This window comes from Arvicola amphibius, chromosome 11, assembly GCF_903992535.2.
Source record: "Arvicola amphibius chromosome 11, mArvAmp1.2, whole genome shotgun sequence".
Classification (NCBI taxonomy): domain Eukaryota; kingdom Metazoa; phylum Chordata; class Mammalia; order Rodentia; family Cricetidae; genus Arvicola; species Arvicola amphibius.
In genome coordinates this window covers 57,989,268-58,061,356 of record NC_052057.2, presented here as the reverse complement: position 1 = coordinate 58,061,356, position 72,089 = coordinate 57,989,268, and the positions used below count along the sequence as shown (strand labels likewise).

General features: G+C 35.0%; 1 pseudogene; it reads left to right on the top strand.

Annotated features, from left to right (window-relative positions):
* Nucleotides 1-16,103: 16,103 nt before the first annotated feature.
* On the top strand, nucleotides 16,104-16,877 carry LOC119826912 (annotated as a pseudogene).
* Nucleotides 16,878-72,089: the final 55,212 nt, after the last annotated feature.

Below are 72,089 nucleotides of genomic sequence, written 5' to 3'. Positions count from 1 at the left end.
AACAGTTTAACATTTCACAAAAGAACTAACAGTGTATAGTAAGTAAAATATGCAATCCCACAGACAATACTGAGAGTTTCCAGGTATGCCAAAACATTCAAACTGGAGCTAAAGGAAGAAAATAAAATCATGCCAGTTTTATCATGCAAACACATGATGGTTTGGAAGGAAACGAGTGTGTGAGTTCATTATTTCATGGCTGCTGCATGAAAGGCAACTATTAGCAGAGAGGAATAATGATAAAAATCTAGTTCAGGGTAGCCCGGCTCATGCATAAGCCATGGCTCTTGGCATAGTGTCAAGGAAAAAACTTCAAAATTAGTGGAATGAAAGAAACCTAGTTCTTAGAACTTGGTCATAAACAAGAAACCATACCTAAGGCAAACAGACCAATGCTGGAGCAAGAATGTGTAGAATCATTTGACCCTAGTGTTTGTGAATTTCTTCTTCCCCTATATATTGAAGGCAGCTTCCTATCTTTTCTTGAAGTGTTTGTTTCTGACACTGGGGTCAGAAAGAACGTGAATTTTCACATTATTGATCCTGTAGAAGGGTGGATTTATGTATTAAGAAGAACCTTCTGGTATAGTCAGTTTACCCTAATTAGGTGTTATATATGATTTTTAAAATATGGTGAAGCTGAAATAGAACCACAAAAAGAAAAAAAATCAATGTTTTATAGCACAGAGGAGAATGAAAAATACTCTAAAATGTAGTCTCAGTAATAAGACATAATATTACATAAAATAATAGCAGGGCATGTTGACTGAACACAGATACATCCCCCAAGTCCTAGAATCATGCATCAGCAGACCTTAGATTTTTCACCTCAGGTACCATGAGTGGTATGAGCTGCTGAGGAAATGTAACTCCAGACCCATGCTTAAGAAGGTTCAGGATACACTGTCTGAATAACTCAGTTTTGTCATCTTCAAAATGTGGTGTACAGTAAACAGTAGTTAGAGTTTTAAAGGGTTTGAGTTAATGAAGTTGTATCTATTAAGAAATGAGTTATTTATTTATTTATATATATATATATATTTTTTTTTTTTTTGGTTTTTTGAGACAGGGTTTCACTGTAGTTTTAGAGCCTGTCCTGGAACTAGCTCTTGTAGACCAGGCTGGCCTTGAACTCATAGAGAGCCGCCTGCCTCTGCCTCCCGAGTGCTGGGATTAAAGGCGTGCGCCACCACTGCCCGGCAAGAAATGAGTTATTAAGGAATGTTGCATATGTGGCTTTGTTAGACAGCTTTACACTTAGTGATGCATCACTAAGAACAACTGTGTTTTCTGGCAACCATTTTCCCTGCTTTGGGTAGCACCATCTTTCCAGGTTAGGAACGACGAGATACTCATAAAGAAACTGTTTACAAGTAAGTGAGAAATAACATCCTTAGAAACAGCGTTTGTTTCCATTTTCTTAAAATACAAGTCAGTCATTTTTAACACCTCTTAGAGTTGTCTGAGCACTTTATCCACCCACTCATGTCTCTAAGTAAATACCATTATTTTCATACAAGCAATTGACAATTCAGAACAATTCCTTCCAAATGAATATCAAAACTCCAGATGCATAAATCCAGTGTTTGCTGACCTTAAACATAACACAAATTCCAAAGGGTAGAAAGATCCAAACAAGTCATAATTACTGACATAACTGGAATTGCTGCTGTGTACCATCTGCAATAAATACTGTTTGAGTGTATCAAGGAACTACTTTATGTGAGTTATTTAAAGAATTAAGCAGAATAATAATAAACATAATTAATAAAGCGTCTAATAAAGTGTTTATTTAAAACAGTTATAATTGCTTCATTTTCAAAAGTACATTAAAAAGTATTCTCTGTACAGATGAACTACATTTTTAATTCCTCCTAAACATTTATGATATTAACCAGATTTCCACTTAATATTTATCATTTAACATCAAAATTTATGCTTATATTCTTTTATGGCTTGAAAATTCTCTTTAACCATGCCATATTTTAAAGGGGTTAAGTGACTTTACATCACAATGTCACCATTCAGTGTCTTAACTTGTGTTTTTAAGTTCACAGAATTAAATAACGCTGGATATTATTTGCTATATTTGACTTTCTCTCTCTCTCTCTCTCTCTCTCTCTCTCTCTCTCTCTCTCTCTATATATATATATATATATATATATATATATATATATATATATATATTGGTTTTTCGAGACAGGGTTTCTCTGTAGCTTTGGAGCCTGTCCTGGAACTAGCTCTTGTAGACCAGGCTGGTCTCAAACTCACAGAGATCCGCCTGCCTCTGCCTCCGGAGTGCTGGGATTAAAGGCGTGCGCCACCACCGCCCGGCGACTTTCTCAATATTTGCAGCTTATAAATAAGATGATCTCCCATCATTAACCAAACAAGTAGAAACTCGATACTTGAATATGTTTAATTTTCTAGTACTGTTCACATTTCAAACATATATGAAGAAACCCATACTAGTTAAATCAAATTTTATGGCCGCCAGCATATATCTTGATGCAGGGGTGCCGAAAGAGAGAGACTGGGGAGTGTGCTCAGGGGAATTCCCTGCTCTGTACAAAAGTCATTTACTGATTGAGTGAGTGAAATGTAAGGTGTCCAATGATTTCTTTTGCAATAGAGGGGGGGAAATGTAGAGTTATGAGGCTTGGATTGCTCCCACAGATCCACCTCATATATCTTGTTCAGATATTCAACTAATGCCCTTATGACGATCCTTTGTTTTTCTTCACTCTAGAGAAGATAATGACTCTTCCACCTGCTTTCAATTTCCTCTCATATGGTTTTGAATAATTTTGCATCAAAGTCTACTGCTTCATGTGAATGTAGTGTTTACGTTTATGGATTGCTCTACATGCCAGACCGTGTTTACATTTTCCCTCTTACATTAAGTTTGTTCTTGGAAACTTCCTGTTATTTTTCCTTTGCAATTGGTTCCTTTGTTACTGTTCAAAGTGTAGCTGCATGCCAGACAGGCTATGGACATTTTCTAGACCTGCTTCCCATTTGAACTAGGCTTCATTCCTAGAGCAAGAAAATGTTTATATTGATCCAAAGAAACAACAGTCAAATTTCCTTGCTTGGGTTTTAATTATTAAGAAATCTCACTGTTGAGTATGTTGTAGAGATAAAATTCCATTATACCTCTAATGTATTAATTAGCCATAATTATCTAATTGCAGCATCATCAATAATAATAGTGAGAACAACGAAGCTCAAATGAGACTAAAGTGCTTTGACAGATATAAATAAAGTGGTTTATGTCACTATAAAACTTTCACTCACATACATAGTTATAAAATCTATGCTTATAAACAAATCTTAACATCTTATAAATAAATCTTAAAATCTTGTAAATAAATCTTGCTTATAAATAAAATAGAAGTTTCTATATTTATATTATACTGGCAGGGTATTTAGTTAATATACTGACATTAGATTTCATAATTCATGCAACTCAGTCAATATGCCAGTATTTTAAATTGCCCAATGATGATTTTCATAAATAAAAAGGTTTAATTTAAACTCTATTCTTCTTAAATATATAAACAAATATTTCTTTAATTTGGTTAAATATTGTGTTTTAAGGTGTTAAAATTGTTTTTAGTAATTTTCCTGAAAAACCTGATGTCTCAAATTTTTTGGCAGAATGTGTTTTGCTTGTTGTTTTCATTAGGTACTAGGAAGTTTAGTGGAGGTATTCCTTGTGATTCCCAAACTACCAAATAAACTACCAGATATTCATGTGAAAGAAAAATAAACTTTGAAATTTTACCTGCAATGGAGTTCTGTCCTGATAGCTTTTTTGTCATAAAGGTTGCTTTTCTCTTCTAAATCTTCGGTTTGTTTATATGAAGAATAGAAATTACCCAGCCTATTTTCCTGCCTCCCTATACTCTTCATTCAAACTAGTCGTTGAATCCCAACATTTCCTCCTTGAAAAATATCCAATGTTGAGGATGTGTCTCAGGATTTAAGAGCATAAATTCTTTAGCAGAGAAAAGAAGTTAAATCCCCAATCCCCACTCTCCATGTCAGGCAGCTCACATCTGCAGTTTTGTCTCCAGGAGTTTCAACATTATTTCCTGGCTACTGCAGGTGCCCATAGACATCTGTCACATGTCACAGACAGACAGACAGACAGACAGACACACACACACACACATACTGAAACATCCTTTCCTGGATACTGCAAGTGCCCATAGACATCCGTCAAACTTCAGAGAAAGACAGAAAGACAGAGAGACAGACACAAACACACACACTGAAAGTAAATCTTTAAATACATGTAGTCTAGAATCCACTTACGAGGGAGTACATACCATATTCATCTTTTTGGGTCTGGGTTACCTCACTCAGGATAGTGTTTTTTTTATTTCCATCATTTACATGCAAAATTCAACGTCATTGTTTTTTACCGCTGAATAGTACTCTAATGCGTACATATTCCACACTTTCTTTATCCATTCTTCCATTGAGGGGCATCTAGGTTGTTTCCAGGTTCTGGCTATTACAAGTAATGCTGCTATGAACATAGTTGAACAAATGCTTTTGTAGTATGATATGGCATCTCTTGGGTATATTCCCCAGAGCGGTATTGCTAGATCCTGGGGTAGGTTGATTCCCAATTTTCTGAGAAACTGCCACACTGATTTCCAAAGTGGTTGCACAAGTTTGCATTCGCATCAGCAATGGATGAGTGTTTCCCTTACTCCACATCCTCTCCAGCAAAAGTTATCATTGGTGTTTTTGATTTTAGCCATTCTGACAGGTGTAAGATAGTATCTCAAAGTGGTTTAGATTTGCATTTCCCCGATCTCTAAGGAGATTGAGCATGACCTTAAGTGTCTTTTGGCCATTTGAACTTCATCTGTTGAGAATTTTCTGTTCAGTTCAGTGCCCCATTTTTTAATTGGGTTAATTAGCATTTTAAAGTCTAGTTTCTTGAGTTCTTTATATATTTTGAAAATCAGACCTTTGTCTGATGCAGGCGTGGTGAAGATCTTCTCCCAGTCAGTAGGTTGCCCTTTTGTCTTAATGACAGTGCCCTTTGCTTTACAGAAGCTTCTCAGTTTTAGGAGATCCCATTTATTCAATGTTGCCCTTATTGTCTGTGCTACTGGATTCTAGCCATAAATAAAGGATATTGAGCCTATAATTCATGATCCTAGAGAAGGTAAATAATAAGGTGAACCCAAAGAAAAACATATAGTTATCCTCCTGGATATTGGAGGAGACAAGATTGCCAAGCAAAAATTGGAAACTTGGGGGTGGGGGTGGGGTAGGGGTAAGAGGAGTTGGGGAGAGAAAAGTGAGAAGGGGAGGATTGGGAGAGCTTGGGGGAATGGGACTGTTGGGATGGAGAAAGGGTGGATATGGGAGCAGGGAAGTATATATCTTAATTAAGGGAGCCATTTTAGGGTTGGCAAGAGACTTGACTCTAGAGGGGTTCCCAGGTGTCCATGGAGATGTCCCCAGGTAGTTCCTTGGGCAGCTGAGGAGAGAGTGCTTGAAATGGCCCTATCCTATAGCCATACTGATGAATATCTTCATATCACCATAGAACCTTCATATGGTGATGGATGGAGATAGAGACAGAGACCCACATTGAAGCACTGGACTGAGCTCCCAAGGTCCAATGAGGAGCAGAAGGAGAGAGAACATGAGCAAGGAAGTCAGGACCGCGAAGGGTGTGCCCACCCACTGAGACGGTGGGGCTGATCTAATGGGAGCTCACCAAGGCCAGTTGGGATGGGACTGATGGAGCATGTGATCAAACCGGACTGTCTGAAAGTGGCGGACAATGAGGGCTGACTGAGAAGCCAAGGACAATGGCACTGGGTTTTGATTCTACTGCATGTACTGGCTTTGGGGGAGCCTAGTCTGTTTGGATGCTCACCTTCCTAGACTTGGATGGAGAGAGGAGGACCTTGAAATTCCCACAGGGCAGGGAACCCTGAATGCTCTTAGGACTGGAGAGGGAGGGGGAGGAGGAGGGGAAGAGAAGAAGGGAGATGGGAGGAGGGTAGGAGGTGGAAATTTTTAATAAAAAAAGAACATGTAGTCTCCATAATGTATGTGATCTATAAGCTGCCATTAGGAGGTACATGTCCTTGTTTTGTGTGTTCTATAACTGTGAGTGTCCACGAAACATTCCTCATTAGGAACAGACTTTATATCTAGAACAACAAGGTTTGGATTAGAGCAAAAAATCAAAATCATTAAGAAATTTCACTATTGATTCTATTGGTAAGACACAATACTTATAATCCCTTAATAGAGTAATCATTGTTATTTACTTGTACTATTATCAGCAACAATAGATGATCTTCCCTTATCATCTGTAGTCTCAGGCCATGAAAAATTCATCAGCAAGTGAAAGATTCATTCTGCTTCTTTGAAGTACAGAGAAAAGAAAGGAAGCAACAAGATATCTATCATTTCCTAACTGAAATTTAGCGGTAAACTGAAATTATAGGTATTCAGCCCATGTCTTCTTTTTATAAAATATGGGGAAAGCTTTGACTGCTTATGACAGGTGGATACTAGTGGTGGTTGTTAAAATATGAGAAAATTGATTTACACCATTTTAAGAGGGTCTAAGCTAGCTGTCCCAGAGGGTCCTAGAGGGATACAGAATTTTACAGTGTCAGGAGCTGAGGGCCAGAGCTTGAGGATGAACTTTAACAGAAGAGTCGGCAATATACGATGAGTCAGATGAGACAGAGTCCACAAAAAGAAATCCTAACTTTCAAACTCAAGATTATAGGATTCATAATGGAAAAGGAGTATTGGGGAAGCCAGGAGGACAATTAAGGAAAATATAAAAAAGAAATTCCATGAAGGGAAGTTAAGATTCTGCAGGCATCTGTGTTCCTCCACTCAGTGAGATCATTTGTGCATCTTTCTTCACAGAAGTTAAATGATTCCCTCCTGCCTTCCATGAATTTTATATTTTGCTATATAAGCTTAGGTCTTCAACCAACTGCGGATTGTATTGGTATATTATCAGTACTATAGCTGAGCAGTCTGTTTATGGTAGTTTGTGCCTGCCTTCTTTCTTACCTGAAAAGGCGGGATCATTCTGCCTGTATTCTTAGGTCAGCATCCTTGAACTCTCCCTCCAGTGTGCATCCTTAACTACTGATCTTTACTATTTCCACTTTTTCTGCATAGAAATGTACGTTTGTTTCTTTCATTCTCCCAGCTTTCATTTACTACCAAAGTCATCAACTGTTTACTTATTTTTATTAAGTTTTTTGAAGTAATAGCAAATTATTGGTCTCCAGGGCTTCAATTACTCCCCACAGTATTAAGTAAGCAGAAATTTAGGATGACCTAATTACTAAGTTGATTAACCTGTTTCTATCTCTCATCCAGTTTATCCTTCTTGGTATATTTAATGTGCTCTGCTGTCTTTTTGATACTGTTCCATGGGTTATTCTTTTCCTCAGTTTTTTTCTATTTACCTGATCAATATTTTCTATGGCCTTATTTCTTGCAGTTCATCCTTCTAAAGACACACTTTATAGGAACAGGAGAGATCTTCTTTTTAAAAAATGAAAGCAAAATACAATAGATTTTACTCATAATTGGAAATATAATCTGTCTATTATGGATGGTGAATACCTCTGAACTATGGCATGAATAAATACCATCGATAATGTACTTATTTCTATTGTCTATGTTTTCACTTTCCATCCCTACAGTAATGTTTAAGAAAATTGCACATAGCAAAGAAAGAAAATGAATGTGAGCTAACAAAAGTACATTTCTTGTGTAAAATTCATTTTTGAAACAGTATCTTCAACAAGAATTGAACATTCGTTAAGCTTAAAACTCGCAAGTTAATGTTCACCTTGTAAGAATCTGTATAATACTGCTGCATGAAGAAACGGCTTAGTTCTACGAAAACTTGGATTGTCAGACATTTGAAGGTTAAATTCAAGATTACTGTATAAATTTTAAGAATTAGCAAAAATTAACACAATTTATTTATTCAGTTCATGGATTAAATAATATTTTAAAGTTGCTTGGATCAATTTTATGCTTATAAGAATAATTGTGATCGCAATTAAGAATTAAATGATATCAAGTTCACAGTACTTCACAGGCATAAACAAAATGTACTATATAAATCATCTTGTCTTTAGCTGTCCAGCTAAATGCCCAGCATCTCACCTGTCTTCATATTTCATGTAATGAGACATCCATGGTCACCATGTTTCTATATGCAAAACAGAAACATTCATCCAGTCCATCTGATTCAGGAAGCAAAATTTTACTTTATTTGTGAGGGTCCTTCAAGCTAAAAATGGATCAATCTCTTATTTATCTTTGAGACTTTACTTGATTCACTGAATTTTGAGTGTCTAAGCTTGTTTTCTCCGTAGTAACAGCTCAAATGCTCAGTGAGGGCAGCAACACTGGGGCCTTCCTGACAGCATATGCTCAGCGTTTCACATGTTACTGGCTTCCTATCGACACATGCATTTATTTTATTTTTGATTTTACATGTTTACTAAATAAAGACAATCTTGGCATGGCTTCATGCTCAGGAGTGTCCGTAACTGATGGAGGACTCTCATTGGTTAATAAAGAAACTGCCTTGGCTTTTTGATAGGGCAGGATTTAGATAGGTGGAGTAGACCAAACAAAATGCTGGGAGAAGGAAGTGAGGCATATGGCTCAGGCAGAGGCCATGCCTCAGTGAGACAGACGCCATGGAGCCAGCCGCCAGGTCAGATGTGCTGAATCTTTTCTGGTAAGCTACCACCTGATGGTGTTATGCACATTATTAAATGTGGGTTAAAGCAAGATGTGAGAATTATCCAATAAGAGACTGAAACTAATGAGCCAGGCAGTGTTTAAAAGAATACAGTTTGTGTGTTGTTATTTCGGGTTTTAAGGTAGCCTTGCGGGAGCCAGGCAGGACGAAAGGCAGGCCTGCTCTCCTCATCACTACACGTAACTGCCAGAAGAGGTAGGTTCCTGTCAAAGACTTTCCTTATAACTGAAGATGCTGATTCACCCATGGATCCCTGTGAAATGTACATAATTTACATACTTCTTGCACATCATAGAGGATAATGAAGCAGGTAATTCTTTGAAGAGTCAGAATAATAGAAATGGCACTTAACAGAAGTCTCAAAATATTTTCAAAAGCAGAGGAAACTTTTTTTCACATTAGCTGTGTCCTGAACCTTAAGGGCTGAGGCAGGAAAGATCATAAGGTGTCTAGAAAATTAGAGTTACAACTGAGCAAGTTTTGAAAATGAGTGGCACATTTTACAACTGTTAGATGTAAAGGGCTTATAGAAAGCCAAATATCTTAGAAACTTAATATAACAAATATAAACAAAAATATCAATTGAGTGCTGTAGTATCAAAGGGTAACTCAACAGTGTGCAAACTAAAGCACTTTGTGGAATCCGTAAAGGGAACCAGTGACCACCTGGAGGGACAGTAGGGAATAGCTGAGAGACTGATCTCATATTACAAGTGGGCCATCTGAAGCTAAGTTTGTCTAATATGTTTAGTGAGATAGAGAAGAAAATTGAGATGATAAATATATAAAATGCCTGAAACACAAGGAAGAACTTAAATTCTATTATGCAAAATCTTTCCCTGGGTCTTCTACCACAGAAAATGCTCTCAATGTGTTTACTCTTTGTACTGCTTTCTTTGGGAAAATCTTGCCTACCTAGTTCACCTTACCATATTGTTTTAAGGTTCAGAAGAGATGATGGATAGCAAAGTACTTTAAAACTAAAAAATCCTTTACAAATGTGAGCTGTCATTGTTGCCATTCTGCCATGCCCTGTGTGTGAACCCAGAACAGTTCTCGGCTTTAATCTGTCATGTCATTCTTCTTATTCTTGTAGAGCATGTCCCAGAAGATTTTCATCATCAGACTATTTTAATCAATGACAAATGCATTTTCTTGAAAGCTTAATATTGTTTCTATTACAAATATTCTTTGAACTCTTGAGGAAGCCTAATATGCATTTCAAGGACTATTATACTTTGGAGGATTTTCTCCCTATCTCTTGGATTTCATAGCTACATTTTCTACATATTATGCGGGTTCAATGAAAGTATTTCATCAGGCAATGTGCTGTATAAAAACTTAACTGTTAAATCCCATTCTTTCTCCCCACTTCATCTTTTCTCATTTCTGAATTTAAATTCTCGCATCACCTATGAGCTCCATTTGGTGCCACCTGTTGGTCATAGGAATGAAACAAACATTGAAGTTTCTGTAAGGCAGAAGATACAGTGTTGACCACTTTATTTAGTGGAGCTTGAAGTTAGACATTGGGAGGAACCCAGCTCAAAAGTTTTTGAATCACTCAGTTGTCACTATTTTTAATGCTTTTTATATCTCTCTTGCATCCCTTTCCCAAATTAGTATTACTCCAATGCTTACAGGGTTTGTTTTTTTTTCTCTTTTATTTTTTTCTCATTCTTTTTTATTAAAAATTTCCATCTTCTCCCCTCCTCCTCCCCCTTCTCTCCCCTCCCTTCCACCCATACCCCCACTCCACCCCTCTCCAAGACAAAGAGCCATCAGGGTTCTCTTCACTATGTTAAGTCCAAGGTCCTGCCAGCTCCCCCTAAGTCCAGGAAGGTGAGCAACCAAACTGACAAGGCTCACAGTGAGCCCATCCATGCTGTAGAGTTCATGCTCATTGCCGTTGTCCTTGGTTTCTCAGTCCTCCTCCACCGTCAGCCACATTCAGAGAGTCCGGTTTGGTCCCCTGTTCCATCAGTCCCATTCCAACTGGACTTGGTGGTCTCCCATTAGATCTGTCCCACTGTCTCAATGGGTAAACGCACTCCTCACATTCCTGACTTCCTTGCTCATGATCTCCCTCCTTTTGCTCCTCATCAGGACCTTGGGAGCTCAGTCCGGTGCTCCTATGTGGGGCTCTGTCATTTTCTCCATCCAATGCCAGGTGAAGGTTCTATGGTGATATGCCAGATATTCATGAGTATGGCAATAGGATCTGGACATTTCTGGCACCTTGTCCTCACCTGCCCAAGGACCTAGCTGGAGGCGTCTTCCTGGACACCGGGGAACCCCTCTAAAGTCAAGTCTCTGTCAACCTTAGAATGGCTCCCTTATCTAAGATATATAATTCCTTGTTCCCATATCCACCTTTCCTATATCCCAACCATCCTATTCCCCCAAGGGGTGGGGTGGGATGGGGGGATAAGGGGATGGGGAGAGAAAAGTGTGAAGTGGAGGACAGGGTTTGTTTTGACCATTGACACATACCAACAAAAGAGCAATGCAATCCCATTGGTATAGATACATTTCATGACTATCTGTTCTTCCCCAGTATATATGAGAACACGTTAACTTGTATATAATCATACACTCCATTAAGACATTCTGATTTTAGTGTAGGGAATAGGAAATCTATACATTATAGTAGACTAATAATACTTTGCAAAGTTTTTTTTTAAAAAATTAATGTTGACTAGATTTGAATGGTAAACAGTTAAATTCTGTCACACCCAAGAAAGACCTCTTTAACCATGCCTTTAACCATGGTTAAAGTGGATTTCATGGGCACAGTAAATTTCAGTTATTTGATACTATGTTTTCATGATATCTTTAAAAGTAAGAGCAGAAGTTGAAATAGAAATAAACCTTCAATTACATTCTTACTTCTCATTCATTGTGAGGCACAACTTTAGAACAAAAAGGACAGGGACAGCAATGTTTATTTATTTTCAGCCCTCAGATCTGCTTAGCTTCTTTCTAACATACTGAGTTCTATAAAGAACTGTGGAAAGTATGGTAGGGTTTGGAAACAGCTTTCCATAACACTTCACAGCCACGTCCTTCTCTGTTCTCTCAGACTTTCTACATGCCTTCCCCTAATTATTTGCTCTTTCCATCTCACAATTTGATCTAAGAGTTGCCAAGTTTCTGAAGCATTTGCACTATGAACTATCACTTTGAAATAATACATTGACAGGCTGCACTTGATGGTGTTACATAAGCCTAACCTCAAGGACTCTATTAGTTCTCCCTGTAAACTGGTTTGTACATGTTCCCAAGTTTGACTGCTCATTTTCCTGTTTGGAGTCTGTTAAATTCATGACTAGAAGATATATTGAGGACTCCCAGCTCTTCTTTATTGATATTACACTGCCTCCCAGCTTGTCCTCATTATATTTCACATTAATAATGCACTTATTTTTCCTTTTCTTTCCTTGGCACTTATCCAAATTGTTTCAAGAATCTACTTAGATATGAGAGCATCTTATCAAAGCCAAACCTGGGTCCTGTGTTTTATGTGGATGATGTCACCAAACCACTGCAGATTCATATATGGAAGAGAGACACTACACTTTGAGAATATGTAGTAATTGCTGGAAGCTCAAACCTGTAATTATTGTTGCCACTCTGAGAACTCTAATGAAGTCTCTATATTTAGCCTTTGCCCTTATCCATCCAGACTTTGTTGCCATGATTTTCTCTTGCTCTTTTGTTTGAATTTATATTAGAAACAGAAATTGTGAGAATTGCATTAAGAAATTGTATACAATTGCAATTTTAAATGTGTATTGACTTGGTTGTATAATATAAATAAAAATAATTGAAATTTAACGCTAGTTACATAACTTTCAATTTTATCTGAAATTGCAGACTTTAAACTTCAGTTTTCTGGTTTTGAGCTTAAGGCAAAAGACTTCTGTAGCACCTTGTTCTAAATTTCAGTAGAGGTATACTGAAGGAAATTCCTGAGGAGGATTCCTGGGTCAGAGTTCAAAACCCTGTCTGAAGCTCTATCTGGGAACTGTCAAATTTCTGTATTATACTCTGTGTGTGTGTGTGTGTGTGTGAGAGAGAGAGAGAGAGAGAGAGAGAGAGAGAGAGAGAGAGAGAGAGAGAGAGAGAGAGACAGAGAGAGGGGGAGAGACAGAGAGAGGGAGAGACAAAGACAGAGAGACAGAGACACACACACAGAGAGACAGACAGAGAATTTATTTGTGGTGGGGTGTTTATGCATGTACATGCCAAAGGTCTGTCAACTGTCACCTTTGGTTGCAGCCTATGGTGGATTTTCCACAGGTTTTCTCACTTGCCTGAAACTTATGGATTAGGTTAAACTGTCTAAGAAGTGAGCCCCAGGAATGAGCTGACTCCACCTCTGAAACATTTAAGATAACAGTTAGGCTATATGGACATACCATGCCTTACATTTTATTTAAGTTCTGGCAGTCTATCATCTCAAGTTTTTATGCTTTTGTGGTAAGAATTTTACCAATTAGCCACAAACCCAAACCAGTATTATACTTTTGGTCTCATATGATGTTATCTTCTCATCCTGTTCTTCACCCTCTTTCTCTTCTTCCTTTTCCTCTTTCTTCCTTTCAATGCTTCATTCTTGTTGAAAAACTTCCCTTGGCTCTAAATTGTTTTCAGGGGACCTTGTCAAGAAAGACTACAAAGAATCATTAGATCATTCTATCATTCCATACATTTTAAAATCCCTTTGAAGATTTTCACCTGGAAGAGCTGCCTTATCTTTCATTCTGAGTGGATTACCCATCTTTTGTTGAGCAGATATCTGGAAGCTAAGTATTTCTGAGCTGGTCAAAGCCAGTTATCTGGTAATCTCTGCATTGGCTGTTAATAGAGCCCATGTTGCCTTCCTGGGATTAAGCTGGCTGCTGCTGCTTTCCCTTTCTCTTTCCTCTTTTCTTCATCTATAAAACACACAGATGGCTACCTTATCAATTCATTGGAAAGAGTGTGGATAATATGTGTAAGTGGAGTATCTGAAAGTGACATGGGAGTATATTGATATTGTAGGTATATTGAAGCTTTCCCTGCTTAGTTGACTCCTGTACTTAAGATAGGGCTTATTTATGCCCCCATCCATAAGTGAAAACAACAGTGCCTAGCCCATTGTGTGAACTCATTGCATATTTGTTAAATGAGTAACTGCTGGAATTGAACTAGTGCTTTGTTCTGGGCAAGCAGTGGGTACTGTGAGTTTTGTCTCATGCTTCTATTATGTAGGATTCATTGTTATTTGCCTATCCATCAGTGGTATATATGTTTAAGGAAATGTCTCCAAAGTTTTTATTGGATGGCTGCATTTTCCTTATAGGAAACTAGAAAAATTCCAACCTTTGAAAGCAAACTGATTGAGAGTTGAAAATTTAATCAACAAGAACCAATTTAAAAGTGCAAAGTTGTAAGAAAATCTAGAGAATTCTAATTATATATATAAAATCCTTTTCTGCTCAACAAAAGCCTCAACTTTCTATTGGATTGTAAGTTTAAAATATGCTGATAAATGGCCTTTGAAGAACAATTTAATACAGAGCAATACCAACTCTTAAATTTCTTTCTATGCTCAGAGGGAAAAAAGTCTGAATAAATCTTTGGAATTATTGAGATTTTATAGAAAAGCAGTCCTGCCTGTCATGTTAAATGACTGAAGATTAATTACTATTTTTTGAAATAAATATGAATATATATTGATATGGATATCTAAGGAAACAATTGTGTGTGTGTGTGTGTGTGTGTGTGTGTGTGTGTGTGTGTGTGTGTTATAGGCAAATGTCTGTTGGCTGAATCCTTTAGTAAGATTTCCATATAAACTTTTGTGTGATAACTTAATTTGAATTTTAGGCACTGCACACTCCTCAAGTATATTTGCAGCACAAGGAAAACCTATTTTCTGCATATGGAGCTCTAGAAAATGTATGGCTAGTATGAGAATATGCCGAATAGCCTGGAGAAACTGAGGAACAACCTGACTGCAAAGAAGCACTAGAAATCTCAAAGAAGGATGTACTTTTTTCCCACCATGTGTTTTAGAGGGCTGTTCACAATTTCTTGGTGTTGAAATTAATCAGATGGCATTAGAATAAACATTATCCTTCAGTTAAGCTGGGGTGGTAGGCTTTGTTATGATATTTAAAATATTTTAATTTTTCTGGGACTGTGATAAATAAACTCTACTACATAAAAACCTTTTAAAGTCTCAGGTTTCAAATAACATTCAATATCATAACTATTTTGCACTTATTGTCTTCTTTGTTGGTGTTAAAGATATGCATTCTGGGATGGGAAAATAAGTAGCAGCTTGGCATATGCAAACAAAACATAGTCTTTAACTCAAGAATAGAATTAGTTACCTATTATGAATAACAATTACTGTCTGAATTGGTGAATTGAACCAGCACAAATTCATCATTTTGTGGTTCCTGTAATTAAAGACTCAATTCTCTGTGTAGCTAATATTTCCATATTGGCATGATTTTCTGTTGGCATACAAAAGAGTTTCAAAGTAGCCCATAATTTGTTATCAAAGTTTTATTTATTAGAGGATAAACTTACAGAAATAGTAGCAATCTTCAGTCCTATGTGTGTGCTGGGAACTGGAACTGAATCCAGCAGCCAAGAGGCACACACACACTTTTGTCTACATTTACAGAGCATGAGACCATACCCAAAGTGGGCCAGTATCTTCAAAGTTATTTGCAGAAGTTCCCACAGTACCTCTCTCTCTGTCTAAATAAGAGTGTTCTAAGCCTAATACAAAACTATATACAACAAGAACAAATATCAAGTATTGCCCAGGAAAAAGAAGAGGCTTAAACATATAAAAATTAGAATTACAACCAGCATCAAACAAGAAACATATGCTAAATGTTTCAATAGTTATCCTGTTTTAAGTAGTCTAAGTCTTCAACCCCAATCATACCTCACATCAACAGAATCCTAAATTAATTAGATGTCATAGTCTATAGCTCTTTCAAATGTTTGACTGTTAACTATCTATGTGGAATACAATCTCTATTCATCTAGAGACCTGATTAGTCTAACTATAAGTTTGACAAACATGGATGACTATTGACCTATTCTTCTTAATACCTATATAGCTTAAAGTCTAAGACTTCATATTAAAAAATTAAATAATCAGGAAGGAAGCTGCTGCCTTTACTCCCACCCCACCAAGTGAGGCTGTGGTGCACGATTAAAGAATGTCACAGGTTCACTGGGAAAAGTCCTCCTGAGGAATGTCATCTGGCATACAGATGCTCACAATAAGATTCAGGAGGAATCTGACATGTGGAAAATCAGAACCAGAGAAGCAAATGGAGGATGCTTACCAGAGGACCAGAAGGAACATAATACCCAGCACTCAAGTAAGATGAGAAGTGATGGTTTTGATGAAGAAAGTCAGAGAGACTGCTGGAGGCCAAAAAATGAAATTTCTGGGGCCCTGGAAAATGATTTTCTTAAGGCTAAATCCTGGAACAAGAAGTTATATGAGTATGAATCCAACATGCCAGACAGATGGTTGGCATGGTTATAAAGAGTTGTATCCTGAAGAGTTTGAAACAGACAGTAGTGACCAGAAGGATATTACCAATGAGACAAAAACATTTCCCTAGGTAAAAGCATCTGCCCACAAATTCTGCAAACATAAGAAGTCAAAGAAGTCCCATAAAAAGAAGCAGAAAAAACGGTCCCACAAAAAAACAGAAGAAAAACAAAAAGGAAGCTATGGACATAGCAGCAGATTCCTCAAGTGAGTTCTCAGAAGAAACTGGAGCTTCTACTACCAGGAAAAGGAAGCAATCATACAAGAACAAGAAAAAAAAAATCCAGGAAAACGTCTTCTAAAAAAAATCTTTATCTTTATGGGGAGAAAGGGCTACTTCCCAGTCAGATGATAGACACTAAGAAAACAAAAAAGAAAAAGAAAGAGAAAAGTGTTCATGTTCCTGTGGTTAGCCCTAAAGTACAGGAGAGGACAAGCAAGCACAGGAATTGGAAAGTGGCTACAGATGCAAGGTCTTCTGAAAGGTCAGAAGATGACTAAGTGAGAAAGCAGCCGTCCGGCTTCCCACGGACTCTGGTTGTTTGCAGCTCTTAACAGTGGGGTTTGCTAGTGACCCCTTCAGCACAGGAGTCAGAGGTCAGAGTTGTCCTACCACAGATACCTTTTTTTCCTATTTCAGATTGTTAATCTCCATCCTCTTTTGTTGTTAATAGGGAATCTGGTATTTTGTTAAGGTTTCTTGAAGAGGTTATTTTTTGCAATTAATCGCTTAGGGTAGAATATCTATACAACAAATTAAAGAACCCAGAAAGATTAAATCAATAATGATCTGGGTACACCAACTGGAATGTTGAAATTGGGGGAATCAAGGGTCTGGGATGAAGAAAGGATTGAAGTAGTGCTAGATAGAATAGTTTGACAAGGACAACTTGCTATTTATACAGGAGGTATCCTGACTTCAGCTTTGGTGCTTTGATTCTTCTATAGTTGGGCCCTACAGGTATCTAATTTACTTAGTGAGGAAATAGGTATAAGAACAAACCTTTTCCCTTCATGGTAGGATCAGCTAAGTAATGTAGGGTTTCTGCCTAATTTCCCAGCTGGTCAGGGTCTACAGCAACATTGAGTATAACCCAAATATAACAGTAACAGGATAGTAATTGGTTTTCTAGTTCCATTGCTTTATATTGCCTGAAATGGGCTTGTGTTTGAAATTATTTGTTAAGTTGTCCTCTCTATCAAATGGTAAGAATTAGGATGTAGTCACATTGCCAATGATGCTTTCAAAGATATTCAGGGCAACAGCCATCTAAATGTTTTTTTTGTTTGTTTCTTTTTTTCTTTTTGCCAAGTTGGGGATTGAACTGAAGGCCTTGCATATACTAGGCAAGTGCTCTATCACTGAGACATACCCCAAGCCCTATTGTTTTCCTGGGTTTTTTGTTGTTGTTTTGTTTTGTTTTGTTTTGTTTTTCGAGACAGGGGTTTTCTGTAGCTTTTGGAGCCTGTCCTGGAACTAGCTCTTATAGACCAGGCTGGCCTCCAACTCACAGAGATTAGCCTATCTCTGCCTCCCAAGTGCTGGTATTAAAGACTTGTGCCACCACTGCCCAGCTTCCTTGCTCATTTCTAATTCTATTAATGAATTTAAGTTTCCCTGAAACCAAATGAATCAATTCCAAAATGAAACACACTCTCAGGGACAGACCCAGTTCTTCCCAGTCTGATTTTGTGTTAGGATTATCAAGAACATATTATTTTCCCCTGCTATACTGTGATCCAGATAGTAGAAGAAACCAAAATACCACTGAAAAGTGGCTGGCAGTTGACTTTTCATTAAGAAGAAAGATAAGTGATGTTGTCAGGGTTTATGTTTTTGAGGTTGTCACTTTTGGAACTGAGTAGAAAGCACAAAAGCTCAGACCTAAGACTGGGTTATGGTTCTGCCACTGATTAATTAGTTCTAGAGCAGGTTAAGTTAACCTCCAAACCTTACTTTTGCATGTGTAATACAGAAATACTTCATGGTTAGCATGAGACACCAGAAATAGAACACTACTATGCTGACATCCCATGAAGTAGCATTTTATAGTTTAACTCTTTGTGCTCTTTATGAAACATACTTCTAATAAACTGCTTGTTTTTAAAATAAAAAATAATCTTTAAGCAAATGCGTAGCAAATGAGAACAATGATCTCAAATATAAACAATGTATAAGTATCTTGATAAGAAGTAGAAATGTATAGTCCAATATGATAAATATATCCTAAAATTGTATCAGTACACAAAATATCTTAAGCAGAGGTAGATCCATCCATGGCAAAATAACAAAATAACCCACAATATGGCAAAATAACTTTACATAGGTACACAAATATTGTAAACAAAAATAGAAGCATATTCAATATAATAAGTATAATTTGCATTTGTATCAATATACAAGAATCTGCACCAATATAAATTGCCTATAAACAATAGCTCATAATAGAATATTATTCTAATTATTAATTAATAATAATAATAAGTATTCTAATTATTACTCACTATTATTATTAATGTGAGTAAGCTTGTTCTTATTATTGTCCCATCCTATCCATTACCCATTTTTTATCAAGAGAGATCCGTGAGCCTACTTCTTTTCTACCCTCAAGCCTATACTCGTAATAACAATACTAATAATGTTCCTAACCCTGAGGACAAACGTTGTTGGGAGAGGGGCATGGTTTTCTAGCATCACATCCAAATGTCATGGGGGCAATATTATTTCTATGTGATTCTGTAAAAGCTAAAATGATAGTTAAGTTTCAGGACTATGCCTTGTATAACTGCAGATAGTCTCTTAGTAGTCCACAGGGTATTATGTAAGTTCTTATTTGAAATTCTGGCCAGAGTGTTGTAAAAAGGTGCACCTCGTCAGGTAGCCAAGTTGGAATCATCTTGATCAGTTTGTAACCAAAACCTATTTTAAAGTGGTACTATCAGGATAATGACATCATATCAATCAGGTAGAAACCTTTTTGTGGGAACCCATCTTCCTTCTGGAAACATCACAGAAAAATGTATTGTACACTGTGGAAAACTGAAACATTATTCTTATAAGACATATCTTCAATGAAAGGTAATATAGAGACAAAAATAGGTAAGAAGAGAAGTAAATTTTTAAAGCAGAGTTTTGATAATATTAGCGCCTAAATTTTATCTGTCTTCTGTCCCACTCCAAGTGGCTCCTGATAAGAGACATAAACTCTGAGGTTTTCTTTTTTTCTTTTAGCACATGCTTGCATTTAGAAAAGGATAGTCACTGTCCAACTCCAAAGCCAGCTTTGATTTTTAAGTGAGTCATAACTATTATTATACTGAGAAGTAGGAAGATATGTATGGCTATGTAGGAAAATTTTACTCTGCAGAGAATATTGGTACTGTAGATTTCTCTTTGCTTAGTGTTTCCTTCTGAATAGCTATCTTTTCTTCTTTAGGCATCTTATGTCCAGTCTCTTGACTTTTTGAAGATAGGTATTTTCCTGCAAAAACAAGAACAGAACTATGCCCCAACACTTATGAGGTTTTCCTACAACTACAGAATTGTCAGTTCTGTGAATAAGCTGTCATATCTCTTTATCAAAAGGTTTCTCCTTTTCAAACCAAATCTAGATTAATTTTGATGGTATCCATAGCTTTTCAACTCCCATGGAAACAAGAGAAAAACATCTTCCCCAAGGTAGCACTGCCCTTGTTTCCATTCTGAGATCAACACATCCTTGAAATATATCAGCTGATTTAATGCATAAGTTTATTCTATTATCCAATATCTCTCTGCTGCCATTGTTTCTCATTATCATTAAGAAAATTCAAGGTTAATAAGGGCACCCCTCCCCAGAAAACCCCTCAGTGAAACATCTCTTGATAATTTTAAACATCTTCTAATTTGTTAAAAAAAAATGTGAGCCTTTGGTCCTTCTTTAGAAAAACCAAGTTGGCTTTATATTTAAGCTCATCTCCATGTGTGCTCAGAAGGCCTCGTGTTCAGTCTTTGGCTGTGGTGTGATTGGGTTCTAAACGGTTCACTTCAGCAGACTTGAAAACTAGAGATACCCAAATCTTATTACCAGGACGGGGAGGACCGGGCATGGCGATAAACAAAAATAGAATAAAAAAAATAAAAAATAAAAAAAAAGGTTAATAAGGGTTTATTAAATCTATTTCTGGTGCTATCTTTCATCCTTTTCTGTTTGCTTAACATATCCTTTATAGTTTGATTTGATCTTTCTATAATTCCTGACCTGTAGGATTGTGTGGTTATGCCTGTAATATGCTTTATAATAAGCAAAAATTCTTTTCTTTCTTAGAGACATGTGCTGGATAATTGTCTGTCTTTATTTGTTCAGGTATACCAATGATGGCCACAAGTTCTAGTAAATGTGTGATTACCAAATCAGCCTTTTCCAAACACAAAGCAGTTTGCCCATTGAAAACTTGATTAGGGATCAATGTTATGGTGTACATATTTTAAATTTTCAAATTCTGCAAAGTGAAAAATATCCATCTGACAGATTTCATTTGATTCTGCATTGCTATGTGCTAGATTACCTGGCAAACTAGAATGAGGTCAGATTTGTATTATGTGTATTAGATAGAGCTTATTCCTGATTATAACTTGAACCTGAATGAATAATGATGTTAATTCTGTATCATCTGGCATATATTCAGCAGTTTCAATATGCAAAATAACTCAGCATTTTGTGAATCAGTAACTATATTGAGGGGTTTTCTAAAATTTTAACAGCTCTTAGATCTGCCATCATTCTCCATTTTCTAGATTTTTTTTAACAACATATAGAGGAGAATTCCAAGGGCTGGTTGATTCATTAAAAGGGTGAGCATCTAGTTGTTCCTGTACCAGCTGTTCTAAAGTCTACAACTTCTCGTCTGTCCAACACCATTGTTTAATCCATATAGTTTTTTTAGTTAACCATTTTAAAGGTATGACAGTTGGTACCTCTGAATGTTTGGTAGCTGTTTTGTGTTTTAATACAGTCTGAATGGTTGGTGATTCATTTTTATAGTACCTTATAATATACTTCCCGGAAACATGAATTGCTTTATATTTTCTTTCAGAGACTGTAGAAATACTAATCTGGGTATTCCATTGCTGCAACAGATCACAAACCCATAGATTCGTTGCTATGAATTTCTGAGTAAGGCATCATATTTCCTGTCTGTCTTTTTGGCTCTAGCCATTCAACCCATTTCATGCTTTATTTTATTTGAGGTAGGGTTCCAATTCCTAGGAATTGAACATCAGCCTCCTGAAGAGGTCAATTCAGATGCCAAGATACTGGAGTAATAATAGTCATATCTACTCCCATGTCCAGTAATCCAGAAGATTGAGACCTTCTATGTTTGTCATTCCCAGACTAAATATTATTTTTAGGAATGCCTTGCCTACAATCCTTTCTCAGAGTCCTATTGTAACACAACTAAATCATTTGGTATTTTGATGTCTATTCATACCTTTGGGTATTTTTTCTCCTATGCAAACTGCAGTATTATCATCAAATGATTCAACATTGGTTGTATGCATTCATCCTTTGATACTGATTTGACCTTTAAAGATCTAAGTATCTTTTTGTATTCTAAGTTGGCATTTTCAAAACCCAGCAATTCAATAAATACTTGTCTAATTTCGGGTTCTATTACCTGTATTTTTACTGTTTTAGCTAATCTTTGTTAAAAGTCACTACAGGATTCTCTTGGGCCTTGTATGATATCAGTATATGATTCAATTCTTCTTTTTAGTTCTTGAATTCTGGCTCAAGATTTCAAGGCATATAGATAAGATTGTAAGTAGCTTGACTGCAGATCAGCATGAGGGCACTTGCTAATAATTTGATCTTGGGAAGTCTCAAATTCGTTGACTCTACCTTGACATTCCAGGGCTTTAACCTCCTCTCTTTAATAGCACTTACACTGTGACTATGGCCCACCTTCTAGCAACTCAGAGACTAACTGAAACCAATCGTATTGAGTAACCCTACTGCTTAAAGCCCATCTCTCTTAAAGTCTTTACCATCTCTCTATCAAATGTTGAATTCATGGCTTAGGATACTACTACTTGCTTAATTTCTGTTAGATCTTTTATACATATAGGTTTACATTTACATTATGTGAATCCATTTGGGTATTGAGTATTTGATGACATTTTAGAGGTAATAACAACAAATGTAGCTAAAACTCTTGGTCAGTCACCTCTGACTCGGAGAGGGACTGGCATTGCTATATCCTTTGCCTGTCCCTCCTCTCCTTGCTTATCAGTTTTGACAAATTTCTCAAACATTTCAAATCTTTTTATCACTATCTTTTGTAAAACTTAAATCTCTTGACCTGTGACTATTTCTAATGATCTCATCAAAACAATTAATTTCTGGTTCTCATTCTGCACATATGATTCCAAGATTTTATATTTTTCTGTTCATGATATCTTCTCATCTTTAGATATTATTTGGATGGCATGTAGATTACCTTCCTGAAGGTATGTTCTATCTGCTAGCTTATCATAACTTTTTAACAAATTTTGTTAGTCAATTTCTACAGTATGAATCCTTTCAGATAGTCTTTCAGTTTCTTTTTTAAGGTTTCCTAATCCATTGACATAGAATCAGTTTTGCCTGTAAAATTAACATTATCATTTAAAATAGTATGAATCCTTTCAGCTAAATACTGTATCCTTCATAAAATTTTCTCATTCTTAAGACTGTTATCAAACTATTTCTTTAAAGATGTAATATGAAGAACAAAGATAATAGCAACCATGGCCACAAAACTATATGTACAATGTAGGTCATAGAGCTCTTGCAGAATTCATCCATAGTAGAAACAAAAGGCTTTTATATCCTTGGGTAGTGATGTTGTCTACAATTGTCTTGGGGTTTGTTTGAAATATTCAAATTTATGTATTAATTTTTTAATCAAATTAACTTACCTCTGTTATAATTTTCAGAAAATATGTTGTTGATGTAATAGTCTTTATTGTACAACAGGTGTCTCAGTAGCAGCAGTAGGGCAGATCATAAATAGTGCCTGAGACTTAGAATTACTAAAAAATTTATTTAAATACTTAAAAACAGCATACCTGCATATGGAAAATGTTTGAGTTGGGCCAAAGATTAAGGAACCCAGAGCTTGCAGACAGTCATGAGCTGCAAGGTTACTGTCCAGAACTTGGGACAGGCATTCATGGATCTGTACTGGGAATGCAAGAACACATTCTAGGTTCAGGGTTGGAGCTTCTGCTCCCTGATTCAGGGCTAGTCCTGATCAGAGCAGTCCTGAAAGATGTCAGAGAGGCCAAAGTAGAAAGCAGTGGGTGGCAGTGAGCAAGAGGAAGCCATGCAGGCTCAATCCGAAACAGGAAGGTGTTAAGTTGCTGTGGCAGGCCCACTGAGCCAAACCATGTATAGCTGCATCTAAGGGATATAGTCTGACGGGGATGCAGACTGGAGTCTGGGCAGGTCCTGGCAATGGCATGGACTTAGGCCATGTTGGGTGCCAATTTATGGGCATACAAAAGAGTTCCAAATAACCTGGAATGGAGTATAACAAAGATTTATTAGGAAATAATCCCACAGAAATAGTAGCCATCCACTGTCCTCTGTGTGTGCTGGGAACTACAACAGAATCCAGCAGCCAAGAGGCCTTCCACACGTTTCATATGCATTTGAGACTACGCCCAAAATGAGCGTCTATATGAGTAATCTACATGTTATCCAAATAATATCTAAAGATGAGAAGATATTATGAATGAAAAAAATTAAAAGCTTGGAATCACATGTGCAGAATGAGAACTAGAAATTAATTGTTTTGATGCAATCATTAGAAATATTCACAGGTCAGGGGATTTATGTTTTACAAAAGACAATGATAAAAAGATTTGAAATGACTGAGAAATTTGTCAGAACTGATAAGCAAAAAGAGGAGGGACAGGCAAAGGGTATAGCATTGCCAGTACCTCTGAGAGTCAGAGATGACTAACCAAGAGTTTTAGCTATATCTTAAAGGCTATTGGCTGAATGAGATTAAGGCTGCAATTAATAGTAAGTCTACTAGGCCTAGGAGCTTAATTGAGACCACTGCTGATAAAAATAATTCTCACTTGTATTGTTCTTGGTTCCCTACTGGCTGCTGAGCAGGATATGCCAGCCCTCTTTTGTATTGAAACTGATCTGTTTACAAGTCTCCTTCAGCAGAGTGTGGGAAATGAGAAAACAGTACAATGTCAACCATTAAAAAGAAAAGTTTGACCCAGAAAAAAAAATCCCTTTCAACATGTGCATGAACTATTCATTAGAAGTAAGTCATTTCACAAAATGCACTATACATTTGTACCAGGAGTGGGGACATACCAAAGGAAGTCTTTTTGGTGGAATTAAAGCCCAGACTTAACAAGTCAATCCATCACTTACTACCAATTTTCTTAAACTTCCCAAGGATATTTAATCATAATAAAGTGGTTGAAAATTTAGTTCTTATTACTCAAGTCATACCTTGACTTTCAAATGCTTGCTTCTCTTTTATTGCACATCATAAGCTATAATGTTGCTTATGCCAATCTTCCACCACTTCAACAGATTTGCATTATGAAACATTCCAGCCACAGGTAACTCACTTCTGACCATGTTTAAGATTGAATTCACCTCACAACAGTGAACAAAAAATGTTAGTACAAATCCACATAGTAGAAATCAAAATTATTAATACTATGAATGTCCTATAATCATTAGTGAGTGATTAGTAAGTTATTGGTTTTAAACTAGCATAATGACATTAATAAAATGTACTGAATAAAATGTACTTTACCAATAATCTAATAATAGAAAGTAATACCATTAAGCCCTTCTCCATTCCCTTAGTTTTATCAAAACAGTGGTAAAAATGAAAGAGAAATAAGAGAATACAGATAATTCCTTATCTCTCTTTTTGTAATGTGCTTCATTTAATATATTGAGATGATTTTTCAACAGTCATCCTGTTCCAAACTTGTTTATTCAGTGCTTAAAGGTCTAAGTTACCACATGAGACTTTATGAGGGTGTTAGACACCTCAGGTCCTTATGCTCTTCTGACAAGCACTTTACGGGCTGAGCCATTTTCCCAGTCCTTTTCTGTCTTTCTAAGTGAATCTGAAGATAACAGGGGAATTTCCAGAGAAAACATGAGATAAGGACACTGAAATATAAAGACTTCAGATTTATTTTATATTGTCATACACAAAAAGGAACCTGTCTGCTAATATGTGTATTGTTGCTTATGTATCAATTTCATACAAGCCGAGAATTAGACTCTGAACCTCTGCTTTTATTTTATGGGAGAATTTAGTATGAAGAGAGACCAGTCATTCTTTTTGTAGGGTGAAGGGGAGGCTGTCATTGCATTTTTACCATTATTTTACAGACTTTAGCGTTCATTAAAACTCTCTTAGCTGTCTTCATTGCCATCATTCTTCCTTCTCATGCATTATTCAAGACAGATTTCACTTGAGGTAAATAGTTTGATTTGAAGGCTTTTGTATCTGGACTTAGAAGCAACAAGAAGTGTTAGATGCTCAGAATATTAAATGTACAGAGTGGAGCAGACTCTGCTGCTAGGAGGGAAGGCACTTGCCGCCAGCACTCGGGCTGCTGTTGTGCTTCCGCTCAGTAAGTATTTGTCATTCTGAAGGAGGCCTGAATGATGAAGCCTACTGTAGAAATCAGAGAGCTTAGTTCCCAAGCACCCTAGCATTCTAATCTGTGTTTCAGTTAGTAGAGACTTTAGATGTTTTACAAGGTAAAATATCACATTTGTACATAAAATGGCCAATATTTTACTAGTCTTTCTTATTCTTTAGATATTATATAAAAAGCACGAAAATAACCTTTATGTTTCTCTTGAATTAACTGAAATTTGAGTTGTGAATTCTTTCAACAAATCATGTGAAAACGAAGGAGGCACAGGAAGTATTTCACCTTAATGGCCTTGAGATAAGATACATTTTTCACTGATATCATAACTTCCTTATATCATAAATATTAATTTTAAAATTAAAACACGGAATAACATCATGAAAAATTGATTTGAACTATACATGGCTGAAATTTGTATTGCCTAGAGATAATGGGCAAAACAAGGTTCAGTAAAATGTAGCACATTTAAAAATCAATCCCAAACTAATATTATAATTTTTTTCATATGCCAAAATTCCCTTTCTAAATGAATTTCTGCTATAACTGTTAACAAAAACACTATATTCACAAAATTATTTCCAGATTGAAATGCTTTTAGAGAATGAATTTTATTTATCCTTCCTGTTCTAACACAATGTCATGAGCAAATAGTTTCATTTACTAAAGAATAATACACAGAACATTCACTAATTACTATGGATAGTACTGAGCTGAGTTTCCTACATGGATTCTGTAGGCTAAGGGTTGCCATTACTTTGTTGGTACTCCTTAAGTTTCCCAGTGTTATGTAATCATGAGTGGTATGAGGAAGTCATGGAGGATTATGAATTATGTTCTTTTATATTTAAGCTGCACATCTGTTAGTGAGTATATATGCACTTTAAAAACTAAATCCTATATTATATATAAAGACATACTGGTTTCAAAAGCACTAATAAATGTACACATGTGCATACACACATATGTATGTGTATGTAATTGCTACTTTATTTAAGCAAATTTTATCAGAGAGTGAATCCATACAGCAGATAGAGAATAGAATCTCCTAGTGATCATTTCATAATCATACTGTCTTATTGATTTCTCTGTGACTGTGTAATTCAGATCTGAATATTCCCTAATTATTCATTTGTCAATGACTTGTGAAACTGTGCAATTGATGATCTAGTAGGATTACATCGATCATTGAGTAAGGGAAATTTTGAAAAGACATATTTTTCCTCATTCTTTTCTTTGCAAAAATTAGTGAAAGCCTCCTCTGAAGTGTGTTCCATGAACCCCAGTTAATATTAACAACCACCCATGATCTAAAACCACTTGCCAAAAGCAGTCTTTGCTACATTCTTTTCTGTTTTATAATATTTGCCTCAGACTCCATAATTAATATGTGGAGACTCATCTAAGTACCCAGACATATGATTTCCTTGGTCTCAGGAAGAAAGGAGTTTCTCATCTGAGTATCAAGGAGATACTAGAAAAGAGTGAACTTAAGATTCAAAACTAAAATCTGAATTATGAAGGAAAGAACATATAGCTTGCTCAGTTAGGTTCTTGAGACCATGAATAACCAGTTTTGTGAGTGAGTGTGTGTGTGCGTGTGTGTGTGTGTGTGTGTGTGTTTGGGTATGTGTATGTTGATGTCCATATGTGTATTATGGTGGCTAAGATCAACAGTCAGTTATGACAAAGCTTTAATGACATAGCAACCTTTTTCTACAATATAGACTATTTTTTCTTTACCTCTTCTATTACCTTTGATTGAAGAATGAATTATTCAACTGATTATAGTGGTTGCATATGATATAAGGCTCATTTAGCACTAGGGACAATTGATAATATATGTTTTTTATTTCTCTATAGCTAAAGCAATAAACATGGCTTCTTATCAGTTTATAGTTATGGAAGTAATTCCCATCCTATTCTGTATGGGATGATATTAACATACACACAAAAATAGCATCTTTGCTGAGAAATACTATCACCATGCATTACTCTTCTCATTTCTGTGCCTAAATATAACACAAGAAAAAATGTAAGGAAGTAAATGTTTGTTTTGGTTTATAACTGATGGAAGGATATATTCTATCATGGTAGGAAATCATGGTGGCAGGAGTGAGAAACACCTGGTTATATTTTATCTTCAGTATAGCAACAGAGTGAACAAGATGTGGTGGGTAGGTAAAAAACAACCCACAAATATGCTCTCCATGACTCAATAATTCTAACAGACTCCTCCTCCTAAAGTTTCCACAGTCTTCACAAAGATTGCTGCTACCATATGGGAGCTAAGAGTTGGAACACATGAGTGAGCCTACAATGTGCAAGCACACATGGTAAGTTAAAACAAACTCTGTGTAAGATTGAGGCTTCTCTAGTTACCCTTTCAAAATATTTGATGTTCAAGGCTTGGCATGTATCTCAACTCTTTTATGAAATCACTCATAAATGGCTCACGTTAAAGGTGTAGATCTTTCAGTTTTTGGAGTTTCTTGATTATGTCATCAATTCCTTGAACATAGACTTAGAAAATACTCAAGGGATTGGCAACCTAAGAAAGCGGGTTGAGTATAATTTGCTTTATATTCTTCTTGAAAGTTGGTCAATCATCAAGACATACTGTTTTACGTTGGTTTACTGACATTAGCTGATGTTCTTAGAGGGAAATATGCCATAAATAGTGAGATAATGACGTGCTCTTTCACAAAAGTAATACCATGGCAAAGATGCCAACTAAAATAAACCTGCCATGAAACTCAAGCTAAGTCCATTCACTCATGGCTAAGTCACTAATGTGACTCCCTTGAAGAGAAAATGTGAAGCTCACCATTTAACACTTTTAATGGAACAATGGCTCTTCTGTCACATAATAAAAATATTATGACAAAAAGGAACTTCAAGAAAACATGACTTTTCCTGGCTCACAGTTCTGTAGTACAATCCATCTAGTAAGAAAGGTAGATGGAAAACTGACCCTGAGAGCTGAGACTAATGGCATCTCCCTCTTTACTTACATAGTCCAAAATTTCAGTACAGAATGGCTTGTCATGCACTCACAGTGCATAGGTCTTCGCACCTCTATTAGCTTAAACAAGATAACTACATGCAGGCATGTCCAGAGGCCCATCTCCCAGATAACTATACTTTCTGTCCCAGAGACAATTAACACTAAACCTCATGGTAGGTGTGTCTTGCATGTGTGAGTTACATTGTATAAAATACCTAATGTTGGCCATAAAATTTTTCCAGAAAAACAAAGCCTACCTATGTCTGTTAGTTTGCTTCTGTTGTGACTTGAGAAAATTAATTGAAATGGGGAAACCTTTACTTTTGGTTTGTTTTAGGAGTTTAAGTCTATTGTATCTTCTTTTCTGTGGCTTAAGATCTGGGAAGCAGAGAGCAACAGGAGGAGCCTGAGTAGGACCAAAGCTAGTCACCTCATAACAGGTTGGAAACAGTATGAAATTGATGGACACTGCCCTAAGGACCCACCTCCCTCAAGTAGGGTACACCTCCTTAGTTTGCATTTCCTTCCATTTGTGTCATAAAGTTAGAAAATTACCAATTGATTGGAAAACTACCAAGTGACTGTCATGATCCAATCATCTCCCCAAAGCACACTCCTAAACACAACTACTTTGTGAACCAAATTTCATTGCCTAAACCTTTGATATTTTGGACTGAATAATAATAAATTTCAATGTATCTCATAATCTCACACAACAATACTCATAAAACAAATATACACCAGAGTCCCAGAAATGCAAGTTTAGCTGTTGAATATTCTTGCTGTATACCTACTTACCAACATAAAAAAGTAATGCCATAAAAATCAATAAACTGGTAACAGACATCCAATAGTTCTTTTGAAAATTAATTTTAGGTTGGGTCATAGAAGGTCATTTGGTAATTTTCTAATCTACTAGATGTTTTCTATCTTTGAGAGACTATTTGAAGAAAATACAAACTTAGAGACTATAACCTATATGAACAAGTCAGTCCTTAAGGCAGTATGCATGGGATTCTGTTTTGCTTTCCCCACTACCCTTTGTTTCTTATCTTTTATAGTTAACTGCATGCTCATTGACAGAAATAAGAATGAATACAACTGGATCACTATTCTTATTCAAATTTAAGGGAATAATAATCAATCTGTTGATTACTTCTCCCTTATCACAGAAGGCACTTATTCTTGTCATGTGGATGTAGTGAAACTGGCAAGACTTATATCATATCCAAGATCAGCTTTTCCAAACAATGTGATCTTATTTATTATAAGTAATCTAAAATAGACCTGCAATTCCTTTTAAAGTCTAAAGATGAATTTATCTTTTCTTTTATAATGAATAGAATTGCTTGAATACAGTAGTCTTTTCTTATAAGACTGTATTTTAGCCAGAGATAATATGATCATTTATATCAATAAATATATTATAAGTGTTAAATAGTTTAAGCACTCATCTGTTTTTATCCTTAATGAATAATGCACACAAATTAGGCATTAAACCCAAGGGAATCGTACATTTTACTAATTATATAAATTCAAGGTAATTCCATGTTATTGATTATGCATAAGAAAACAGAATTTAGCTCTACCACGTTGTATATTCTTAATTTGGGACACATTATGTTGTTTTAAGCTAAGAAATATTGGATACAAAAGGAAAGGCAACAGTAATCACAAAAAAAGAAATTATTACAAAGAACTATAAGATATATGTTTGTATTTTTCCTTTTCAAGACATTAATTTTCTTCTTTGGTAACTAGGCACACTATTGCTTTTGTGTGTGTGTGTGTGTGTGTGTGTGTGTGTGTGATTACTCTTGATGAAAGAATGTGACCTTTCAGGAATTGGAAAGTACAGTTATGATTTTTTCTTGTGACCTTGTTTTATATACCCAGCTTGAAATCCAGATTCACTGTGGGAAGTCATGGTGGGGGCTTCAATGTTGGAGATGATAGTGTTGAAAATAAATGGAAAAAAGTCATAAAGAAAAGAAGAAACCCTATCTTCCATTGGTTTATATATATAGCATCTCAAAATATTTTAGGTAAATATATTCAAATGTATTCTGCTCAGAAAGTGCTGTGTGTGTGGAAAATAAAAGGTGGTGCTTCTGGGCATGTTTTTTACATAACTTCACCATTTAGAATAAACCATTTATACAAATATATGTATACAGGCTCTTATTTCTGAAAACTGATGCTTAAAAGAAATCCCACACTAACTCAGAACTGAGTGTAATAGAGGATTGTTTATTTAGGGGTAGACTCACAGATTACAGTCCTTGGCACAAATGAGGAAAAGGAAGCAAATTATACCACCAGAAGAGAGGCCAGATGCCTGCTTTACATATAATATAATATATATATATATATATATATATATATATATATATATATATACATGAAACATATATATGTATATGTATATACATGAAACATATATATGTATATATATAATATAAGAGGGCACACCCAAGTGGTCCAGTAACTTAAAGGCTACTGGCTGAAGGATTTCTTACAGCACCTCCCCTTTTGTTTAAATAAGAAATTCTAAGCCTAATACAAAATTATATACAATAAGATAAATATCAGATATAAAATTTACAATTACAACCAGCATAAATAATATTAAGCAAGAAACATGAAACATGTGATAAATGTTTCAATAGTTATTCTATCCTAATGAATTTGTCTTGAATAATAAATAAATTGGCCAAGTCATGAGAAGAAAGTAATTACTATTATCTAATCTTCAACACCATTGAAGACCCAAGAAGGGAGATAATATTACTAGAGTAAGCAGGAAGTGCAATCAAGTAATTTACAAAATGTGCAACAAATGAAAGAGACAACTGGCTTACTGGGCAATCCCCCAAAGTCTCATTTGCAATGTTTAAGCAACCAACTTTGGCTAAGGCCTAGAGTAACTGACAGACTATTTTCAAAGATAGGAAATTTTTCAAAACCATTTTACCCTGTCTTGGCAAGATTTAACCGTCTTTTTGTTTCTTTTAACCTGCATGTCCTGTCTGGACAATGTGCATTTTGTCAGTGATCAGTGCATGGGCAGTTCCTTTCCCAAAGGCTAGTTTTGCCAAGAAGAAAACAAGCACCAAGTGGAGTGTTTTTGGTGCTCAACATTCTCTCAGGAATAGATTGTTGCTGTCAGGAGCAATCATGTCTCAAGTCAACAGAACCCTAAGATATTTAAATGCCATATTCTACATTTCTTTGAAGTGGTTGAAAATTACCAATCTGTGCAGATTACATATAAGTATGACAAACCTGGATGACTATTAACATATAATTCTTAATACCTAATAACTTACAGACTAAGACTTCATATTAGAATATTAAACAAACGTTTTTATAAATCCAGGTTTTTTTATTTTTATTGATTTTTATTGAACGCTACATTTTTCCCTGCTCCCCTCTTTGCCTCCCCCACACACACTTCAACCCTCTTCCAAGGTCCACATGATCCCAATTTATTCTGGAGATCTTGTCTTTTTCTAATTCCCATGTAGATTAGATTGTTTGTAATAGCCAGAAACCGGAAACAATCTAAATGTCTTTCAACTGAAGAATGGATCAGAAAAATATGGTACATTTACACAATGGTGTACTATACAGCAGAAAAGAAACAAAAATATCTTGAATTTTGCAGGCAAATGAATGGAGCTAGAAAACATCAACTTGAGTGAGGTAACCCAGATACAGAAAGACAATTATCACATGTACTCACTCATAAGTGGTTTTTAAACATAAACCAAAGAAAACCAGTTAACAAATCACAATCCCAGAGAACCTGGGCCCTAAGAGAGACATGCATAGATCTATAATATTAAACAATCTTTAAACAACTGTGCAACAGTTAAAGACAATGACCTCAAAATGTAAACAATGTATAAGTATTTTGATCAGAGGTAGGAATGTATATTGCAATGTGATAAATATATCCTAAAATTGTATCGATATACAAAATTCTTAAGCAGAGGTAGAAGCATGAATGCATACAATATGACAAAATAACTTTTCTAAAGTATACAAATAGTGTAGATAAAAATAGGAACATATTCAAAATAACTTACATTTGTATCAATATACAAGAACCTATAACAATGTAAATTGCCTATAAATAATAGTTCAGAAGTATTCACTGCACTACTCACTAATATTATTAGTGTGAGTAAGCTCACACTAATCTATTATCCTGTCCAATATTCTTTTTTTTAGAGATCCCTGACCTTACCTAATTTCCCCTCAACCCTCAATCCTATAACAATTCAACTCCTAAATGATGTTCCTAACCCTGAGGACAAAGTTTGTTTGGAAGGGGGGCATTTTCTTTTAAAATTACTTCCAGCTGTCATGGGGGCAATTTTATTTCTGTGGGATCCTGTGAAAGTAAAATTATGGTTAAGTTTAAACAATCTGGTTAAGTTCCAGTTCATAGTCTGGTATAATTTCACATAGTCTCTGAGTATTCTGTAGGGTTTTTTTGAGGTTCCTACCTATTTGGAATTCTGGCAAGAACATTGTAAAAAAGGTGCACCATTTCAGATAACCAAGCTGGAACCATCTTGAGCAGCTTGTGCCAAAAAACAAGTATTATAGTAGCACTATCAGCATCTCATATCAAGCAGGTGGAATTGTTATTGTGGGGCCCCAACTTCTTGCTGGAAACTCAAAGATTACTGCAGGAAAACTCTGCTCATTGTGGAAAACTTAAACATTATTTATACAGACATATATATTCAATGAAAGGTATGATTGAGACAAAAATAGGTATGAAGAAAAGTAAATTTTTTCTAAATTCTTTTTTCTATCTGTCTCATCTCATGACTCCTGACATGAGACAGAAACTCTGAATTTTTTTTTAATAATATGCTTGGATTTAGAGAAAGACAGAGCTAGTGTCCAACTCCCAAACAAGCTTTGATTTTTAAGTGAGTCACGATTATTATTTTATTTAGTACTCAGAGATTCTTAGAACCTGATTACATGTCCTCACAAATAATAATTCTCTTTGCTTGATGATCCTATCTGGATAATTATCTTTTCCTCTTTAAGCATCTAGATTTCCAGGGTCTCTTGATTTTCTGAAGATGAGTATTTTCTTGTAAAGAAAAGAATGGAACCCTGCCCCAACACTTTTGAAGTTTCCTTACCACTTCTGTGGTTGTCATCTCTGTGGATGAGCCATCATTTCTCTTTCTCAAGAGATTTCTCTTTTTCAAATGGAATCTTTACTAATTTTGATGGTGTCCATAACTTTCTTCTCCTATTGAAACAAGATCAAAGCTCCTTCCCTATCATACCACATCTCTCGGCTTTCATTGCAAGGTCAACACATTGTTGAAATACACCGTCATATTTAATTCAGAAGACTATTCTATTATTCAATGTCTCTCTTCCTCCGTTGTCCCTTTCTCATTAGCATTAAGAAAACTCAAGTTTAATAAAGCATTATGTAATTATTTCTGGGGTATTTTCCATTACTTTCTGCTTGTTTAGCATATCGTTTATAGTACAGTTTGATCTTTCTATAACACCCTGACCTATAGGATTGTGTGGATTACCTGTAATATGATTTATATTATAATAAGCATATAATATACTGTTTCACTTTCTTAGATACATATGCTAGATCATTATTTATCTTTATTTGTGCAGGTATACCTTGATGGTCTTAACATCTAATAAATGTGTGCTTACTGAATCAACCTTTTCTGAGTGTATAGCAGTTACCCTTGAAAACATGAATAAGTATCAATGGTATGGTGTACATATTTTGATTTTCCAAATTCTGCAAAGTTGAACACATCCATCTGTAAGATTTCATTCCTCTGAGTACCCTTTGGGTTAGTCCCTTTAGGTAGTGGTGTTTGGTTATAGAAAGAACAAGTAGGACATCTCTTTATACTCTCCTTAGCTTGTTGTCATGTAATAGAAAACTCTTTCTTTAAACCTTTGCTACTGGCATGTTGTTTTTTATGAAATTCTGAGGCCTTCAACACACTTCTAATCTATAATTGATCAATTTTTGCATTACCTTGTACTAGAGGACCTGGCGGATCTGTATGGGATCTGATTGTGTTATGTAGATGGACAAAGCCTATTCCTGAGCAAAAGCTCTTTGCCAATGTTCATTGTCTTCCCATATTTTTTTAATTTCATCAGTAGTAAAAGGTACTCTAATCTCTGCTGGGTCTATATTTGCTATTTTATGAAGTTTCAATTTTCCTGTTATAATTAATTCAGAGACTTTTTCCACATAAGTTTTTAAATTTTTTACTTGATATATTTGATAAAAAATTTCATTGTAAGATGATATATTCTCTTTGTATTAAAATTCCTGTAGGGGAAATTCTGTAAGGTAATATGAATAAAATGTAATTAAGATTTTAATTCACCCTATCCTCATGTGCCTCTTATAATTTTTCTTCAACAACGATCAATTCATTTTTTTGCTTCAGCTGTTAATTCTCTGGGACTACTTAAGTTTTTGTTATCATTTAAGGTTTTGTTTAAATGAACTGTTAGATCAGGTGTTATCCCAACAGCTGGTCATAGATTGGAAATGCCTCCTAACTCTCTTTGAAAGTCATTAAGAGTTGGAAATTGGTCTTTCATAATTGTGCCTTTTGTTTTCTAATTTTCTGTAAACCTATTTTATAACTTAGGTATATGACAGAATCTCCTATCTATTTTTTTCAGTAGCAATTTGTAATTCCCATTTTGGCAAATCTTTCTTCACTTCCTCAAATATTCTTTCTAAAGTCTTTATGTTTGAATCGGATACATAAATGTCATCCATGTAATGGTAATTAAAGATTTAGGAAATCTTTTACAGATTATGTACAATGGCTGACTTACAAAGTATTTGTACATGGTAGGGCTATTGAGCATTCCCTGTGGAAGGACGGCCCAATGGCATCTCCTACTAGATTGAAAATTATTATAAGTAGGCACTGTGAAGGCAAGTTTTTCTCTGTACTTTTCTTGTAAAGGTATAGTGAAGAAACAATCCTTCAAATCAGTAACTATAAGAGGCTATCCTTTTGATAATAGAGAAGACAGAGGAATTTCAGATTGTAGAGGGTCCATAGATGCATTGCCTTATTGATAGCAATTAGATCGGTCACCATTCTCCATTTACCAGATTTCTTTTTAATAAGAAATACAGTAGAATTCCAAGGGATGGTTGATTGAGTAAAATAGAGGGTTATTTTTTAGGAGTGGAGTCACACATTCCAGTCCTCTGCATGAATAGGGAACAGGATGTGCACTTTACATTGGTATATATAGGATAAGAGACCATGCTTAAGTGGGCAGATTTCTTAAAAGCTACTGGGTGTAGGAATTCCTACAGCATATTTCTAAACATCATAACTGAATACTTACATTTCTGTAATCAGGAAACACTTTTACTACCCTATGCCTAAGTGTGTAAGGGACAATGAAATGAATCATCAAGGAGCCTTGTGTAGTCAGTATATGCAGTTTTTTCCTAAGGCATTGAAATGATGATACTTGCTGGAAGAGAGTTCAAAGCACCTCCTTATCCTGCTGCAGGGGCTTGTTTGTTCCACATGACCCTGCCCTCTCCTTAAATTCACCCTTTTGTCTGTGGGGTGGGGGTTTCTTGGACTTCCAGGAGTCCCTGTTCCTGTGCTGAAGAGATCAATCCAGACTGGGAGGGGGAGAAGGTATAGGATATCTGTGTTTGTGTTGATTTCATTGGTTGAGTAAGGAAGCTGCCTTGGCCTTTTGACAGGGCAGCCCTTAGGTAGGTAGAGTAGACAAAACAGAATTCTGGGAGAAAGAGGGCACAGGCAGAGAGAGCTGCCATGGAGTCGCCAGAGTCAGGCATGCTGAATCTTTCCCAGTGCCACAGCCTCATGGTTCTACACAGATTATTAGATATGTGTTAAAACAAGATGTGAGAGTTAGCCAATAAGAGGCTAGAGATAATGGGCCAGGCAACAATTTCAATGAAAAAGAAAGAAAAAAATGACTTGTTTATACTATCTAGCTTCAGTTTCTAATATAGTCTTAAAGTACCTGTATAGATATCAGCAGAATAATTTTAATAGAACTTGAAACAGTTAGAAAAAGAACAGAAAATTTGCACAGTAACACAGGAACATAATGATATTTTTCATTTGTATTCATTTCTGTGTCTATCTCACTGTCTCTGTTTCTTTGACCCTCTGTCTCACTGTCTCTCTGACTCTCTCTCTTTGCATGTATATATGTATGTGTGTATATTCCATATGCAGACACATGACTTGATTCATGAATTTTGTTGCATCTCTATCTATATAAATGGAAAAATAGATATCTAAGCAGATAGCAAATAGTGTGGAGGAGAGACAAACAAATGATAGATGATATACTATGCTTTAAAAGGTAAAGTTATTTTTTTCACCTTAGGATACTAATGTACATTTTAGCTTTTATCTTGTTTCCTAATTTCAATTTTATAAACATACTATAAGATACAGTTTTTGTCAGGTTTGTTGACAAATAATTTGCCCATATTACATATCAATTTAAAATATGCAATTCATTGTTATTCTGAATTCCACATGAATTTTAGCCTCATGCAAACTTTTAATAAAATTACTCATTGAAAAGAAATCTGGGGATGGCTCAGCATTTACCATAGCTGATTATTCTAACAGAAGATCTAGATTTGGTCCCCTGAATCTGCATGATGGTTCACTGCTTCTGGCTTCCCTGGTCTCTGTTCTCACTTGGTGCACATACATACATGCAAGGAAAATACTCATACACAAAAAGTAAGTAATTCTTTAAGAAAAGAAGTGCTGTATAACTACCATATCTTTAATTCCATGTTTTCTGCGCTGAGTGTTGATCTAAGAAATGTCACTACAAAGTCTCCTATTCTATGCATATTCTATACATGGAATCAGACAACATTCCATCTTTGTCGTTTGTGAATTCTTTCATTTAGTATAAAAATTTAGTATATAAATATATACACATATGCATATATCTACTACTTTATAATTATAAATTTATTTTACAAATGTATCACATTTAATTTACCCAGCAGTAAACTATTGAAACTCTTAGGTTGTTTTGACTACTTTGGATTTGAAATATTAGTTAATACTTCACAGTTGTTTTGTTAGCAGTGTTTTCATTTCCCTAACATGTGCCAGGCCTGAGACTGCTAGATCATGGGATACCTTTCTGATTCACTGTTACGAAGCTTTTCTATATAGCTTCCCCATTGTACAGCAACCCAACCTGAAGATATATTTGCTTATACTTGTCTTTGTCATATAGCCCTCAAGTTTAGTATGGATTAATACCCCATTTTGGCTGATGCTTCTTTTTTCATCTGCTTATTATACACCCTATAAAAAATGACTAGTTAGATATTTTTATAATCCTTAAAAAAGCATACAGAACATAACAATTATCTTCATTCTCTATGATTTTGCAATATATTTTTTATTCAAAATTGCACTTACAGTGTTTTAGGCCTTACATTGTTTATGAGAAACTTTGGTTTATGTAAATTCACTGTATAGTACTGTTTCTATAGTTAACAATAATGTACTGTATAATTTAAAATTCCAATGAAAAACAGATTATGTAGTTCCAGAACAGGATACAATCTATAAAGCCTAGAATGAAAGGTTAAATCTATATACTTCCATTCCTGCTTTGTTCAGTTTGAGTAGGACTGAAGATCCCATCATTTCTCTCAGTGTGACATCAGAAATATTGTGACTGATGCAAAAGAAGACCTGCAACAGATAGCTACTCAACACTAGTATAATTCTGCTGGCCTCCTCTGTCACCTGGGCTCCCTGAGCCTTTAAGAGACAAGCTGTGTCCTCTCCCAATCTTCTTCTTCCCAAGGAGGCAAGCTGATTTCAGACCTTTTTTCTCTTTCTCTCTCTGTCTTTCTTCTGAATAGAAGGCCTCTGCCTCTCAATTCCCCCTTCCCTCTTCCTCTCTTTATCTATCTCACTGTCTCTTTCTTTCTCCCTCCATTATCCTCTTACCCTTATACTGTACACCCTTTCCAGTACACATTAAATAAACTCTATACCATATATATATATATATATATATATATATATATATATATTCATGGCATATATGTCTGTCTCCCATCCACCGTGGTTCCACACAGCAGCAGTGGAACATGCCAGGTTCACACCATCTTTAATAATAACAGTTATTATTATTCTTGCCATTGTTCATCCATATACTTTTTAAGACCACTTTCCTAAACATATCTCCTTGAAAGGTTACCTTGTACATTTGTAGTGACACGCCTTTTGAGTAGGTCTTAGCTTGTTATCAAGCATAGCTGCTGTTGACACAACTACACCACTGCACATCTTTCTATTTTTATGCTGAATAATTGTTTTAGGATTTCAAAACTATATAAAAGCAGTAAGACAGAGGAAGAACCTTTTGGGATATCAGAATCATGTGAGATGAAAATTGATTTGGGATACCCCTATATATGCTGTGAATCTGTTTTATTACCATTAATTAATAAAGAAACTGCCTTGGCCTATAACAGAGTAGAATATAGCTGGGCTGGAAGAGATATATAGGGAGAGTAGGCAGACTCAGAGGGATGCCTTGTAGCTGCCATAGGAGAAGTACTCTGGAACCTTACTGGTAGGCCGCAGCCTTGTAGTGATACACAGATTAATAGAAATGGATTAGTTTAGGATGTAAGGAATTTGCAGAACAGTGTTGTAATTAATATAGCTTCTGTGTGATTATTCAGGTCTGGGCATCTTGGAAATGAATGAGCAGGCTCTGTTTATAAAGAATTACCTGCTAGTTCATGTATTATTGTTTTACATGCTAAAAGTCTTTAGTCCAGTTGAAGTAATTCTTTATGTAAATGATCAACATAGAAGTGATGACATTTTTTATCCAAGAATATTGCTGATCTAATCATTCTTCTTTTTCTGCTTTCTTGTGCTACACCTAAACTGTTGGTTTGTAAGCACATTATGAATGCTACACAGCATAAATGAATCCTGGCATATTTGCATCAAAGATGTCTACTCATTCTTTTAGAACACAAATTCACTTTTTATAAAACTATTAAGATTCATATACGTGTTCCATGAAGTGAATATTTTTAATATTTTATTTTATGGTCTAGAATCTTTTATATTTAATGACTCATTCATAAAAAACAAATGGTATTATCATATTGATGAGAAGAAATTCAAGGAAAACATGGTCACATGCCAGAATCTCATAGTCTTCCAGTATTACAACCTATATAAATTATGAGCCTTAGTATTTTAGAGTAAACATTGTTTCCTCTTAAATTATAATATTGTTCTCTGAGTGCCTAATACATGCCAGACAAAGGTCAGGCAATTGTCACACCTGATAAAATAATCATTGTACATTTTTCATTTTCATTGTGTTATGTAAAAGTAGTTATGTGATGTCATTGTGTTGATCTGCATGGTAGAAGCAGATAGCTTAGCTGAAAATACAATGCTGACATTACCTCATGAACAAGGATTGTTTTCTAAACATTTTATTCCTCATTATAGTCTCTTGTCAAACGGGATTAATTATAGTAGTGACTGCATAATTTTGTAAGAATAACTGAATGTCTTAGTCAATATTAAATATTTAAATCAGTACCATGCCACTAGAAACAGAAAGCATATATTCTCAATCTTGTCATTTCCTTTTTCAATTTTTTCATTAATATTTAGATTATTAAGGCACAAATATAAGTAATAAACCATTTGTAATAAAAAGACACAAGATGGTGATGGTGGCACATGTCTATGATCCCAGTACTCAGGAGGCAGAAGCAGGTGGATCTCTGTGAATTTAAGGCTAGGCTTGTCTACAAAGCAAGTTAGCAGACAATCAGTATTGTTGTGTAGAGAACCCTTTCTTGAAAAAAACAAACCATAAGATTAAAAAGACACTGTTATTTCTCATACATAATTTTTAAATAAATAGATACAACCAAATTCCCAAGTTTATCTTTATTTAATCTATGAGTGAAGTTTCTGCTTTTTTTCTTTTTTTTTCTTTTTTTGGTTTTTCGAGACAGGGTTTCTCTGCAGCTTTTTTAGAGCCTGTCCTGGAACTAGCTCTTGTAGACCAGGCTGGCCTCGAACTCATAGAGATCCTCCTGCCTCTGCCTCCCAAGTGCTGGGATTAAAGGCATGCACCACCACTGCCCGGCGAAGTTTCTACTTTTAGACTTCTTGCATATTATGTAAAAATAAAGTTATTAGTAGCTATTTCCTAAGTCTAACAGAAAAGCATACATGTTATCATTATTATTTACCTAATTCTTACCTAGTATTACCTAAATTCTAAAGTTGGATTTATTGATAATTACCCAGAATTTATCTTCTGGATGAGTTTTCAATTTATAACAAATGAACACAGAAGTATTATCCTAAGTATCTAAAAGCATAAGGATTATGTGCTGATCTTTTCAACTAATTATAATATTACTGAAATTGAGAGATTTTTTATTCAAAATACTCAATGCAGATAAATGATTTTATACTATATTTCTAAAATAAAACAATGTCTTCTTGAAAAATCTGTCTAAAAATGCAATAAATAACTTGGTGGACTTGAGACAGAAGGAAAGTTTAAAGTATACTTATTTGTGTACATTTAGTTTTGACTTCACCATAAACCATCACTAGCATTACATTAATAATTCTGGCATCTGGTCTCACACTCATTCTTAAGGGATAGCACAATACTAGGAAAAGTCTCCACGACACCAATGGATGACAGCCCACAGCACTGAGGTAAGCTCATCCTATGTTTCATAATTTCTATTCTCTTGTTTCCACTTTTTGGTGGTTCAGTTTGAAGCATTTCACAATTCTGCTTCAGACCTTTGTTCTCTTCCTTCCCCTTTAACCAGATAAACTCATCCACACAGAGAAAACTGAAGAATTCTCCCTTTATCCTTATTTGCTTTTCAGAATAAGCTTATCAGCTCAGGTGTACTATGAAGTGTCTGCAGTCTACATTTGCAAGTACTTCTGACTATCCTTCCTTCTTGAGTTTAAAGGGGAGGTTATCTGTATAAAACTCACAGCATATTTTGGTTTCAAAGGAGTAACTATTTTTATGCTTTTTCCAATTCAAACAGTAGGTATAGCCAAAACAGAAGGATACTTGCTTACTTTTCCTTCGGTAAAAGTGTTTGCCTTTGAAAATAGGGTGCTGTTCCAACTGTTAATATTATTACTTCTTATTTGTTGTCCAAAAGTTATTCATAAAATTGTTAAGAACAAGGAATCACAGATTACTGGGGGTCAAGCTCCACCATTGCTGCTTGCAAAAGGTATAGGTGTTGTCTATATATTTAAATGTCCCTGATCCTTAATTGATAACTTAAAAGAGAATCTAATTCTAGTAAAAGGAAGAAAAAAAAGTGTGCTAAATTATATGTAAGGCACATAAATGTACTTGTTATATGATCAAACAGATACAATTTTGCCTACTATTAGTTTTATACTATTTAAACTTCCTTCTAAAGTTATTTAAACCATCTTTCAAGTGCTGAAAACATGTTTTAAGCATATTAGTGACAAAACACATTTCTTATTGTCAATAGAAGAACATACAGTAATGAAATACAAAGATACCTAAAACAGTACAAACTGTATTAAAGAACTATGAGAATGCTTAATGTCCAAGCACATTTGGTTCAATATGGAAATCAGGGAAGTGAGTGAGATTCTATAATTGTGATCTGTGATCCTGGTGTATATTTTTAAATTATGCTGTTACAGTCTCTGAGAATCCAAAATTGCTTGAGAACATCACCTGTACACTTCAAAACCCTTCTAACATGGATCTTGAGTGTCACTTGTTAAATGTCCTTTGGTCAAAAAGAATATTCTTGTGAATTACATTTGCTTCAACAGTGTTTAGTGTCATGATGGTGTTCACTTTGTAAATGCTGTGATCCTAAAGTCCCATTTAAATTCTCTCATCACTTTCTAATTATTGGTTCTTTTCACTTCAATCTCAACCTTTACACTAATGATAAAACTACTCTCCAATCTATTTCAAATAACTTTTAGTCTAAAAGCAATTAGGTAGCTATGTTCTTTGCTCTTTAGGAAAAATAGATTTTGATATGCTCGCAAAGCTTCATTGTTGAGGGTCAGCATAGCTGCACTTCTCCAGCACTAAATTATACAAGGAGTGGAGCACGAGTAGGGCCGTGTAGCTTAAAGTTAAAGCTGCTTGACCTGAAATTCCAAGGAGTTCTCAGTAATTGCCAAACGGATCAAAAGGTTATGAAATCAGAGTTTTACAGTCTGTAGAGGAGAGACATCAGGTTCTAACAAAGGCAGGATAGAAGCAGAAACATACAGGAAGCAAAAGAGAGGATACTATTAGTGGATTTTCCCAAACATGCTGTTATTTTAAAAGCATTGTCAAGGTCATTTGTGAATAGATAAGAGGAGTCTCATAATTTAAGTCAACTGCCATCAAGTTCTAGGAATTATAAAATAGTTAAATATTAGAATTCTTCCTATTTTCTTTTTATATTATACAATTTACAAATTTTAAAGAAAAATTCATACAAATATATATTTTTGTATTTATTATTTACATACAAACATAAATCTGCACAGTTAGAATCATGATGATTTAGAAACATGGGTGGGCTTCTGACTAGACACTACATTTTTTTCTGATTGTACATAATGTTCCTAACCAAATTTTCTATATATTGATTATTTGCAATTCCTATAGGTATTTTAATATAGCTGGAAATTCAAACACCTTTCACTATATGTGTTTAGCATATGATAAAAGAATTATTATTCTTAGTTTTTGGTGATGCATTGTAATATATTCTTTGTAGAAAGTCTTATAAAGTTGTTGACACTAATCTGAAATTACAACAGTCATACAAGTTGCTATAATTTCCACCTTATGCTCTACTAACAGTGAAAGAGAAGCACATTAATTTATGCATGAATTGAATAATCATCATTTTACAAATTATCTGCTTGTATAATGAGTGTTAGTATAGAGAGTTCTTAGTGTAATTAAGGTCGGTTTCTTATTTCTATTTTAAGTCATGAACCAGATCTTTCTCTATAGCATTAAATCTTAGCATAGATTTTAAACAGCCAGCATATTTTGCTGTTTAGAAATGTATCATTCTATTTGTGAAATAAATTACAAAACGGATTTCCATGGTCTTTTTGCAGAATTATCTTATTGTATAAAGTGACACAGGATTTTTTTCAATAAAGTAAAAAAATCTAAATAAGTATCAATAAAAATGTTGTTTGCATGTTTATGAGTAAAATGATATCAAAATCTCATTTTGTCTCTTTAGATTTATTATTTCTTTACAATCTTTTGCTGGCAATAACATTTTAAACTTGTAAAAATTTATTGAACATCAAATTTATTTGTTAATAGGTGTTTCTACATCAATAATCTTATCTTGAAATAATATCACTGATTTTGATTTGATGTCTTACAGATGGTGATTCTATTTTATCCCATCTTTTGCTAATGAGAATTCCCTAGAAAAGGAAACACCAATGGCAGTAGCTCAACCTTATGTGACTAGATTCTGAGGTTTATTTGCAGCTGTAATTCAAATATCTCATTGGTTTTAAAATGGCAGGTGAAGGCGAGTAAATCAATGAGGCAGATTGGTAGCTTTAAGTAAATGGGGTATAACAGGCAACCAGATATTCCTTTGCCTTTATGTCTTTGACTATGGTTTTATTACTTCTAAAGCAAATGATTTTGAGCACAGTTATGTAGACATAGTTAATATTCAGCTATTGTTATGTGCTATTATGAATTCAGTAGCTCGAAAGTTATAATTCCCTGTGATGGTTCAGGAGATTATAAAATGTTTCATTTGTTTAAGTATTTACCCTTTTCTTGATTTACTTTGTGGAATTTCTGGCTTATATTGCTTCAAAATTAAGAAAATGTAGCTTTGGAAGAGAATTTTGAGGTCTTTCCTGCGATGTATCTAAGTAAAATAGTAAAATATATAGGGAATAAACAGTCCAAGAAAGGAAGTTCTAGAGATTCCTTCCCTGTGGTCAGCATATGAGCCTCTGTAAGAACAGGATTATACCTACCATGATGTTCAGGACAAAAGACAGATAAAAAAATGTGTTATTTTAAAAGCTATAGATGATCAGCATAGACAGGCAGATTTATTTTTTGTCTTATACTGCTTTGTTTCAGCACAATTTTTTTTTTTACCTTACTGGTATTTTGCTTGTAGATTTATGGTTTCTGATTTTGTGTTTTTATGGGTTTGAGTGTTAAGTGTGTATATCTGTGTGTGTGTATGTGTTTTGAGTGTGTGTATGTTTCCATATTTCAACAAGTATATGTGTTTCTCATACTTTGATGTTTTTGTTTTATTTTATTTGCCTGTCTACTTTCTGAAGAACACAGAAAGAAGATGTTGAATGAATGATGTGGTGGGATCTAGGATGAAAAGAGAGAGGTAAAACTATGATCAGAAGGTATTTTTAAAAAGTCTATTTTGAATAGAAAAATAGAACCACAGAAAAATTGAAGGTGGCAATAATAGGATGTTTATATGAATACCACATAATTTAGCCACTTAATTCCAAAAATGAGTGACATGATTTCTTACTAGAAATTCTGAAATTAGAATCAGGCTATTTGATTTTCTCTTCTCTATGTTATATTATATTTGCTTTTTTAAATATTGACATCCTATTTTAAGGCTGTGTTTTTATGTAACCCAGATACTGAGTAGCTTTTTCTTTGCCTAACTCTATGAACTCCTCTCTTAACTGTGATAATAGTTCAGTGCTGTGTGCTACAGGAGCACTGTGCACCACAGGAGCTGTCCCTTTGGTGTCCAAAGAACTGCAAAACTGAATTTTTTGATGTTAACTAAAATACGTTACTTAGTTTACCATAGAACTACAAATACTACTTAATTACATTATGTATATGTATGTGTAGAAATGTTAATAGCATTCTTTTATATTAATAAGTTTTGAGAAATCCACCTTTATAGATAGGTTGCAAATTTCGAGTTGCAAATTTTGAGGACGTTGAATCAGATATTCTTTAAGGCAAGAAAATTATTAGAAAAATCTTTAACATCATATGTAAATAGGAAGACAGCCATAAAGTGGAATGTGGTCATTTCTTTTGCAGAAGAGAGGGACCGGGGTCTATGCCAAATAATTAATGAATTAGTTCATTGTAGGAAGAGACTGTTTGCGCAGATTTGAATAATAACACAGAAACCATATTAATTACAACACTGGCCAATAATTTAGGCATATTTTTACTTAACATTTACATCTTAAATTAACCCCCAATTCTTGCATGTGCTAGCTGCATGTCTTATCAGTGAGACATTCTCATCGTGCTTTTTCTGGATCTGAGTGAAGACTGCAGGCTGAGCCTTTCCTCTTCATAGAATTCTTCTCTTCTGGTCACCCCACCTATACTTCCTGCCTGGTTCCTGGCCAGTCACTTTTATTAATCCAATACAAGTAAAAAAAATCTTTACAAGGTAAAAGACCATTGTCCCACAGTACACCCCCATTTTTTCAAAACAAGTACTCTGAATTTAATCTTGTTTAGCTTCTTTCTAGACCTTTGTTCATAACAACTTGAAAACAAAACACTTAACAAAGACAAACATCCATATTCCATTTGGGAGGATAGGAGTGTAATTTTCCAGGTTACTTCCTGCTGATTATGAGTGTTGTAAGGAGCCACTTTTTGGTTCCCAGCCTCCAGACTAGCTTAGACCCAAATGATCACACAGAAACTGTATTAATTAAACCACTGCTGGGCCAATTAGCTCTAGCTTCTTATTGGATAATCTCTTACATATTAATTTAACCAATTTTTATTAATCTGCTCATTGTCATCTGACAGTGGCTTACCAGCTAAAAATCCCAGTGTCTGTCTCAATCACTTCTCTCTGACTCCTTCCTCCTTTCAGCTTTGTTTTCCTTGCCTACCTAAGTTCTGCTGTATCAACAGGCCAAGCCAGTTTTCTTTATTCATTGATGGTAATCACAGCATACAGAGGGAATTCCCACATCACCTCCCCTTTTCTGTTTAAATAAAAAAGAAAGCTTTATCTTTAACATAGTAAAATCACATACAGTTATAAAGTAAGAATTACAGTTTTATACATATATATAGTCTTTTATCATTACTAATTAAACTATATTACTACTATCTATTCTTCAACTCCATCAAAAACTCCAAAAGGATATAATATTACCTAAGTAAACAGGAAGTACATTGTAATCAACTTCCAAATCTCTAGAATTGACAGAAAATCTCACTGCCTTGACAGTTACCCATTGTTTCTTTGTATTGTTGGAGCATCCATTGTTAGCCTACAGGCCCATAGTATCCAGCAGACTATTCCATGAAGCAAAATACTTCAAAGACATTGGCTGTTTGTCAGTCACTTTCTTCTGTGTCCTGCAGAATATCCGCCAGACTCTTTCATGAAGCAGGGACCCCAAAAGGTGGTCTCACCTTTAGACACATTCAGGAGTCATTTCTCTGCGGGTCCTGCATGTCAAGTTGAACAGTCCACACAGTTTCTTGTTCAAATGGCTAACCACTTCATAAGGTACCTTCTCAATGCCCATCCTCCTCTTGAAGTAACCTGTGCTGCCAGAATCAGATATTTCTCATTGTCATGAAAAGTCTTAAGTTCTTAAACATTTTAAATGCCAAATTCCGAAAGTTTCTGAAAGATTTGAAGAATACCTATCTAACTGAAATATATCTCTGTACAACTAGAAAATCAAATTAACATGACTGCAAGCTTGACTATTATAGATGATTATCTATTAACCTGTATTTTTAATTATGCTTTACATTTTTAAATGAGCCACATAAACAAAATACCTAAATGAAAATCAAAAAATATACATTTAACTAAATTGACCTTAAATTTGTATCAATAAACCAAGATCCATACCAATGAAAATTTTTATAGCTTATCCTTTTAAATGTAAACAATATTTGGAAATATAGGTGCAGTTTTCTCCATACTGCTTCCTGCTGATTGTTGGCCACAGCAATTTTTAGGGGTGTTCATGTCGACCTTGGGGGGGGGTCTTGTTCCATTACACTACATCAGTCTTGAAGCAATGCACAGGTTCTCAACCTCTTTGGAAATGAAAGAAGAACCTCTTTTCCAAAGCAACATATCCTTAGACCCAAATTTGGAAATCATTACCATTATAATATACATGTTGGTTTAGTTTAGCAGCCCATACAATGAAATATTTTTCTGTATTTAGCTCCTTCACAGTCAGAAAATTCAGAAAAAAGACATAATCTATATTCTTTGTGAATTTTCTATTTTTATGTGGCTTATTTTTATTTACTCCTTTTATCTATGACTATCTTGCTGTTTCTTTAAAGAATTTTCCTGTTTTTTAAAGTATTAATTTTATATTATGACTCTCTATACTCTTTTTCTTCTCACTTTCAAGCCTACATACATTTCTCCAACACTATAACTCATCTGGATTCATCTTTATTGCATATATGTAATTCTTTACTGTCCAGGAGCACTTTTTAAAATGCTAAGTGCTTTTTAAAACTTAAGATGCACCATTACTATGGTATATACAGTACTTCCTGTTTGTGCCACACAGTTCAACATGGTGAAGCCACTTGTACCTCTGAGCTGTGCACACCACCCCACTTCCAGGCATACAGCCAGTTCATGTTGCTGCAGCATGCTGTTCACAAAGCCCATCCAAATGCTAGGTTTTCCAAAAGAGTCAGAGTTCATGCAAGACCTCTCTGAAAGAGCTGCAGCACGCTGCCAACAAACAACAAGAAACTGTTTTATACTCTGTATTTTTGTGTCTAGAATTCATTTTCATGCTCTCTCCAGTTTTTAAGTGGATTTTAGTTAGCCATGTTGGTGCCAATTTGTTGTAAGGAGCTGCTTGTTGGTTTCCAGTTGCTCGGCTAGTTTTAGACACAGAAACTGTATTAAATAAACCACAGCTTGGCGCATTAGCAGTAGCTTCTTGTTGGTTAATCTTTCGCCTATTAATTTAACCCATTTATATTAATCTGCATTTTGCCACATGGTGGTGGCTTACTGGCTAAAGTTCCCAGTGCCTGTCTCCGGTGGCTCTATTGCTTACCTCTGACTCTGCTCTTCTTTCTCACACCATTTAGCTTAGTTTTCCCTGCCTACCTAAGTTCTTTCTTATCAACAGGCCAACCCAGTTTTCTTTATTCATTAATGGTAATCACAGCATACAGAGGGAAATCCCACATCATGGGAGTTCTGATAATCTTATGGGGACCTAAAGAAAATTTATAATTATGGTTAAATCCTTACTGGAATATTTTGTGAGACTTGATCATCTCAACCAGCAGTCTTGAGACTGTCCTGGATGTATAACTCAGATGAAACTCCAGCAGAGGTCCTCTGAAATGTTGGATCATCTAGACCCCCACTTCTACCAGAGACTTTCCAGGGGATCCTTCTTGCTCAAATCCGATTTTTTTTAATCCAGAATGAATATATAGCCTCTCATATTCTTAGAAAAGAAAAGAAAATCTCTTTTAAAGTAACATATATTTTAACTTAAAATTTAATTTCAAGGCATTTTCAAAATATATATGCTGAATTAATCCAGCAGCATTTATAATCAAATGTGTTTTAGCCATCTAATGTGGGATTCCCCTCTATATGCTGTGATTACCATTAATGAATAAAGAACTGCTTTGGGCCTATAGCTAAGCAGGGCAGAACAGAAGTAGTTGGGGAAAACTACACGGAATACTGGGAGAAAGGCAGCAGAGTCAGAAAGAATCCATGTAGCCCCACCACGCCAGATGGAACTTTACATAGTAAGCCACAGCCATGTGGCAATACACAGATTACTTGAAATGGGTTAAATTAAGATATAAGAGTTAGTTGATAAGAAGTTAGAGCTAGTGGGCCACACAGTGATTAAATAATATAGTTTTGTGTGATTATTTTGGGCCCCAGCAGCCGGGAACCAACAAGCACCCTTTTTCAACAGTCATCAAACAATTCAAAAACAACACAATAGCATACAGTATCCAGATTCTTTCTGTATTTTCCATCTTTACGTTACTTTATTTTGAACTCTATTTCTCTTATTTTTATTTTTAATTTTTTTGTGTATGTATCTTTGGCTGTCATGGAACTCACTCTGTAGATGAGGCTGTCCTTGAACTCACAGACATCCACCTGCTTCTCCCTCCCAAGTGCTGTGATTTAAGGTTTGTGCTACCACAGCTAACTATTCTCTCTTTTCTTAAAGGATTTTATTTTTTTCTTTTCTTTCCCAAGCCTATGTATATTTTTAAACACACTATAAATAACTTAGAGGGTTTTTTCATCTGACTCTGTCTTTACTGTATATCTATCTTTTTCTGACCACATGAGTTTTTAATTTGCTAAACAATATGGCAAGGCTTTGATGGCTGGATCCACCCCATTCCTTAAGTTTTTGAGAGTCTAGCTTCATGGCAGAGGTACTGGCTGGAGCCATGTTTATTGCCACAACTCTATGGAATTTCAAAGTCCCTGCCACCACCAAGAAGCATGCTGTCTGTTATTCATTAAAGTAATTTGTTTGACAGTGGGGCCTCATAAAAGAACTGCAATATTTTTGCAGATAAAGCTGAGTCAGGAAGTCTCTGCTAAATGAGACAGTCTTGCCTCTAGCAAACAGAACCCACCTGAGAAAAGGCTGCTACCAAGAATCTGCACTTACCTCTGTTATTTTGTGTCTAGAATTACATCCCAAGCTCCCTCAGATTTCGTGTGGATGTAGTTGCCAACTACATTTGTAGGCAGAGGCTGATTTTTCATTTCCCAGCCACCCAGACCTGAAATAATCACACAGAAAATGTATTAATTGCAGCACTCCTTGACCTATTAGCTCAAGCTTCTAATTGTCTAGCTCTTATATCTTAAATTAACCCATTTCTCTTAGTCTGTATTTTACCATGAGGCTCTTGGTTTACCGGTAAGGTTCTCTGGTGTCTGTCTCATTCAGCAGCTACATGGCATCTCCCTGACTCCTCCTATTTTCTCGCAACATTCCGTTTTGTTTTCCTGCCTTCTCTATTCTGCCCCACCATAAACCCAAGCTGCTTCTTTATTTATTAACCAATAAATGCAACACATATACCGAAGGGCTTCCCACACCAATTCATAGTATGTAATGGGTGCCCTCTATTAGGCTGTCTGTGAATCCACTATGAAAGTGAGTGAAGAATGTAGGATCACACAATATCCGAGTTTTGTACACCAAATTGTGATGGTATCAGGAATGCCACAGTGTAGCCACAATGAAGAATCACTATAAAATAGTCTGTCTGTGGCTAAAAGTTACTGTTACACATTTATCCTATAAATATTAAGCACCCTAGTACCAGCAATCAGTGTTCTTACATATCAGCATGATTTATTTATCAGTTTGTAGATTCATGACAAGATGCCACCATTTTGTAAAATGTGGAAGTGCAAACGATGAAAGGTCAGGAAATGGTGAGTTTAGTCATTTGTAGATAGATTTGTAGCATATAATTTTATTATTGATGGAAATTTTTGATGTTGTCTACATAATTGCTTCATTTGGCAATTAAGGAGATAGTCTTATTTATTCTCTAATTTTATTCATCTACTGATTTTTAAAACTCACTTTCCAAGAGGGCAGGCATGGTTAAAGTGATAGCTTTATTTTAGGAGGGGTTCCATGGGCAAACAGCTAGTCTCCTCACAAGGAAAAAAAATAGAAGAAAATTTGGTATTCATAAGAATTAATTGTCGATCTCTTTACTCTCAAATGTGTTCTAGTTTATATAATATATTTTGCAGTAAAAAATCTAAAATGAATGTTAGTATTGCACAATAATTCCTCAAGAAAATTAAATAAAAATTAAATGAATGCCCTGGGGAAGAATGACCTTCCCCTCTATCTTGCAGAATTACTGGCAGAATGAGCTGCCAAACAACTCACAAACACATTTACTTCTTCCCTATCTCATCTTTTTGTTTCATTTTTGCTTGTCTTTCTCTTTGATTTTCAAAGTAGAAACAATCAATTCTTATGGAAATTCTACTCTAAGCTCAGCCCAGGTCTAGGGAGAAGGTATGGCATAGTACATTACATGGTGCTTCTAGTAAATAGAAAGTTGCATCAATTAGAAAGGCTTAATATGATAATATGGGGGTAATGGGAATGTGTCTTAGGAACATGAAAAGATGGGAATATTCTAAGAAATGTTTCTGGAAACTTGTATTCCATTTCAATGTCTAACCCTATGGAGAGAGCATGACTTTCCTGCTCCTTCAATTAGTTATTTTCTAAAATAAAGACCAAACAAAACTTGTTCACCTCAAATACTCAAAATAGACACTATCAAATACGCTCATGAGAAAATGCCAATCAGCTAATTGCAAGGGAAGGGTCCAGTTTGCCTCAGCTACTACCATGCCTCCCATCTTGGCTTCTGACTTTTCTCCTGCTCCCTCTTTAGATAAAGTGAGTATGACGTCTCTCTAATCATTCTTATATCAGATTATTTACTTAAATAATCTGGATAAGTTGATAAGTATCCATATTTGGAGCCTGCATGTATACATCTTATAATTATGAATTGTTAGTCTGTCCCACTGTCTAGAATTTATTTATTTCCTATCTATTTTTACTGCTTCCTAAATCATATATTCAGTGGACTTAATAGTATAGTACCCAAACAATTTGGAGATTTGGAACACACACATGCATGCACTCACGCATACATACACACACACACACACACACAAACACACATCAACTTTAGTCTTGTAACAAGATAACAAACATCATTTTTACTACACTGATTAGTAAATTCTTGTTCATGAATTTGTATTGACATTTACATGGAACACTACATGATGCATGAAGACAATGGTATATAAATTAGATAGAAGGTAACAATTTTGTAATGACAATAGATAAATAGTTCGCCTGTTTTGGCTATACATATTATTTATCGCCCATACCTCTAATAATAATGAGTTGCTCTTCTGGATGAGAACATCTTCTGCCCTCTTATTCTTGTTTGAAAAGTTTTTACCAACTCATTCTTAGAGGAGGGTCATTTTCTTTTGTGACTCTCCTTCCACTTTCTAGTACTTGTGTACTGATGACATGGTACATTGTAGTTTACAGCCTTTCCTTTCCTATGCATTTCATGCTTGTAGGAACTGTGGTCTCCTAAAGTAAGCAAATTTGTCACCTTGTTAATCCCATGCATTGAATTTTGCCTACTGAGGAGAGACATTAAATCCATGATTGCCAAATCTTTCTTAAAATCTGTCTCAGAAAACTCATCTGTAAAATAAAGAATTTTGGAGGAGGAACATTTTATCTCAACAAGATCTTGATTAAAACAGATTCTCTCTCTCTTTCTTTCTCTCACTCTTTCTCTCTCTCATACACACACAAACACACACACATGTATTTTAAGTTTATAATAAAAATGTTTGAGAATAATGATCTTATAGAATATATTCATGTCAGTTATAATTTCTTTTTGGGCTGTAAAATATTTTTTTTTCTCACTGCTAATGACTAACTGGAAAAGCCTGCATGAACATATAGTCCCATATCCTAAAATTTTGATTTTTGTAATCACAAACTTTCTTTCACAGCTCCAAAGAGCTATGCATGTATTTGACTTCATCCTAATTTTATCTTTACATGAGTTATGGAAATTGGATCATTTCTGAGCTTACACAATTTGCATTCATATGTTCTTGGAGTAGGGCAGGTTAAGAATGACTCATTGTTAGACAAAATCTTGTATTCAGAGTTCATGGAAATGGATTTAGCCAACATCAATCCAATTAAAGATTTATTTTCCCATTCTTTGACCCTTTGTCTGACTTTCGAGTGACTTTGGCTATTGTGTCCATAAATTCAATTTGCATCTGCATGTATTACCCACTCACACTCAGATCTATAGATAAAATACAACTACAGATCAAGAAGTCATGCAAACACATGTGACAAGTGAAGCTACTTTCTTACAAAACAATTGCCTCAGGACACTTTACTCTTGATTTCCTAAATAATCCAATACTCTAATGATAATAAGATGAATTAAGCTTCAGCTTTGCATACTAATATATTATGATGAAATTCACCAATACCATCCTAAAGAGGATATTGCTTATTATTCAATTCTCCTTCACTTTTAAAAAATTGTTTTCCTATGCAAAACTCATGATATTTTTCATTGTTTTAAGGTAATTTATGGCCAGGATTTCTCACTAAAGAAAATCAAGCAATGCAAAAGAAAATCCAAACCTCTTTTGACAGGGAAACTCAGTGCCTGCTGAGAGGTGTGAGGAAGGGGCAAGAAGTGGCATAGTCTATGGTTTAATGCTCTGGTCTTACAAAAGCATGGTGTTGGAACTGTAATTGGATTTCTGAGCATTGCTTTTGAGAATAGACTGCTTAAATCATTGAAAAGGAAATCATTGCAAGAAAGAATTGCACAGGCTGTTTGAGTACTTACAAAATAAGAATAGCATGCGGAACAATGAAGAACTGGCTTAGTGCTGTTGAGATTTGACATCTTTAAAAACCTGATATTGTAGCTGTAGTTTTGATCTTTATTCCTTTGTTGAGTAAAGTGCCAATGCATTTTGAACCAACACTTTCAATGAAGGCTGAGATAAATGAGATCTTAAAATGCTTTTAGAGGGAAAAAAAGATTTTTTCCCAAGTCTACATTGTGAAAAATAGGTATGACCAAATATACACATTTATTTTTGGATTTTTGGCTTATTTGCATGTTTCTTGCAGAGGATGTTTAACTGCCATCCTTAAGATATTAGAGGATCCCAGTATCCCTAGACTTTCATGCAAATTAAGTTGATGTTACACTGTAAAGCATCCAAAAGCTATTTTAATGCAACAGGAAGCTTGGAGACTGAAGTGTGTGACTTAAGAGTATGTCTGTGGGTGTTAGGCTTCTGAAATTTCTTAAATTTCTCATCAACAATTTAAAATGAAACATTTTATTTCCTAAGCATGGAACTCAAAGCCTGTCCCATGACTACCATTTATTTCCACAATATCTTTATACTGTCCTGGTATATCATGAATTTACACAAAAGTTCATTCTCTTACAGACATTTCACTTTTCGTTGATTCTTAACTTTTTGTCTAAAAGAAGCAGGAAGAAGCAACAAAAAATATGAAATAAATTTCTAGCAGGTTTACTAAATGAATCATTCCATTCTCTATGAATATACACAATGCAGACATACCTGTCCTTGCTAAATTTGAAGCAAAAGACAAAAATAAATTTATCAAATGCATTCATGTACCAGCCAGTTTCCTAGCTGTCTCAATCTCATGAATATAGTTCAATCCTCAAATAACCTGTCCTTTATTTTACAGTGAGAAATGGAGAGCTCAGATTGATAAAAATCCCTCAATCACCATAGTAAGAATTTCAATACAGTTCTGACTTGAAACTATTTTTCCTCTCAGGCACAGAGTTGTTTATTTTAAGGTTTAGTTTCTTTTGAAGGTAATTTAAAAACTATATAATTGATTTGGGAATATTCATTGCATTCTGGAGTTTCTTTTTATTTTTATATACTGTTGTTAAATTCAAATGCAAATATACTCTTTGTTCTAAGAGAAGAAAGAGGTTTCCTTAAGGAAGGGGAAATATTCTCATGCTCTTCTTTGTTTCAAGAGACCATCTTTGCCACATAGTAAGAAGTACCAAGAAAGGATCAGTGAGCATCCCCGTGTTTCAGAAAAGTTAGAAATAGTAGGCCATGACCTCATGGTGATGCAGAGATTAATAGAAATGGGTTAAAAATTAAGATCTATGAATTAGCAAATAAGAAGCTAGAGCTAATGGGTCAAGTGGTGATTTAAATAAAAAAAGGAAAAGTTAGAAATAAAAGCTTTAGGTTTTATCTGTAAATTGTTTTCTCAGTCCTGAGTGTAAGTTTGTAAGTAACCCATTAGATATGTATAATTTCAAATAATCATGTAATTTGCTGATTTTTCTCAAAATTGTATTTTTTCTGAATTCTTTATAAAAAATGTTTTGAAACATTAAAAAATATTTTGTAGGATCCTACTTTAACTCCCCTTGGTTCTATGGTTTTTGTGATGTCTGTTGAGAGAATTCAAATGAAAATATAGAGTGTAGTGTAGAAGATGTTCAGAATTGTTAATTATTAAAGACAGAACTGTCATATTTTAGGCTGCCTTTTTGCTATTCTTAACATCTCTAAAATAGACTAGGACCTCACATCATCAGCCAGACTGCATAAAAATTCCACGGTCTTCTTGTGCCTTGTGTGGGTTCCCATGTGTTCTTTAAATTTGAATTCTTCTAAATTCTTAAGAATTTACTGACCAATGTATAAGGTGATCATGGTTCTTACCCTGTCCCTAGACAGATGACTTGGCATCTACAGAACTTGGAACAACCTTAATAAGTATAGTCTGTTATACCACTTCTTTTAAATATGAGAAAACTGAAGAACACAAAAACATCTCACACAGGGAAGAAGCATTTCCACCATATCTAGAGCCAGATGTGGTGGTAAACATCTGTAGTTCCAGAACTAGAGGTACAAAGGAAGACATGCATACATAGGTGTGAGAAAATATTCCAAGACTTTGCATTCCTGGATTGTTTACAGGGCTAGCCTCCGACCTCAGCTGCTAAAATGGCTGCTTGAGAGCTAATGGGGAAAACAAAATAAAGTGAATTGCTATATTAAAATACTGCTGGGATATGTTGTGCAAAATATTCTGTATCCTTAACCAAACAGTATTTACACTTAAATAATGGTAATTTTTCATTGTTTCTTTTTTAAATTAAAAAAATATTTGTTTATGTATTTGTTTGTTTTTTAAAAGATAACCTAACTCTATGTAGATCCTTCAGAACTCACTATATAAATAAAACTGACTTCAAAATTCCAGAGATATATCTGCCCCATGAGTGCTGGGGTTAAAGGCTTGTACCACCACACCTGGCCTGAGGCTAAATCTTAATTACTAGTACAGGTAAATGCTACAGGAATATGTCTGTATGAAAATTTTTTTACAATTTTTAAAATATTTATTTATTAAAAATTTCCATCTCCTTCCCTCTTCACATCCCCTCCCCTCCCCTCCACCCACACCCTCACTCCCTCCCTCTCCAGGCCAAAGAGCAGTCAGGGTTCTGTACACTATGGGAAGTCCAAGGTCCTCCCAACTCTCCCCAGGTCCAGGAAGATGAGCATCCAAACTGATAAGGCTCCCACAAAGCCCGTCCATGCAGTAGAATCAAAGCCTAGGGCCATTGTCCTTGGCTTCTCAGTCAGCCTCCACCGTCAACCACATTCAAATAGTCCAGTTTGATCACATGCTCCATCAGTCCCATTCCAACTGGCCTTGGTGATCTCCCATTAGATCTGTCCCACCGTCTCAGTGGGTGAATGCACCCCTCGCGGTCTTAAAACTCTTCTTGTAGATAATTTTATAACATTAGAAGACCACAATTATGCTGTCCTCAAAATACCTTAGACTTACTCAAGCAGGGATTTTTATTCACTTTAACAAAATTGCAGATGGTCCTAGAATTCATTCTTAGAGCACTTATAATTTATGGCACATGGATGCTTGTTTGTGCAGTGCATTGTAGCACTTTTCTTTGTATGTGTTCTATTCTTTCTATATTTAGGTTACAAATCTTCAGAGGGAAGAGATTATAGGCTACCTAAAGTAGGATGGAGTTTGTGTATGGTAGAGTAAACGTACATGCATGTTTATGTACATATTCAAATGCCCATATGTGACCACTGCAACTATAGTTATAGACTCTTCATTCACATCAGGTATTTGTTTTTTAGCTCCTCCCATACTTGATATGTGGTGAAAGAAAATGGCCCTCAAGGTGAGTGACACTATTAGAAGGTAAGGCCTTGTTGGAGGAAGTATGTCATTTTAGGGGTGGACTTTGAGATCTCTTGCTTAAGCTTCTCTCAGTGCAACAGTCAAACAACTTGCTGTGTCCTCTGAGTCAAGATGTAGGAGTCCCAACTCCAGCATCACACCATTCTGCTTCCCACCATGATGATAATAGACTAAATTTCTTAAACTGTAAGAAGGCCCCGTCAATTAAATGCCATTTATAAGAGTTGCTATGGTCATGGTGTCTCTTTGCAAGGAAAAATTTCAAACTAAGAAAATTAAGCAATGAGAAAAGTTTATAGAACAGTTTTCTTGTCTGCCATGATGACTTTGATCAACTGCCATAGATTAGACATCTTGAAACACAGAAATGTATTACTTTGTTATTATGGAATGGTCAATTGCAAGGCCAAGGAGCCAGCAGTACTGATGTCTACTGAGAGTGCATTGTATGCTCATAGAAACTATGTTTTCATTGTGGTTTTCTCTGGGCACCTTTATGTGTCTTCATGTTTTCTTACAAGGAATTTGTCATATTAGTAAGTGTTAACACTAAAGGACCTCATTTTAAGATAATGACTCTGTTAAGGATCCATTTCCAAGTGTAGTCACATACTAAGGACCTAGTGGTTAAGATGTGAACATAGCAATTTGAACATTTCAGTTCAGCTCAAGTGGAAAACTGAGTTAGGTTGTTTCATGCAGACACTTTGGAAGATCTACTCAGAAAGCTCCAAGAATTATCTGACATGTGAAGTAATAGACATGCTACTCAGATCAATTTTGTTATTTAATAGTGCACAGAGATACCAATATCATATGTATATGCATTAACTATATGCTATTTGCTCTGGTCAGTTGTACAATTATACCAAAAGTGTTAAAACTGGCAATTAACACTTTTCTTTAATAGGAAATTAAAGAATTATAGTGCTAAATGTAGAATGGTGGTATATTTTCTAGTATGTGTTGTTGTTGGGGTTTCTGTCCTGCCCTGTTCCAACAGTTGTTGAAACAATGAAATCACACAGAGGTCTACATTAATTATAAACTGATTGGACCATTAGCTCAGGATTCTTAACTCTTATAATTTACATTAGCCCATTATTCTAGTATATGTTAGCCACATGGCTCAGTACATTTTTCAGCGAGGCAGTCACATCCTGCTTCTTCTGTGGTGGGCTCACAACTGCAGAGAAATACTTCTTCCCAGAATTCTCCTATTCTCCTTGACCTACCTCTAATTCCTGTCTGGTTGTCCTGCCTATACTTCGTTCCTGGCTACTGGCCAATCAGCATTTATTTAAAATATAATTGACAGAATACAGACACCAATGTGGGAAATCTTGAATTTGATTCCCAGAAAGCACTGGGCAGGGTGGAGTATGAATGCAATTTCAGTTCTTAGAGGTATAACAAGAAATTGAAGTATTCAAGATCATCAGCTACATAGGGAGCTCTAGACTAGCCTTGGCTTTATGATATCCTGCTAATATTTTTATTATTGGTGTTATAATCAAATTGGCATAATATATATCAATGGATAAATAAGAAATGAAGCATCAGAAAAAAAGGTTAATTTTATTAAAAAAACAAAAGATAATTTTATCAGGAAATTTAGAATGTGCAAACAAAATGAAAAGAATTTTCCATTTATTAAGAGCTACCAAATCCCAGGCAATAGCCTTCTGAGTTCTTAAGTTATTCAATTAGCTCTCATGGTCTCATTGAAAAATAATTCAATATTTTTGTTTCATTAATGAGGGAAATTTAGCTTTTAGACATAAAATGATTTTCAGGGAAACTATGATTTCAATTGAAACCTATTTTAGTTGAAATTTTATATGAATAAAAATATACACACACTGTTTATGACATGATGCTTCAAATGGATATATAAAACTATACATGCAATGCCAATAACATGGTGTTTTAAAATATGCATACATTGTAGGACATCATATGACTTTAATCAATATTTACTATTATTTACTCTCTTCTCAGCAGTAGCATTAAGAGATCTAAAATTTATTTAGAAGAGATCCACAATTGTGAAACAGAAGATAACTTTCTCCATTTTCTTCTATATCAAAACAGCAGAAGACTGTAGTAGATTTTTAAAGTTTTTATTGAAATTTTCGATACTCATTGATTTCTTCCTGTACATCACAGTGTTAGCTTTGTTTGGGAAAATGCATCATTAAGAATGTTTTCAAAAAGATAAATTGAAAAATGTTTGTGAGTATTGATACTTAATTTAATTTAGATTTTGTTATCAATATGAATTGTGTTCTAAAATGTATTCTTGTCAGGGTCAAGTTTACTTCACTTTATTTACTTCTGATATGCTTGCATTAATTGAAACCCATGGGCTCCCTCTTGTGACAAGTCAATGACTTTAAGTTGTTATGACTTTTCAGTTATTCAGAAATAATATTGCACAAAAGTATTAAACTTTATTATTTAGTTAAATAAGCATGTAAAGGCCCATATTTGATAAATTATTCTTATTTGCATATAATTTTTGTTTATTGTGGAATTCATTGCATTTAAAAGTTGTGTGGAAATATGGAAAACAAGAATGATTTTGTTTTCATTTTTTGTGATTTATGTGTGTTATTACATATTTCTGGAATTTCCGAGAAACATTATTTTCCCTTGTAATACTTGTGTCGTACTGTGTTCACCTCCCACCATCACCTTGGGACCAAACTTCATCAGGAGCATCTTGGGAACCAATCTTATTCAATTCACAGCAGTCTCCAGTCCCACATACTGTTTTTCATCCATAGTGTTACGGAACTGTGTACAAGTGCAGATGAACCGGCTGTGCACACAAACACACACACACACACACACACACACACACACACACATACTTGTGTTTAGATCAGAGCTTTAGGATGTTTTACAGTTTGGATGCTGATGTGTTTGTAATGATGAGGCATAAACTATATTTTTAACTTTTTGAAATAGGTCTTTTCTGTGTAACAGTCCTAGTGGTCCTAGAACTCATTTTGTAGACTAAGCTGTCCTCAAACTCACAGAGTTCCACCTGTCTCTGCTTCACAAGCATTGGAAGTAAAGGCCTATGCCCCCACCACATTATTAATTTTTAAAATAATAATGTTTTCTTCCTTTAAACTTTCACCTCTAGTTAGCAGATAATTTATGAATAGATGCTGAACACAAAGTTCAGTTTATAGAACCTCATGGTCAACATAGATTGCGTCATCCCACAGTCCAAACCTTGAGAGGCTGGTTTCTTCTGCTTTAGGGATTGAGTTGCATGAGCTTTGCATTTGTATCTGATTTGAGGCATCATTTGACTCAGTGAAGTAAAATACCACAAAGAAGGCCAAAGGACAATTAGTGTTTCTTTCTTGATTCATCAGTTTCTACTTACAAATTTGACCAGCTTGCCTCTGACAACATGAACATCTGGGGCTATGCATGCTTCCTGCCTGTCTGTGCATTCTCAACTTTTGAGATTTCTTTACTTTACACCGGGTATCAGGGCTAGGTTTAGTTCTTCTTTCTCTTTGATTGGCATTGTTTCCTAGGAAACTCATGATTCTTAGCCATAACAGGGTTATTTATGTGCTTCCTTTAATGTTACACAGTCACCGAGGGTCCTGCAGCATGGGATTGGCTCAATTCAGGTGACAGAATGAGAGTTGGAGGTCCCAGCGCGCACTGAGCTTTGAGAACTCCTGCTGATTTTACTGATTACAGGAAAATCATGAAGTGATCTCTAAGAAGATGGAGGATTAAATCATTAAAGAACATAACTTTGCCTGTTCTAAAATATGTCTCAGAATTTGTAAGTTTTGTCTTTTCTTTTAATCAATTACCACTTTAGTACCAGGCAGAGCAGGGACAGGCACTGAGATCCCTCCACAAACCAAAATGTAGAGGCTTTTAGAGCCATCCCAACTTCTGCAGCAGGAAAGGGAGAGAAGCCACCTCCTGGTGAACTCCAGTGTAGAAAGCCCCTTCCATATTACCTGCGAAGCTCTTTCCAGGTTCTTACAGTATCCCTCAATGGGTGTGTCCATTCTTCCCCTTTAAATGTCCCTAATCATTCTCCGACTAAATAAAGGCTGTGCTGTCTTTAACAGTTCAGTGTCTACACATAGTGTTTCCAGGGTTGGCTCTTTGTCTCAGCAGCCAGAAGCTTTTGCTCACCCTAAGTGATTCTAAATCTGAAACTCTGAACTTACCCCTGGCAGCTAAGATTCAAATATCAGTGTATATTCCTATGGCAGGTGCTACTGAATTCTAGCTGAGCACAAATAGCAGACATAATTTTATCTTATTCTCTGATAAGTGCTCTCTCGCTTAACAGAGGTGGGTAATTAATTTTTCTCTTTCTGTATATTTTGAGTTTGTCCATAATATGGGAAGGCAATAATGTGGAAGTGGTGAATGGCAGTACATTCCCATATCTACGTTGTCTGTCTTGCGTTGATATATGTAACACTGTGTTCACACTGTACAATCTCTATGACAGCCACACCCCAGGAAAATGGCTGACTTTTCCTGACTCCCCAGAGTACAGGCTCTCTCATAGTCTGCACTCATAGAAGGCATTTAGTAAAAAAAATACTGTTTCTGATATTGTGGAAAAGTACTGCAAGTATTTTAATTGACACATATAATCATAAATGATAGAGACTGATCTCGAAAATGTTACTTTAAATAACCTTATCTCCATTGTTGAATGAGACTTTGGTAGAAATATTAAAGGAAACATGTAGTTTGACTTTGATGCAGTTTGCATATCTATGTTAAGACACGATGGCTATGATGATGACTGCTGTAAATGGCCTGGGAGAACGGGAAACTTTTGACAGGGGAAATCAGAAGTGTGCAGTCCAGTGAAGAATTAAACTACGGGGAGTAATAATATGGGCCGATGCACTCAATATAGCAGTAATGCCCTCTGCAAGGATAGGAAATAATTCAGTTCCCCCAGGCTGCATGGAAGCTAAATACAGTATGACAAAAAATAGTAGCAGTACTCATTATGTCTGATTGCTAATTACCCCTTTGAATGATTCAGTTATGCCTGCTACTAGATAATTAGTTTGGTAATTTATGGCTATGGCGCAAACTAGTATTTTAATTTTCGCAGCACAGTTTTCACAATACCTACAGTTCAGATAATATCTTCCTGTTTTATTCCACTTTAAATTGCTTTTCTGGAGGCCTATAAAAGGGAAAATATCCTTGCATTTTCCACATGTATTTCATGCAGAAATTAGGTACTTTATGGGATTTATTTAACTTCAAACTGAAGAAAAACAGCATCTTATTAAGTCTTAGTCATTCTGCTTAATTTAGCCTATTTTATAGACAGAGCCAGTGAATTTTTTTTAAAAAAGATCATATCAACTAATTCTGTTCAAAAGCAGAAAAAATTAATATTCTAACAAAAGATATTGAACATTTTTTATTTCTTTCTGTTTCATAAAGTTCTGCTTCATTCACAGGGCATGGTCTATTTTTTTTGTAATGCCTGGGACTGTCCAAGTGAGAGTAGCTCTCCTGAATCCAGCATGGTGGGCTCATCTGCAAACCGAGAACTGAGAGACCAAGGAACAAGGCTGTCATTTCTAGCTCCTAATGGAGTTGCTGAGATGAGCACTCTTTGCTGAGAGAGCTGAATTGCTACAGGCATACTTGTGACCTTCTTCAGTCCAGTCCAGTCATTAGCATTCCAGTTTCCTGCTACAATACTACAATACAATATATATAAATTACTTCATCTATTCAGACAGGATTTCTCTGTAGATTTGCAGCCTGTCCAGGAACTTGTACTGTAGACCAAACTAGCTTTGAACTCAGAGATATTGCTGTGTCTACCTCCCAAATGCTGGGATAAAGGGCGTGTGCCACCACCACCTGGCATACAATTACTTTTTATCACTTAAAAGTGTTCAAATTTTTAGAACAACATTCTTTTCAGTATTTAGATTTTTTTTTCATTTTTAGAGTGATTTAAATGATACCAAATAGAGAAAAAAAAACACAGAGAGGGATGGAGGAAAAGAAGGATAGAGAGAAAAAAAGAAAGAGGCATAGCTAGTGCTATCTGAGAAGAGGGAACCTCGATTGAGATGATGTCTATATAAGATCAGGCTGGGTCTCTGTCTTTATCTCCATCGGTAGGGCCGATCTAATGGGAACTCACCAAGGGCAGCTGGACTGGGTCTGATGGAGCTTGTGATCAAACCAGACTCTCTGAACGTTGCTTACATGGAGGGCTGACTGAGAAGCCGAGGACAATGGCATTGGGTTTTGATTCTACTCCATTTACTGGCCTTGTGGGAACCTAGTCGGTTTGGATGCTCTCCTTCCTAGACCTGGATGGAGTGGGGAGGACCTTGGACTTCCCACAGGGCAGGGAACACTGACTGCTCTTTGAACTGGAGAGGGAGAGGAAGGGGGGATAGGGGGAGAGAGAGGGAAATGGGAGGAGGGGAGGTGGTGAAAATTTCTACTACTACTACTACTACTAGTAATAATAATAATAATAATAATAATAATAATAATAAATAAAAAGATCAGGCTGTAGACAATCTTATAAGGCATTTTCTTATTTTTTGAATGTGGTAGGATCCATCCTGATATGGGTGATGCCATTGCTAGGCTGGTCCTGGGTTCTATAAGAAAGCAAGATGAGCAAATCATAGGATCAAGTAGTAAGAAGCATGCCTCCATGACCTCTGCACCTGTTACTGCATCCAGGTACTGGCCTGGTTAGAGTTCTTGGCCATTTTCTCTCAGTGCACTCTGGTACAGAATTTGAAAGCTAAATAATCACCCCTCCTACCAAGTGGGCAAATAAAAAAGTTTTAGTGACTCTTATATATATTTAGATCTATAACCCAAGAAAAATGATTCATTAGGTCAATTTATATTACAAATAAATCATATATTTTTATTTGTGTACATTCTGCATATATTTTCCAAGACATTGAGTATTATGAGTTATGATTTGACCTAAAATAATGTCCTATATAGGTTTTACATTTTCAGGATTGAATTCAGAATAACTTAGAGAAAGTTGCTTAACATCAGTATGTTCAAGAACAGGCAATTTTAGTAAGGAAAATTGGACAACTGTGTTTAAAAACAACAAAAATAAAAGCTTTCAATAATGATCTTGTTTGATATTTCTAATACTTAATGTGAGTGTTTCTAATTATTGTTGTTGATAAACATGTTTGTCTTTGAACTGCACATTTGCAGCTAGCACATTAAAATCAAAATATTTGCTTCTCAGTTTTCTTTGCTCTCTACCAGCGTCTCTATTTTTCTTGGAGTCCAATTTTATAGTTACTGTCTTGTTCTCACCCAGAATTTTCCAGAGCTGCTTCAGTGTTCTAAAGAGTAATTCTGACTGTTATTTCAGTGAACAGTTTAGTATTACACACTGGATCCGTGTCCTTTATTGCCAGCTGTCTATCTTAAAAATGTGTTCCTAGACCCATTTAAGAAAGGGTTCCTTCCAGATCAAGAGCAGTGACTCTTCCTCATTGGATACATACTTCTTTTTTTGACGCTTACCCTGAAGGCGGTTTGTTTAAACATCAAAACATCATATTGGCCTTTCCATCATTCTTGAAGGTGTCAGTCAGTATGTTGTTGATGCCCCCACCAGTTGCTAACTAGAATTCTAGCATGGTTTAGTGCAGACAGGGCCATAAACAATTGTTTTTACATCTGTAGTTTGTTTTCTGATACTTGGTTTTTTTCTAACACTGTTTACATTTCAAATAATACATACATATCAAACATATCGACAATCATTTAATTATTTACATGTGACTATAGTTTTTTATTATTATGAAACTCAATAGGTACTATCTTCTTATTGTAATTAAGAAAGTAATTGATCTTCTTGCCATCAGTATAAAGTATGGCACTTATCTTCAGTATAGACATTGTAGTATATTAATAGATGGTTAGTTAGGAGGAAGTTTAGAAGGAAGATACTATAAATCTTGTATTTCTATTATAAATCTCAGTCAGCTGAAAACTTTTCAAATGTTAAGGGAATATTAACAGAACTTTTAGATTTATATTGTTCACTGAGAATTGTTTAGTTTAGTGTGATATTTTTCAGTATGTGTCTCTATTTTACTCTTGACTTTTTGTTTTCCTAAAATTAAAACATAGAATCTTATTGAATAACATAGAACACATTGGATAAATATATCTACAAAATATGAAATTACTTTTCTTTGAATTTGTGCTTGAGTGTTTAAGACATTTTGAGTGTTTTAGTATAATATTTAGGACAATTTCTGATTCCATAATCCTAACCCTAAGGGTGGCTTTTTTCTTGTTTGGACATCATGGTTAAAATAAATGCAGTGCCATATTTGTCATTGTGTTAGTTATAGATAGAAGTATGTTGCACAGAGGGTGAACTTGGGGATGACAGACATGACAGTAATGTGCTATACATTACATAATTTACTTATTTATAAAGTTTATTTTTGTGAATTAAACATTACAGATGTATTTTTTGGTAAAACTCATACATAAGATTAAGCTACAGTTTGTCCTTACAAAGTTTAAACCAATGAGAAAGATATATAAGCAAATATAGCCGGGCGATGGTGTTACACGCCTTTAATCCCAGCACTTGGGTGGCAGAGGCAGGCGGATCTCTGTGAGTTCGAGGCCAGCCTATTCTACAAGAGCTAGTTTCAGGAATGGTTCCAAAGCTACAGAGAAACCCTGCCTCGAAAAAACAAAAAAAAAGAAATATAAGCAAATGTAATTCATAAAAATGTCAAAACCAGACTCTTACTAAACAAATATCTTTAAAGTACTGAGCTATAATACAAAAATGAACTCATATTTAGCCTGAACTATTATTGTGAATAGACACTAAATAGTTATATTTCATGGGCATCATGTTAATGACATGAATGTCACTTATTCAGAAATAAATTAGACTGATGATTTCACTAATACCCAGTTAGCATATATATCTTTCTATATGCTGGTTTTAAGACATTATAACATTGTATTTGAACTAATCAACTAATAAAAAAGTTTATTTTGTGTTCATAGTTTTCAAGATTCCAGTCAGATAACAATTGTCCTCTTGCTATGGCATGATGTTTCAAAGCAAAACAACTAACTTCATTGCCAGAAAGTAAGCAAGGAAACAAAAAACTTGGTATTCCACTATTTTCTTGGAGTGCATGTGCCCAATGACCAAAGACTTTCTACTATTTCTCTGACTGGTTTCATCATCTGCCTATACCATCACTCTGTAGACCAAACTTTTAATCCATAACTATTTCAGGGATTTTCATGATATAAACATTTAGCAGCTTAAAAAGTGGAACAAAGTATTCTTTAAAAATAGGCTTTGAGAGCATATAGGTAATAGTAGACAAAGAGAATTCATTAGAACCCTAAATAAGATTGAACCTACATCTTCCTCTTTAAAAAATATGGCATAATTAGTTTTATTTCCTTATTTATTTATCGACAAACATGGTTATTGTTTATCTCCATCTCAACCATACAGGTCTAAAATTCCAGCATGAAATAATTTGTAGAGTTATTTTATTTGCTTCCAAAACTCCAATTTCAGAGGTAGAACAACAGCTTGAACAATTCTTAAAAATACAGAGAATGTACAAGGGATCAACCAAGTGTATCCAGAAAGGAGGATTGAGACCATCTTCCAAGTGGTGCAGATGACATGTCAAGGAAGCAAACCTAAGACAGATTCTGATTCTTTTTTTGGCATAAAGCTAAACATTTATTAAAGGAGAGAGGGAGAGAGAGAGAGAGAGAGAGAGAGAGAGAGAGAGAGAGAGAGAGAGAGAGAGAGAGAGAGAGAGAGAGAGAGGGGAGAGAAACAGATGCGTGTGCACACGCCAAGGGAGGGCAGAAAGGACAGATTCTTATTTTAAAAGTGAGGGTTGAATAATAGAGGTCAAGAGATAGATAACAGAGTATAATTCTATAAAGTTTTCATTTGCTAAGGAGATAGGACAAAGAGTAAATGTTAGAATGAACAAGTCAACTTGCTAGATAAATGTACTTTCATAAGATCTACTGCAAATAACTTCCAGGTATTCAAGTATTACTGAAAACATTTGCAATACAAAGGGGCAGAGAGAATGGAATGTTTGTGGCTTCCCTTTGCCTTTCAAAGAGCTTTCATTTAACAGTAGCCTGAATTATTCTCAAAGTAACATTTTTCTTCCACATAGAAGCCTAGAATAAGAGGTCACTCAGACAACCTGGCTGCAATAGAGGGTTATTTTTGATTGCATGTGTTGGTGCTGTCCATCTCTTGGAATGGCCTTTCTCGTCTAGTAAAGAAGTGATTCATACATCAAGTGCTACAGGATAGGATGCCCTGCTTCATCATTCTTTATTAGGTATTTCTGCATTCCTCAGTATCTGAGTCACTACATCTATTGAGACTTGGCTGTCTCATTCAGTACTAAAGCACTGTTTGTAACAACACTAGACATGTGGAAAATGTTCAAGAATCTTAATAGTTGAAAAAGGGCTGTTGGTTGTGTATAACAGATTTCTCTGTATACTAGAAACTCTATGCAGAGTAATTGTCATGGTTTTTGAAAGACTAAGAGCTTAAAAGGCTCATAGAATCTGAATTAAATTATTGTCTATGGCTTGAACTGGAATAAGTCTCCATTATAGAAGATGCATTGCCATGGAAAAGAGGCAAAAACTTGAACCATCTGCTTCACAGAAATCAAGGAAATTGACTGATGGACAGTTCTGACATAGAAACTTGTTATCTAAGAAGGTCTCTCAGAATCTGCTGGTTTCCCTTAATTATGCTGGTGGTGTCATATCTACACAAATGGTACTTTCTTCATGTTTAACTCCTTATTGAATGGTTTATCAGGAGTTGATAAGACATAATAAATTGAGTCTGGTGTATAAGTCATTCAATGTGGAATATGAAACTGGAAGCTTGGGATTATTATTCTAGCAGGAAAAACAAGTTCATTATGAGAAGAGAGAATCCTGTTAGTTAGAGCAAAGAAAACAAGCTCAAATAGAACAAATCTCTGATTTAGTCACTTCCCCAAAGTACTGTGTATTGCTCGAAGTCCTTCAAATTGCTCATATTATAGAATTTCTAGAGAAAATGTCAATAATTTGTAGACATCTGGTGAATTTTATTCATATGAGAAAAAAATTAAACAGTCTAAATATAGTAGAATATAAACAAAGACAAATATTTATATTTGTTTATTTTCACAAAAATCAAAAATGTAGTCCTTGGCTATTAAACATATGTTTCTTAAACATTAAATATGTATTTCTCAAACATTAAACATGTCATTCAGTTACTCAATATTTTTCTTTCAGAAATGCTAGGTAAATAGAAATTGAACTAATCTTAGAGCCAACTTCCATATATTTTTTATCTGTTCTGTCTGATTCCATATCAATAAGAAAATTTAATTTCCTTAAAATTGATTTACATCATTGTTTACTCAAGGGTCATTCATCTACTCTGATTTCTGAATTTTCCTGGGCTAATATTGTTTTCCAGTCGGTCTTACACACTGTTTCTGTTGTGGGAATCACTAACTGTCCTCTGTGTTCTCTAATAATGAGTAGTCAAAACTCATCCTTTAGAACTCAGTCCACACTTTATTTCTTATTGAAGGACATTTTTATAGGACTCTTTGTTCTTAGCACACCATTTATATTTTAAAACACAAGGAGACAGAGACCAGCAAAGCAGAGAGAAATATTTAGCTAACTGGAACACAATACATGAGACAATGTACATGAGTGCTTAGCACAAATATTGCCCCATTTCAGCCTCTCAAATGGTTTCGAATGTGATAATAAGTGGACTTTAAAGTTACAATTATTCATCTCTTCTAAGCTCAGCATTAATGAACTAATTGAACACAGTATCTAACCAGGCAGGAGATTCATCCTAGTAATCTGAATACTCTGCAGACTGAATGAAAGAGAGATTATTATTTTATATGTATATTATATATAGTATATATAAAATATATTTTATGTTATATATATCTAACATATGTATTGTATATAATATACATATAAAATAATAATATTCTCTAATATATAATATAATATGTTAGATATATATTATATATTAGAGAATATTATTATCTGTATTTTTATTTTGCCAAAAAAGAAGGCAAAATTAAATTTTATCCTGATGTTTACACAAATACTAAAAGACATAAATACAGTATCAACCTAGGGCCTAGGCATCTGCCCAGAATGCATAATTTTTATTCATAATTTCCATTCTCTGATGTGGCTATAGATATTAATTATGACTGTAGTAGATTGTTGACCCTGCACCTAATAGAATACAGAATGACTGTCCTATCACATTTATCCAGAAAAAAAAGAATACTGAATGATTGCATTTTTTTCAGGGCATACATTCTGTATATACTAATAACTGTATATTTATTGATCTATAAAATAATTGATAACTTTCCATGCTTCCCTATGGCTAGAAATTTATAAATGATAACTTCATAATAAATAGCATATAATTTGAGATATGACTGAGTTTCATAGGGCAGAATATATTTCTAGTACTAATTTGTTCTCAGTGCCTTATGGATAATTTTAGTCATTAACATAGAAAAAGTACCATTACATTAGCTAAAGCTATTTTAATTTGTCATTCTTCATCATGTAAGCATATGAAGAATCCTTGATGCCCTCCATGAATACTTAATTCTCAGGAATACTTTAAGTATCAATATATTTCTTTATAAAAATGTTTGGAAAACTTCCTGAAAATAAAGGGACTAATCTAAAATTAGGAATCTCTGTTTTGTTTTTATTCAGACAACTCAAATGTTTATCCTAAAAATCTAATCCTTTTCCTTTTTACCAGTCAAGTACAGCAGAAACATTTCTGGAATGAACTCTCCAGGTCAATTGTTGTTCTGAAGAAAAGGCAGAATGCACACTGTGACCGTGGCATTTTCTGTGAATTAATGAAAGGAGGAAGAGCTGTTCCCCTCACCCCTAACTGATGTGGCAATTGACACAGACATGGGATAAGTGGTTTCATACATTGTCATCTCTCTCCATAGCCACTTTTTTAACTTCAGATGTAACAAACTATTGAACTTCGAAATACTTCGAGTGGCAGGAATGGTTTCCCAGCATTGTTCTCTCCTAAAGTTCATCTGGCAAAAGGTTTCACTCTCCCACAGAATTCCAAGTACACTGATGTTGTTATTTGGTAGCATTCCAGACAGGGCATCATTAGCATTTTTACATTTAGAAGCATCTCTTCATGAGAAGAGAATCACACTAGAATTGTGCTGTGTAATATAATTGTAAACTTGTAACACTTAGCGTTCATTTTAAATGTATGTGGTCCATTTCTCATATTTCCTTTCTTGTATTACTTTATTATCCATTTTAGATAGCATTGATTTATTTGTTTATTTTTAATGGTTTTAATTTCAATTTTAATCCAAGTCTTTGTTTTATCATTGCTGACACAATTTTCTGTCCAAATATAACTATGATTTTTCAGTAGTACACTAAATATAAACTCAGAGAAAAACTCCACTCAAAGTATTCTTGTCATTTCACTTTTAGATTTTAAACCACTGATGGAAAATTATTAATTATAACTGGCTGTTTTTAGGGCAAAATTATGGGGTTACTACTTACCCTTTGCTCAAATGTTTCCTGCTGACAATACAGTATGAGTGCTAGTACTTAGAAGTTAATTGACAATATTTAACTTCAGATTTTAAATTCAATAACTTTTATAAATTTATCAGGAATACATTTTTTGAATGTCTTACTGCTTGTACAAAGAAATGCAATACAGATGGGTATAACAGGTGATTGTATAACATCAAAATACTCTGAATAAATTTTTTGAAAAGGACACTGAGATTTTCAAGAAGGGAGACTTAAATAAAATT